This window comes from Calidris pugnax, unplaced genomic scaffold (assembly GCF_001431845.1).
Source record: "Calidris pugnax isolate Ruff unplaced genomic scaffold, ASM143184v1 scaffold171, whole genome shotgun sequence".
Lineage (NCBI taxonomy): Eukaryota > Metazoa > Chordata > Aves > Charadriiformes > Scolopacidae > Calidris > Calidris pugnax.
The window spans coordinates 10,750,579-10,822,667 of NW_015091064.1; the positions used below are offsets into that span (position 1 = coordinate 10,750,579).

Genomic DNA, 72,089 nt, shown 5'->3' on the forward strand with positions numbered 1-72,089 from the left:
AGGTGGATGCGTGTTTAGAATCTCTGTATACACAGCAAATTATACATGTATTTTTAAGTCACATAATAAAAGACCAGCCCTAGTTAGTTGCATAATCTAAAATTCTGGAACATTTTTGCTGTCCTACGTCTGCAAAAGTTTTTCATTTAGGAACACACACGTTTCTTGTCAATGTTATTTCTACAATCACTTAGTTAGAGCAGGGCATATTGTTCTCTGAATTTCTTGTTAAAATGTTTCACTTAATTAAACTTTTACAACCAGTTCTGTTCTATGTCTGATACTTGCTGTAAATTATAAAGAAAAGCCCCTCTGGCATTTATGAGAATTCAGATGATGAAGACTATAGGAAAGAAAAAAAAAGCAGCAGTGTCACTGAGCCCCAGATAGTTGCCGATTCCCACTTATCTGCCACACAACTCAATTTAATGAAATATAGTATTTCTTACTGTATAAACTAGACTGAAAAAGAGGCCAAAATAGAACTAATAATATTTCAAATTATTACATTGTAAACGTTTCATAAGTGGAGTGAATTGCAGCATAATTTGAATAATTGTGGTTTCGTCTACATTTCCGCAACGTATTACATGGAAGATAAGGTTAAAATTTGCTTGAACCTGAAAGAAAAAGAAACCAACCAACAAACAACAGGAAAAGCTGGGGAAATTGAAGTTACACCTGGCTGTAAGTGCTTGTGGGATGTGCCCATCCACACACGCAAACATACACATCCCCACCTGCGCCAAAACATTGCCAGAGTTTCAAAGGGGTGCTTGAGAAGACCTCTCCGGTGTGGGGATTTAACAACAGCTAAATTCCAGCAAGATCTCATTTTTTGAGAGCAATGTTCTGCTTCCAGGCCCTCCCCAAACCTACTGTGGGATGACGGCAAGATGGCTGTCACATCGATTACAGGGTCGAGAGCTTTAATCCAATTGGCGGCAACACTGCTATGAGACTTGGAAATCTCCTCTAACCTCTAACCACAGTTTAGTGTGCAAACTATTGTGTTTGCTCTTGGGAAGCTTCACTCTTGCCAAAGAGAGCCAGTATTTATGCTATTTGGCATATTTACTATTCAGTTAACCCATTCCTTATAAGTAAATGTTTTTTTGGAATTTATAACCCTCCCAAGAACTATGGGTGATGGACAGAAATAAATAACCATGAGGGGGAAAACAAAACAAAACAAAACTTTAAATCTCTCTCCTCCCTTAACTTTTATAATTTCTTCTATTGTTCTCTGTTTCACAGGGCTATTTGTCATGATGAAGGGAAGCAAGAATCAGACAGTGTCTGAGAAATCTGGTTGTGCTTAAACATTTGTGAAATTCAGGGAAACGAGTTGAGCAATCTGACATCAAATAAAGATCAGATGACCCATAGACTTTAGTTTCCTTCCGAATGAAGGTAAAAGGGCTCTGCAGCCAACATCTTTGTTTACTGAGATACTCAGTAGGACAAGTAAACAGGGATATTTCTACCTCTGGTTCCCCTGGGCAGGGTGACATATGCAGATTAGTTCTATTCAGAATGAAAACTCCTTATTTTACAGCTCACAGGAGACTACTCCATCTCTTTACCTGAGAATTATTGCTATATTTGTGATGCTGAAAGCTCTGAAGAGAAAATGGATTTACTTTGCTTTCTAAGAGATGCCCGTTCTGCTGACAGCCAGATAGGTGTGTGCATACCACTGTGCTTGTCAGATTCTGATTTTAGGGTTAATGTAGCTCATCTGAGAAAAATCATTACTGGCAGATTTACTTGGGTAATAAGATCTGGCAATGGGGATATGAAAGTCATATAGCCCAACTTGCTCTGAGAGCTGGCTAGACTGGTGAGGGCCAGGTGTGGAGGTGGGAGTGTTATTGCTGCAGAAACTCAACGCGGGCTCTCCCGTTCCCAGGACCTGAGCCAGCACCTTTGTGTGGGGCTGCTCTCTGCTGTAGATATGTACCTGCTGCCACACAACTTACCCGTGTATCTGTAAACCAGTGCTCCATTGCTTCATGTATTTAACCAACCACAGCATGGGATGAAACCAGGCTCTCCCTTTTCCATTAATGAACAAGCAGCAATCGTATTACAGACTGAACTGACAGTATCAAAAGAGACATGGACACAAAACTTCTAGTGTCGTTTGTTAAAGAGTTTATTCTCAAAGAGGCAACACCATTTCAGCCTGAGCATGACTGTCTCAAGGACTATCTATATAGTATTCCAACACAGCTGCAAATAAACCATAATAGGTTCACACATTTTCCACTCATAAGTAGTCCTATTTTGTGAGCGAATTCTTCAACATTATTTAAATTCACCTTTAAATCGAGAATTCATTTAGATGAATAGGCTTCAGGCTAGGGGACAGAGGGAAAAAGTTTTTGACTCCCATCATATTCAGTGATGTCAGTGAAACTTTGACAGTTAACTAAACTTGCGGTAAGTAAAAGTTAGACAATTTGATGTGAAACCAGAAATATCACGGGGAAACAGGTAAGAAAACCGTGTATTTCTGAATCATAAATTAGCCAGCAGAAAGAAAACTCATCTAAAATTCTTGGCATCGTTTTTTGAAAACTGTTATATGCATAAATTTACTTTTCTTAAAAGAACATTGGTATTATTATCCACAGTTTTCCAGGAGTCAGATTTCTATTCTATTTATATTTCTATGTTCTTTTTCACTTTTTGATGCTATTTCCACAATTCATTTATTTTTTCTTCATTTTTGGTACATCTATGTTGGGAAGTAGATGTGTTTCCAAGTCATTCTTCAACTGGCTTATGAATGTGACCTTTATCTTAAAACCTGTTTATTCTATGTATTCCATAGCTTTTGTGACTATTTACAATATGTATTGCACATTATTGGCTTCTTCCAACGTACAGTGAAATCAAAGCAAAGACTTCCCGTTGACCTTGACAATTGTTGGATTAAGCCCTATGGTCCAAGTAAAAGCAGCTGTAATGAATGACACAAAAATGTAATAAAGAACTCATTTATTGACTTATTAAGCTTATTAAAATAACCTAGTGTAGATTATTCAGTTTCATTTACAAATTCAGATTCAAACAGTATCTTCCTGAAGCTCCAGTATGCTGATTGCTGTTATTTTTAAATACATTGTGGTAGAAACTTATTACTTCTTCTCTTCTGCATGTCCATTCAGCTCTTCATGCGCTGCTGTATATTTTCCATAATCTGCTGAAGACTCAGTTGCTCAGTGGCAAGTTGTTCATCAATGAATCTTTGCATTTCTTCCCATTTCCTGGAGCCTTGCTCAATGCCTTGCTGAATCAGTGTGCGTGTTAGTTCCACTTTGTTTCTGAGTGCCTCTCTGCTTTTTTGGGGCATTTGGTAAATGGACTGCCAGTCAAATGGCTTGGGCACATCTATTCTAATCTCTCCTTGACGAACAGCGATATACGGCTTTATGCTCTCAGCTGCCATTTGCTCAAACCAACGAAGAAGCTCTGAGATATACTGCAGGAAGGCAGAGTAATTTTCTATAGTTAGATCAATTAACCTTTTGGTCTCACTGATTAGCTTTTCTTGGGAATGACTAAGCTGCCCATAGATCTCCTGGAGTTTTTCTTTGACTTGCTTGTTATGTTCACTGATTTTCCTCTTAGCAGCTGCAGACCAATATCGGATTTTTTCCTGAGCAGCAGATGAGAGCTCCATGATCTTCTGTTTTCCTTTTCCTTCGACATCAGTTATAAGGTCATAATATTCCTGGCTGTAGTTTTCCACCAAGACTCTTACTTGGTCTACCAGGCGTGTAACTGAGCCAGTAAGCTTTACAACATAATAGTTCTGCCAGTCCACTAGTGTATCTATTAGATCCTTCAGCCATCCTAGTACCTTATCTTCCACCTCATAGTATTTCACTGACCATCCCAGTGTAGTTGGATCAAAATATTCCTCCCGCAACGCCTTTACATAGAGGAGCAGCTGGCGCAGCTTTTCTGAAAGGTCCTGGAACATCTTCTGGTTAAGATCTCTAAACTGAGAAATGTATTTTTTAACTTCTTCTGCCAAGGATCTCAGTTTCTGTGCATAGTCCAAAGCCATTGCATCTTTGTACAGCTGTTGCATTTGGATTTTGATGTCTTCAAGATTTTTGGATTGCAAGCTCCTAACCATTTCTTCTACCTTCTGAAAAACTTCTTGCACTACTTGTTTCAGTTGCTTCAGCCTTCCTGCAAAGTCAGCTTCCTGGAGAGTAGCAAATGTCTGCCTCATTTTTTCCTGCAAACGTTTCAGCATTTCTTTAATTTGATCAAGTACATTACGACCTCTAAGAATTGTTTCAGAAGCAGGAACTCTGACTTCCAGCTCATTGATAGCTGCAATCAAGGCATCAAAGTACTCCTGAAGTTTTGAAAGGCATAAATCAGCATTTTTTGCTATGTTCTCTGTAGTCATAAGGTATATTTCTTCACCAGTGTACTTTTCAGACAGGCCAGGGACCTGGAATTTTGTGGTCTTCAGGAATTCAATGGCTGAGTCAATTAGGTGCTTTATTCTCTTGTGATACTCTTCTATTATGTCAATTGTAGCATCCAGAACCTTTGCTTTTATTCTTTGATAGTCAAATTGTTCAGCTTGATCTGCTGCTTTTTGATACAGCTGTTTAGCTTTGACTTTCATCTCCTGATATTTGCCAGAGGCCTCATTGACAGCTGCACGAAGCTGAGCATCTATTTTATCTATTTGTTTTACAGCAAGTGCATATGCTTTGTCAGCATCATTCTGCATGATATTCTTCATCTTTAAGGCGGCAGCACTAATTTCCAGTCCCATATGCTCCTTATGATATCGATTAACATACCTATAGGCTGCATTTGTCATTTTAGGTACTTTTTCTTTTAGACCCAACAGCAAATCTTTGGCAGCATCCTCTTTCCAGTTGAATTTCATTTGAATCAGGTCAGGTTTCTTGAAGGATATCTCACTTTTTAATATTTCAATGTCCTTCTGAGGAGCAGACTGAAAATATAGAACAGGATAAGAAAAAGGTAGCTTTTATATAAAACAAATCTGATATTATTTATGACTGTATTTCAACATTGTCATCCTTAATTTTATTATATATTAGGACAAATACACTACAATCTTTTGTCTACTGTATGTTTGCTCTTGTCTTGAAAGGTTATTTTGGAAGAAATTATATTGTATCATGCTACTTTGTGTTCCTTCAACTAGCAGGACAAGAAAATAACTTAGTCTGGTCTTTTTTAAAATTTGACTGTGTATTAAATGCTTATCATGTCTCATAAATCATGCAAATTACTTGGGAAAATGGACCTACTCATTCTTTAAATTATTTAAAATGAATTCAAAAGGTATTTTCTTCATAGGAAAATATTCAGAGATTTCCTTTTGTAATAATTTCAATGATAGTGATAATTTAGAGTGTTACTCAGAGTAATTAAAGATCCTTGAATGAGAAACTATTTACATAAACAAATTTTCCAGTTTTCAGTAGTAAATTATTTTAAAGTTAGTGAAGTATGAGTTACTTGTAACTCTTAAATTAGTATTTCATTCTGGAAGGTAAGATTTCAAGTTTGAAATTGTTGTAGTATGCCAATAACAATAGCATGTTCTGTTAGCAAATCTAGTTAGGTTTTTAATTCTCAAAACATATTGTAACATAGTAGTGGATTAAAAAAGGCACTCTACAGATGGTCTGACCTCTTCCAGTGGCTTGATTCCAATAATGGCCACTTTTGTAGTAATTACAGGTAGCCTGATGGGTATATGTTAAACTCGATGGGTGGCTCATCTAAAACTGGCTTTGTACTTTCTGCACTTTCAACAGGTGTGTCTTTGGGGTCACAGGAGAGGGCACAATTAACTGCGTGGAGGAGCTGAAACAGCCTCTTCACACAGACACTACTTTTAGTATTGGCAAGGCCAGTGCAGGAAACAAAAACATTAACTACTGAGAGTATACTTTTTCTTCGTGGTTAATTTATGTCTTAACATAAATGTACACAAATTTTAAAAGGGAACTTTTCCTCTGACCACACCTAACCTTTTTGCTTTTTGTTGCTCATATCAGACTTACCCGAGTCCTGTAGTAAACTTTTGCTGTGAAAATGTCAGTGTCCATTTCAATGACATAGCCCAAGGTCCCAGCAGAGGGTGAAGATACGGAGCCAGATAAGCTCCTGTCAGTCTCTTGGTAACGCACATGAACGTCAGTAAAGGTTGGGCTGATGATGTCCAGCGATGCAGTGTTGTCCACGACTCTACAACAACAGTGAACACACAGCTATGAAGGAATGCACAAAGCACAAGCCCACTGCAGTATGTCTAAATACAATACCACCTCTTATTTTATATATATATATGTGTGTAAACAATGCCTTTGTCATCAAAAGAAAATGTAGGGTTTTACTAGCCACATTTCTTAGGATTTAGCCTAATGCATTGAAAACTTCACATCACTCCAATTTTCTTGTTTTAGATAAAACTATATTGAGCTCCGTTGAGAATGCTCATTAAATTAGGACAGCAAAACAAAACCTGTAGCTGTACCACTGTCAGCTTTCTCCAGACTTCTAGAAGCTAACTGTAGTTTTTTCCACCAACACAAGTATAGACAATATTTTTTTATCTGCATTTGTACTTGCCTTTGGAGGCTCTGTCCCTTGGATACATCAACACAACACTTGCAGGTCAAAACAGGCAGTTAGAAGGCCAACTCTGCAATTCCTAGTACTGGTACTTGTGAATAAAAATTACTCTTTAATGGCTTGTGATGACAGAGGGATCCAGTGAAAAAAGCCCAGCCTATGTTGATGGTCAGATCTAGAATTGCTCTGATCATAAAATACTGTGTTTATATCTCAGCAGTTTTCTGAAATGGGGCTGCTGAGAAAGCTATTCTAGAAATGCTACGAGGGAAAGGCTTTCCACCTAGCTTGAGAGGGGAAAAGGCATAGCTGATAATGACAGGGTAGCCACTTAGGTTCATATTAACTACAACAAAGCACTCTGGGGCATTAGAGATCAAAGATACAATACATCACTGGTGATTTTGTTTATTGTAAGTAATATTTTTAGAACAAATTTTTACCTAATTCCAGAAACTGTAAGATCTTCCTTGTAGTTTGCGCTCATGTCACGATGTGAAAAGCTGCCAGTTGTCTTCATAACAAACATGCCTTCTTCATATTTGTAGTTTGAAACAACTGTGAAAAAGATTTCAAAAGTGTGTACAAAATACATGTCCAGTTGTATGTTAGACTGTCAGTTTTGGGGTGTTTCAGTAATATGTAAAATTATGCATCAAGAAACTGAATGCCTGTAATTCCCCAAATAAAAGGATATGAAAATATTTGTTCAACTGGAGTAATTTAAAATTCAATTTTTCTCTATATTTAGAACAATATGGATATAACATTTTGTATTCATGCAGATCATAAATGGGGATTCTAATTTCTTGAGAGTTTAGACTTCTATTCTGATGCACATTTTTAGTATTACTATAAAGTATAGAACTCAATGCTATAAGGACTCCGGAGTTTTCTGAGTTGAAATAATTTTTGAAATCAAATATGCTTAGTTCCTAAGGAAAAAGATAGGTATTTCTTTATCTGAACTGAAACAGATAAAAGGTCAGCCTGCCTTCTCTCCTTTACATGTATTATCTTACAAATAACGGGGCTATGTTATGTTGTTCACAATATATAGTAAAAAACTACTACACAGAAAAGAGATATTTTCCATTTTTTTTTCATGGTATTCCATTATTTATGCATATATCTAGTCATTAGCCTTCAGGATGACTGTGACTGATAATATTTTATGAAAAAATACTGATGATGATGAAAGAAGTATAATTTAATGTCAATGCTAAATAAACAGCAACACTTCAATATATGAAGTCCTGGAAAAAAATAATCTTTAACAACCCAGTATACAGTATTTCCTCCAAAATTTTGGTATATAGAATTTCAGTGTCTTACCATTCAAGTCATACTCCAGGAACTGTAATGTTGAGCTGCAAGTAGAGTCAATGGACTGTTCAAAAGAGTCCTTTTTGTTTGTTAAGTCTGTTCTCCAGGTGACATTGTACAAAGGGGAGGCAACTTTGAAAGATCCAGTCAAGGCACCAAATGATGGGATATAAATTCCAGCAGGCAAGGATATTTTGAGAGGGGGGATCTCAATTTTCTGTTCAGGAATTGTAATTGTAGGCAGGTCAAAATCAGCAATCTTGTTAGCTACCTCATCCAGATCTATGTGGAAACTGCCAAGAGAAATACTCTTTGGAAGAGTGAATTGAGACACAGTTATTTGGTATTCAGGTACTGTCACCTCAAAATATGGTATTTTATATTCTTCTAATGTAATATAATCGGCTCCTACATCCACTTTGGGGAATCTTAGTTTTGGCAGTGTGGGTAAATTGACATCAAATGGCAGTGTGTTTAGGGTCTGTGGAATTTTTATGTTGCGTAAGTCAATGGTGTATGCTGGGACCTGGAGAGTGGTGAAAGGAACTCTGAACTCTGGAGTGCTGAGAACAGGGCTTGGAACCTTCAGGTGTAACTCAGGAATACTGAAAGTGAAGCCATCGGTGAGCTTATTCACAGGTATGGGGAAAAAGTAACCATCGTCGCTCTTTGTGTACACGAGGGATGCTGAACCATTTAAGTACTGTTTTCTGTCAGGGCTGGTAGTGACATCCAACTTCAAGATATCCCATAAGCTCTTCTCAGCAATGGGACACTTAATGTCTTTGAGGAAGTCCATGTATCCTTCCAAAGATCCAGAAATATCAAACTTTGCCTTTGATTTCTCATTTGATAACTGCATATCATGACTGAGAGATAATGACTGAATTTGACCTTCACCCTTCCAGCCAACTTTCTGGTTTGCAGTATTGATCTTCACAACAACAACTTGATTAACTGAGGCTGTGTCCAGGAAGAAATTTGGCTGAGTGGCTTGAATCTGAAGATCTGCTGATATACCCCAAGGAACAAGCTCTAAGGTTGCTTTGCATCTCTGAGCCCCCGTTGTTGTGAAAAGAGGTGTATATCGTGCATAGTTTTTCCCATTGTGCTCCCAGACTGCATAAACACGACGTGTAGATGCTTCTGCTGCAAGTACTTCTTTCATTTCAGTGTTCCAGAGTCCATCTGCTTTGGAGTGAGCCTCAAGCTTGACAGACGACCGAGCTCCATTAGCATTCAGATAGGTGTGTGCATCATGGTCTAGACTTCCAGAAAATGCATTTCCAGTGTAAAATACTCCATCAATGTCCCCATTTGTAGAAGTTTCTACTGATATGTAAGATGTAAGGCTCTCTAAAGCAAGTTTATGAGCAATTCCTCCCTTAGCGCTGGTGCCATATTTAGAAGCATTAAAATCATACATTAATTTTAGCACTGAGGAAAGTGTGGGTTTGGACTTAGTATTTCCAGAAAGTTCTTGGCTGAAATTCATTTTTAAAATTGGTGTGTTGATTTCTGCATTTGTTGCCACTGAAGCTTCCAAGTTCCTCTTTGTGAGACTAATAGCGCTGTCGTGATTTCCTCCTACAAACTTGTTATTACTCAGGGACAATGCTGTGGCCAGCTTCAATCCCCTTTTTCTTGTCAAAATTGTTGAACCATCCAGTTTAAATTGCAGTGCATCAATGACAGAAGAGGATGAGACACTGAGTTGCCCAGCAATATCTGACTGATTGAACAGCCCAGCATTTGCAGTTAAAGTGATCACACTGGATTTAAATGAGAAGTCATAAGTAATGTTCCCCATGGCAGGAATTAAGATGTGGTTTGATGGGCTGTTGATTCTGAATCTAGGAAGCTTTAGAGTGCGTAGATCTTGTGGGACATGAAGGACTGGAAGCTCCAGAGAAGGTAAGACTAGTGTGTAAGATGGTACTGAAAAGCCAATAAATGGGATTGTGAACCCTGTTGTGCTTATTTCTTTTGGGAGCATGTAACCAAAGGCTGGCATCTCAGCAGTAAAAGGAGAAACCTCAATATTCACAATTGGAATGGTGTATCCTGGAATCCTGAAGGTCCTTGGTAGTTTGTTCAGCGATGTCTGTATTTTGTATTTGTCAAATTTTGTTTTGGCTTCATTATATGACTTTGTGAGGAAATCTAAAGCGGTGTTTCTTCCTCTCTCAAAATGCTTGTTGAAGAAAATGATGTATTTATTAAGTGCTTCATGGACTGTTGCTAACGGAAGTGGGATTACATGCATGTCTTTGTTTTTATCATACTGGGCATTCAAATTTAAATCAAAGGATTGTCTTGTTGTCTTCAATAAATCCTTCAGGCCTGCCTGTTCCCACAGTGAATAATCTTTTACCCAAGGAGTTTTGATTCTAGTGAAGGGAACCTGAAGCTGAGGAACGGTTAAAGGAATATTTAGGAAGTCCAGGTTGGCATCTCCATTCATTTGGACATGAGCTTCAATTCTGTCATCGTTGTTGCCAGCAGACATATTATGGGAGTATCTGTACTGATTGAACCTGCCAGTAGCTTGCCAGCTGACCTGCTGAACAGAGGAACTGAGTGCAAAACCATAGTTATTCAGGAAGTCAATTTTGCCAGTCAGTTTCATTGGGAAGCTGATTTTCACATTTCCATCATTGTTTGTTAACAGACGAATTTCAAAAGGCTGTGCCAAGAAGGAAACCTCATTATTTACAGTTCCAGTAATCCGTCCATTGAGCCGAGCATTATGAGAGCCTGTTAATTCTACCCTCATTTCCCCAGGCTGTCCTGTGCCTCTTACATTCAGAACACTACGTCCCACACGCTGTGACTCAATTTCAGACTGAATGTGAAGTATTGCCATACTTAGGAAACCACATTCATATCTTATAGCTTGGTTGACTTTCAGGTACTTATCATTTATTCTGTTGTTGGCAGAAAATGTAATAATGGGGCCCTCAACCCTGAAAGTGGCATGTGAATCATGAGTGCCTTCATCGGAGAAATTAGGAGAAGCCCATTTCCAGTTCCCTTTACCAGTGGAGGTAAATGATATGTGTCCTGCTTCTACCTCTGTTGTCATATTATTGACCAGATCAGCTTGGCTGGAGAAATCAGCTTGTGGAATATTCAGTCTGTGGGAATACGATGTTCCACTCTGCATCCAAATTTTTCTTTGCAGCTTGACCATTAAATTATTCTGTAGTCCTATTGAATTTTTCGTTGTATATAAGTTTGCTCTAGTTTCAGCTTCACCTTCTACCGAAGTTCCTAAAAATACCACTTCATTGGAGTGATCAACTTTAAGGAACTTGTGGTTGACTTTCATGGAATTTTTAAGATTCAGCTGCTTCATCTCAGGGGCCAAGAGACGTGAATCTGCAACAACACTAAAAACTAGGAAGTCTAATTTGGACGTTGTTTGAGCTGAAAGGGAGGTCACGAATTCTGGGTTGTTTGCAGATGTTGTAGTATTATGAACCTCAGCTTGTGCAGACAGTGTAAAGAATGGAGAGGTGACTCTGAAAGCACCAGACAATTTGCCAAATGTAGGGACAGTCACAGTATGTGGGATACGTGGAAGCTGGAACTCTGGTATCTTCACATCAGGAAACTGGAACTCATTTAGATTTAGCTTTGGAACCAATAATTCTGGTATTTGAAACTGAGGCATTTGTATTTCTGGGAAAGAAAGGTCGGAAAAAGGCATATCTCTCATCTTCAGGTCTTTAAAATACAAATCAATTGCTGGCAACTGAAGTTCACCAGACATGAGTTTGTCTATTGTTCTTACAATCTGAAGTTTTATCTCATTCAAGTCAATTGTATAGGAAGGAACTTGAAAGGTATTTAGAACTGTAAATTCTGGGGTAGTAAATTTCATTGGGATTTTCATATCCTTTAGTCTCTTAATGTTTATCTCATAGGAGGGGATATGCAGATCAGTCAGTGGAACGATGAATTCTGGTGTTCGAAATGTTGCTTCCCGAAGACTTCGGAGACTAACCTCAAAGGCAGGTATTGTGACTATAACAGTTCTGATTTCAGGAACTGTAAATCCTGTTTCAACAAACTGGTTTAAATTTTCAGCCCAGTTTTTTAGATCATACTCTTCAGCCAAAGCAATGATTTTCTTAAAAGCTATGTTCCACTGGTCAGAAATGTACATGACAACAGAATTGTAGAATTGGCTTATTTTCTGAAGAAACCACTGGAATTCCTGGGAAATATCCATTTCAGAAATCCTCTCTCGCAGGTCTTCCAGATGTTCATTTACCTTGGCTTTCAGATTAGCAAATGTTGTTGAGTTTATGAGCTCCTTGAACCAGTTAATTATTGCAGCAAGCTTGGTGTCCTGTAGTTGTTCCATGTATTTTGAAATCACAGCTCTAAAATCTTTCATATACTGTTTCAGTGCTTCTGCTTTCTGTGGAAGTTCTAGATTTCTGAGTTCCTCATTTATTTTCTGGGTTACTTCTCGGATTTTGTTATTTGTGTCATCAACAAACCGGTTATAGTCAAAAGACTTCAGCTTTTTAATAAGCACATCAAGGAACTTGTTGATTTCCTTTATCATCATTTCATAATCAAAGGTTTGCACTTTCTTAACAGCATCATCAATAAAAGCAACAACTTTATCAAAGCATGACTTCACATCAATATTTTTCAGGTATGTGGTCATTTTCTGGACAGTTTCTTTAATTCTGTACTGGTTAAGCAGTTCTATCATTCTGTCCATTAAAAAATATACCTGCTTATCAATTTCATATTTTACAATCAGTTTGTGCACATGACCTCGGAAAGCGCTGATCTTCTCAGGTACTTCATACTCCTCCATCCAATTTAGAATAAAGTCTTTGATTTGTTCAAGAACTTGATTAATTTTTTCTATTGGTAATGAAAGCTTCAATTTTTCCAAAACTTCTTTAGTATCAAACATTTTAATCTGTTGTTTCAAATTTTCTGCAATGCGTCTGACATCAATATTCTGAATCTGAATCTTGAGTTGTTCTAAGTTTTCCTGTATTCTAGCTGTAATCCTGTACTCATCATCTACATTTTTAATCCAAGCCAAAGTGCTACTTCCAATTTTGGTAGGATAATATTGGCGAAAAAAAAATTGCAATTTTTGAATATTGTCAACTACAGTCATTCTTATGTTATATTTGTTATCTAGAGCTGTCATTGTTTCAACGATTTGGTCAAGAAGCTGTGCAATAAGCGCTTTAATGTCATACTGCTCGTAACGATCTTTTATGTATTGCTCAATTTGCATCAGATAGACTTGCAGCTGAGATAGTATTTCTTGAAGATTGTCCATGGCTTTTTCCAGCATAATTTGCAGATCATCAGATGTTATTCTGTAGTCCTTTGTGAAAGCAACCAAATTATTTTTCATGCTGCTTACTCTGCCTTTCATATCTAATTTGTCCATGTAATCATTAATGTGCTGTGGGAGTTTATCCAAAGTTGCCTTGTATTTCCTCATATGTTGCTCTACATTAATGTTCTTCAGGTAACTTTGTATGGCCTGCAGTGTGGATAGAATGGTTCCTCTGATTTTTTCAAAGTAAAATGGCAGATGTTCCAAGAATGGTAGGTTAATAACATGCATGTCTTTATTTTTGTCATACTTCACAAAGCCAGAGATGCTGAATTCTTGAAGCTCTGACACACTGCCCCTGAGACCCAATACATCAATTAAATTAACTTCTTCAGCTGTGAATGGTAGTGTGACTGATGTATCCATTACAGAGAGATCTGCCAAACCTCTTCCACTAAGTTCCACGCCGGACTTCTCTGCATCATTGTAAGCACTGAGATCTTGTGAATACACATTATTGTTTAGCTGACTTTTCAATTTCCAAGCACTTGACTGCTCTGATGGAGTAAAAAGCATATGAACTTTGTTATCAAGCAGGGTAGTGTATCTTCCTCTGGACTTCAGGCTATGACTGGTAGATCCTCTGTAATCATGGGAGAAAGTGAAAGCAAGAGGCTCTGCTTTAAACAGGAATTTGCTGTAAAGGTCTCCGGTGTGTTCACCCATGGCAATCAGCTTTCCGTTACCATTGGTGTGTATGTCAGCAGTGATAGAAAATGGGGCCATGGTGGAGCGCACAGCATTGCTGAAACGGAGAGATTTGGAATCACAGTTTGTGTTCATGGTAACCGAGGAAGCAAGTCCTGCCACGTTCAGATTAACTCTGTGACTCACTGCTGCGCCTTGAACATTTGCAACCGTATCTGTTTTAAAGTTTGCAGCTAGCTCAGCGTAGGTGATGGTGTAGGTATGCCTTATTTCATCTGCTCCATAGGCTCCTCTGACATTGCCACCCAAGTTCAGCTTCAGAGGCTCGAGGAGCAGTTCTGCCTTGTTGGAAACCTCTGTTTTAGTGTATTTCATGTTATTGCTCAGTTTAGCTGTGAGTGAGGTCGGCTGCAGCTGCAGGTCAAAAACATGCTTGTGGAACTTGTCAAAGCTGAAACTGTTGTCTAACTTTGAAGCAAATGTCAAGGATAAGCCAGGAATATTCAAGTCATTTGTGTACTCCAACTTAATCTCTTTGAAGGATCCTTGCAAATTATTTGAAAACTTGAGTCCTTCTCTGTTAACTCTGAAGTTTAAAACATGTTTGCTGTCCATGCCCAGGAGGGTGCTCTGATACTCACTTCCCAGCGTTACTTCCGTTAGACTTACTCTTCCACCCAGGTTGAATTTTGCATTGTTTTTACCGTAGCGCCCGGAAGAGGAGAGTGACATGGAGCCTCCGGCAGTATCGAGTTTGGCGTTCATTTCGCTCTGCATTGCCAGAGGACTAAACTGCACGTTTGTGGTTGCGCTGCTGGCTAGACCATACTGATTTACATTGAGGGACGACTTGTGTGCAGCTCGATTCTTCTGATCAGTCACGGAGATATCAGTGTTGAAAACAAGATCCTGGGAATTGAGAGAACCTGCAAACAAGGCATAATACTGGGTTTGCTTGTAAGAGGCTTGGTACTCGGATCGAAGGGCTGCCATCTTCTTTGACAAAATTAATTCAAGCTTATTGACACCTGCAGTATGTCGGTACCTCCCATTTGTTTCAGATGTAATTTTCATCTGGCTGTTTTCAAACTTCAGTGAAGCTGTGTTCTTTAACAGTCCGCTTTGTACATCAGAAACTGAAGTAACGGAAAATAAATCATCACTGTATCTGCCGGATATCTGATTGGTAGCCTGAAGGTAAGAAGAATCCAACTTCAGATTTGATTTTCCTTCTAAAACTCGCCTCTTTTCGTTGTATGAGCTTGACAGAGTGTAAATGCTTCTTGCAAAGACAGAAGCCACTTCCAGCTGCCCTTCCATCTTGACATTATTGATATTCACGTTATTTGTCTTTTCAGAAACAATATCACCGGAAAATGAAAGCTGAGGACCCAGAGTACTGGAAGCCATAAGTGATATGGTGTAGTTTGCAACTGTGCTAGGTTCATAACTCTTTGACCTGGCCAACTTAAAAGCTGACGTTAAGAGTCTGTGATTCAGGTGATTTTCATATGCGCAGGTGAATCCATTTCTACTATATGATGCTTCTCCAGAACCTGAAATAAGGAAAAGAAGACAAAAGGTAATGGTGTAATTTATACCAATTTTGTCTTTAAGACTTTGTCTGATGCCACTAAGCTTTTATGTTACTGCTTGAATTACAATTACCATGATACCATTTTGCTTTAAAGGCCAAAATGTTTTGGTAAATCCTGTCTATTTCTGTAAAATCCTGCATATTTCTGTAAAAATTGTAATTATTTTGATATTTGTGGCTAAAGTTTTGACACAGGAATAAATTAAATCTAGTTTACTAAATATAATTATGTGAAATGACAAAAAGAAGATGGACTTTCAAGAATAACCCATATCTAACATTCCTGGTTTTTAATGTTTTCTTTACCATGTTTCATTTATGGTGCGGAGTTTAGAAAAGACTGAAGTTATCTTGTCCTTTTGCAATTTGAGAACTCAAACTGCTATTTTAGAGGAACTGACTTAAAAATACTAGTCTTAAGACCTATCTAGTATGAATCCGGGATATAATCCCGCTATATAGTTATGGCAGAATATGGACATATATAAACGATTAAAAACCCCAAACCATCTACACAAATATATAAAAACAGAGTGAGAAATAAACTGTGGATATACCTACACATACACCTACACACGTGATTTTGAAAACACTTGACTTGTCAGATACACAAATGTTTGTAGAATCATACCCTCATGTTTGAATGACTTTTTCTTCAGTAGGGAATATCTAGGAAAATGTGGACCTTAAAAGTCTTTATTGAATTAAACCGACTTCACCGTCAGTGCCTGAATAAACAGACTCACATAATATCTTTAAAAACAAAGAGAAAGTGATTTGGGATTATATGACACCTTTCTTTAAATAAGCAACAGGAAAAGGAATGCGCTGTACCTGATACATGGAAAATAAAGTCGTTAAAGCAGTTTTGCCAACACTGCAGTATCAGCACACATTCTTACCTTTCACACTGTAGGAAAGTAGCTCAAAAACTGAGTCAGCGCTCGTGCTATAAGTAGTCCTTATGCCGGTTGCTTTCTCCGTGGTGGTATTAGCCAAAGCGTACGCTGCTGTCCAGTTGTAATAGTTGCTGTACAAACTAGCAGAGACCTCTAAAGCACCAAGTAAAGGCACACGAAGAGGATAGGATTCTGGAATAGTAAATGTTGGGATTCTGTATTCCTGAGATGGCACACTTATTCCCATGGACTCCATTACCAGAGGAGGTGTTTTAACAGTCTGTGGCACCCTTATTTCATGGGATGATCTTCCACCAAATGGTAGCGGGATATTAATCAGAAAACTGTCCTTATTTAAGTTGTATCTGATCCGGCCTTCACTAGAAAATAAAAGTGACTCTATTAGAAACTAAGTCCATAAAGCATACACAGCATTTTCCATGATTCCTACTATTCCCATGATACTGAGCTTACTCGCATGCTTATATCAATGCCCTGTCTTTATGTTTAGGGAGAAATGTAATGATCATCTATTATTATCAGCATTTTTTAAGCTCTCATCTATCAGAATATACTGAAAGCATTTTCAATATCAGTGAATTCTGCCAATGTTTTTTCCCCTTATTTCATAGTCAAAGAGACTCATAGGTCAAGTAGTCCAGAAACACATTCATTTTGTAAGACCTTGCATTAGGATTCAAAGGTTCCTGATTCTTTGTTCAGAGCTTAACTAACTTTAGCTCCCAGGTGGAGAGTGTCATTCAAGGGGCATTACATACACTAGTTTTATGAATCTTGTGTTTGATTTTCTACTCTGAGAATTCAAATCTCCTTTATGAACATTAATGAAAAGATGTATTGACATGAAAATGATCCTCAGAATGAAGGAATTTGAATGAAAGTAGCCGACGCAGGAAAAAAAATCCTCCAAAAAACCTGCTGCACTTGTGCAATGTGGCATGCTGAGTACCAGAAAAAAGCGATTATATTCTTCTTTAAAAAGGCGATGTATTCTTATAGAAATGTATGACAAGTCTTGTTAGTATTAGATGTTATAAGAACCTAAATTATAAAGAATTTCTCTTTCTGATGATAAGCATTTCAAAGTTTCATCCAAATATTCAGCATTTATTTTATTCTCAATAAAAACAAATAAAAATCTAACCATTTGACCAGGAGCTAGGACTGGAAAAAATGGATCGTCAGCTGAAAAGCTTGTGGGCAAAAAGTGTAATTATGAAAAGGCAAAACAGGAGGAAAATTAGCCTTAATTTGTGCATGAACAATAAACTGGCAAAGATGTTTTTATTGTTTGCCTAACTGGTCTTTTATATTACAAAATCTTTTTTACACTTAGAGCTACATCCTAAGATGAAAATTAAGGAAACATTTTTGAAATTTGTTCCTTTACATCAATTGGTTAAAAAGGCAAGATCACAGAGCAGTAGAAATTCCTATTATTATTATTATTATTATGTGCACTGCTGATAAGAATATAGAAGAAAAAACAGTTTTTTCCTTAGTTATACTTAGCTTAGGAACACAATGGAAGCAGTAGAGATGTGTGTCATTAACATACAATTTCATATTACCACACTGAAAGCTAGTACATGGAAAAACAGTGCTAAGAGAGAGAAAATGCAGGACTCTTCTCCATCTGCTTTTGTAATCCAATCTTACACTAGCTTCTGTTGTCCATTGCATTTATTTCAGCCATCAATATTTCCCTAGCTCATGGGAAAATTACACAGATATGTTTCTCTTCATTACAGTGGTAGCTATGGGTGTATTCTGAAGATACCACCAAACAACACTGTTCCTTGAATCCTTATGCATAGGCAGAGCAGCAGTGTGATGTGAACACTAACTGGCAAGAACAATATGTGCTAGGAATTGTAATGAGAGCAAATCCTGGCAGGTGAATGAGCATTTTAAAAATCTAGGTCCACTCTGGACAACTTACAGTCTAATTTCCTAGATACACTATTTATCTGCCTTCCAATCTCTCTTTTTCCTTGTCAGACCCCATGTTTTAGAAATCTTTAACATATTGGGTGATTTCTATCAAATTTGACAGAAGGATAAAAGCCTGAAGGGTAATTACATTCATGCAAGTTCTGTGAAACTCTCTATTAGGTGGAGGAGATGGGCCCAAACTAATGCAAGCATCCAGTCCATATGTGTACAACCGTGGCTTGTGTTGCCTATGAGCCAGTGACAAGGTCAACCCCTATGTGTAGGGGAATGGGAAGAACTATCCAGTAGAACTGCACAGGAAAATGTAGAGATATTAGGGTTATGGCCAAAGACAAAAGGTCTGTAGGAATGCAGCACACAGACCTATGGGAAGCTTGGCTTCGTTAGTTCTATGGCTTAAAGATTATTCAACACTGTATTTTTGTTCAGTTCTCATTACTATATAACACAATACTTCAGAATATATTAATATACTGCAGGAGTAACTGCTGAGTCAAATCTGTATTAAAGATATGCACCATTTCCTCCATATAATTTCATCTCTCTGGTCTCAAAATTCTTTGATATGATTCCAATTTTATGCTAATGTTTATGGTAATTCCAAGCTGTTTTATAAAACAAAGTAAAATAAAATAACACAACAACATGAACAAATAACTATTTTGAGTTTTGTGTGTGACTATTCTAATTTCTCTCCTTACCTTTTCAGGAAAAGTTCTTCAGGAATAGTGATCACAGGAAGGTTAATTTTCTGAATGCTCAGTTCCTGCAGCCCACTAAGTTTGTCTTGCAGAGTCTGGGCGTAGGGGACATCTTTTGACGCCTTTTGCAGCCAGGTGTTGGTTGCCTGCAAAGAGGAGACAAGTTTTTCAAAGTAAATAACAAGTGTTAGGGCTTCCCAGTAAGTTATCTGAAAGCCATTGTAACTATCCATGTACTGAGCCCTAGGCATCTGATAAAGTGCCTTGATCAAAGTTGGAAATATACGCCTTATTCAATCTGATGAGTGCTTTTACAAGTAGTTCCCATTTTGGCTTCCATGGGGGAGGTGAGAATTCACCAGGACTACGTGGTCAAGCTGTAATATCTACTGTAAGTTGAAACGTACCACGATAAATTGTGACACAATATGTCTCAGTGTCATATCCGTATGAGCCACTTTCCGATCCAGCAGTTCATTGGCATGCTTCTCTAAAGTCCTTGGGTAGTCTGAAAAGTCAACTGGGAAGCCAGAAGACATTTTTTTCACAGCAGCACTGGCGCCTGAATTCCACTCTAGCTCAACTTTTTCAGAATCTGAAATTCATGAATTGAAAAGAAAAGGGTAAAATTAGCAATATTCTTATTCTATTTAGGGATATACTATAAACTAATGTTAACAAGATGCATAAATTTATAGCTTGCACACGTGGATCATGGTTTTTTTCCCTACCATATCTGAGAAGAACTCTTTCTGAAACTGAGTTTCCGTGAGTTGTTGCAGCAGAGCTCATCTGAATATATCCTTTGGTTGGTGAATAATTAACTAATGCTTCAGTTCTAAGCTCAGTTTGCAGGCGAGGAATAGAAATGGTGCCTCTTAACATTGTCTCTTCCATTCCAGCATATCTGTGGAAGCAAAAAGTAAATGTGAATACAAAACATTTCACTCTAATTTTTCACTTGTGCTCCAGGAACAATTTCAGCATCTAAATCAATAGTAAAGGTATAATAGATGTTATAAAAAAATAGATTGAATCAAACTTGTAAACTCTGTTCCAACTCATTGAATGTTTTCAGCTTCTGCTAGTTTCTTTGGCAAACCTACAGTAAATGTGCAGATACACACAATAAGAAGTCCGTATTAATTCCATAATATTGAAATAGCTGGAAATATGTACCTGTCTTGGTAAAGTTGTACCTGAACCAAATTCTGAACGTCTTACTCAAACTGAATTGGTTACTAAAGGATACAGACTGTGGCCGTGAATCACATAGAAACAAAACACTTGACAAAATATATTATGCCACAGGGCTTCATTTTCTTTTATTCACATTTATTTTATATCTCTGTAACGTTGTTGACTTGAGCAAACTTCTAATATTATGTTAGTGCAAATGAAAGGGAATTGAGGTCCCTGACATCTGTCCAAAGCTCCCACTGATATCAGAGGCAATTCTGCATGAACAGCAAAGACAAAGACTCCCTGGGGCACCATCAAGATCACAGAATTCCATGGAAGATTGAGGTTTATTAAAGAATGTGATCAACTCATTTCACTATGGACTTGTGAGGCAGACAGTTTTAGAAACCCTGGCAGGCTGAACATTTTTGTTAGCTCCCCTGTAGATGTTCCCGGAAATATTCTCATCGTGAAGCGTGGGAATTTTTACAGGAAGCTCTCAGTTATTTTTGGTTTTGTTGCTTATTGAGTGCCATTAGATTTCTTCATGGGGAGATGTAATAACTTTTTTTTAGAGCCAAACATAACCAGTAAATGATAATACCTCTCTGAACAAACCTCGCCTTGTTTATATCCTTGGATTATCACACCTGCAATAACACTAGTACAATGTCATTCTTGTAGTCATGTGTGTGCAAACATGGAAGAATTAGCTCAAGGAAGTTGTAATACAAATTATATACACACATATAGTAGGAAAGATCAGTTGGTGTACTGAATGTATTTATTTGATGTATACGTGCTGGATCACAAATGAAATATTCAAGGGTTTTTAGAAGGGTTTGAATGACAAGTTTTTATGTCTCTCTATATAAGCAATTACTCCACAAGGGGATAACATTTCCCAAAATGCTCTACCTTCAATAAAACCTTCAGCTATCTTATTCAAAGGTATCTGTAAAAGCTTAAGTGTAAAGCTCAAGTGTTAAGAGTTACCTTATCTGCCCAGTAAGAGTAACTTCAGAAATCTTCTTGTTGTTAAAGTCTAAGACAAAAGTATATGCTTTCTTCCCAGAAACGGATTCATCAGTAATTCTGAAGTTGGTACCAAAGTCAACATCGATGTCTGGAATGTGGACATCACTGGTCAAAATCTTCCTGTCTCTGTTGTACCTGAAGGTCAGTGTGGCCTCATGTTGCTTTACACCTGGAAAATGTAATGTATTTTGATTATTCAAAAGTATAGAATCTGTTTGGACTTTTCTTAAAAGGAGAATAAACCTGAAGATCTAAAGCAACCTTAGATGAGTCTGAATCAAAAACTGGGTCATCTTTTTTTCTTCTCATCTTCTAAACTGACCATGGGCTCATCCGTTAATCCCATCGCTACATTTTTAATGTAAACTTGCCATTCCACAGATTCTCCCTTTGAAAAAATTGCCATTTATGTAGTTCTTCTCAATTTTTATGCTTTCTTCCTTATTTCATCAGAAATGGTATTTCTCTTTTGCTTATATAAAACCCATTAAATTCTCTCCTTCCTTGCTTCCATTCACCAACATCACACTTTTATTTAAACCATGGGTAAATAATTTTTTGATTAAATAATCGGCCTCTCATAATGAAAATCTTGCACCGCGATCGCATATATGAAATGAAATGCAAGTTAAAGTGTGACAATAGTATTTTATTTTATACTATAAAGAATTCTATTATGATTTATTCTTACAAATCTCTTTTACATTAAATGACACAGTTCAAAATTGAGATAATATTTCTTTTTCAGATTCTTACCTTCTGCCTGAATAGCAAACTTTAAGGTGTCTATCAGGTCATTTCCCTCTCTCTGCAGGTCATAGTTTGCACTTGCAGAGTATTCCTTCACATCACCTGTGGATTCTATTTCAACTTCAAATCTAAAGAAAGAGTAAACAAATGTTTGTAAATAACTATTTTGTCCATGACCACAAATAGAAGAAATCATATAGTTCTCACTAGCTCTCTTTCTGACCTGCTCTTGTTTTTAAAGATTTTTACAGGTAAGCTTTATGTGAGGGGGTAGCATAGATACTAAGCCCTAAGAGGGAAAGCTAGTTAACACAAAATAAACATAGTTAAAGCTAATACGACTTACTTGGATTCTCCAGTCAAGGGATAATATGGAGCTGCCTCTGTTGCACTGGCATTAGAGTACAATAATTTGCTGCAGAGATTTAGACCAGCAAAGAAAGGCTTGCAGGAAGTCCAGGATTCTCGGTTCTCGATCAGAGGTGGAATCTCTTCAGTTTTGGCTGGAGACACCAGATGTAGTGTATTGCTGGAACAGAAAAGCCATTTATTCCCAGGACAGGTGTTCAGACATTTTTCAGACAAGTTTATTTTCTTAATAAAAATCACTTACTAAGGTATGGCCTTTATGAAATAATATTTGGTGATTAAATGATCAAGTGGTTTATTATTATAAGTATCATTATTGATAATTATAATTCTGTCTATTGAGCCATTTACCCTCTCTAAAATTAATGTAACGGCCTTTATGAAATAATATTTGGTGATTATCAAGTGGTTTATTATTATAAGTATTATTATTGATAATTATAATTCTGTCTATCGAGCCATTTACCCTCTCTAAAATTAATGTAAGTAGTTCATTTAAATTAAATCTAAAAATACGCACTATTATAATAATTTTATGTGAAAGAAAACAAAATAAAAGAAATGTTAAGAGTCATTGAAAATTTCAGAAAATAGTGACAAATTAGAGAATCTGTAAGCCTTGACTCCCAGTTGCCACTTATCTGGGCTATTTGTTTATCTTACAAAAGAAGTTATCTCAGTTTTACAATGTCTGGGATTTTTCTGAACTGAAAATTTTTCCATGCCTGCCCTAGCCTCTCGATTCCATCACAACAAAAATCAAGAAGCGAAGGGAAGAAAGTAGCCTTGAAAGTTTTCATTCAGTTTTCATTACCTGATACTGAGAAGCTTTGTTGGAGTCTTCGGAGCAGGGATGCTGAATTTCAGCTGTCCAGCTTTCAAACTAACGTGTGCTTCAATTCCAGACTCATGGAATATATTGGAATTCATCTCCACGCCACTTCTAGCAAATTCAGGCATGTTTACTCCCAGGTGTGTGACAAACTCAATTGCTACTGAAGGTTTGGCAATGAGTTCTGCTTGCATCTATTTAATAGAAACAAAATGGTGCATTTATTTGTCCAATACACTTCTTCCTGGTTTTATAAAACAAATGTAGTATTCCTGATAATCTACAGGTAGGGTTCATATAACTGGTTTTGCTATTCAAAAAATTTGATTACCAAGTCACATAAACAGAGGGACCACATAAGCGGTAACTGTAATGTAACAAATCCAGCAAGATAACACCAAGGAACCTTACCTACTTTCATGTAAAACTACCCATGCTTCAGAAAGATTTTGTACTTGAAGCTACTTGCATGTATTTTTAAATCTGAAGACAAGAGCCAGTTTTCCATTGTAAAAAAATAAAATAGCAATTTTCAAAAACAATGAGTAAACTATTTGACAAAAAAGAAATGAATCCAAGACTTGAATTTCTCTAAACAGAAAACAGCTTATTTTCAAGCTTTTGGTTTGGCCATTACAGTAGGGAGAGAATAAAAAATTCTGGAAAATATTCCAAAGGTAACTAAAAGGCAACCAGCACTAAATTTGAGGGCATTTTTTAATTTTTACTTATATAGTGCATGTGATGGAAAATTAAAAGTTTAGATGATCTGAAACTATTGAGAAATTTATATAAAATATTGACTAAATTGGAGAAAAATAGTTCTTAAAGCTGGAAAAAAATGCAAATATTTAATTTGATTTTTTTTAAAATTTTTACCGGATAATTAATTTTGTGTCATTTGTTCTTTAATTGTTACAATTTAAAAATGTTTCCTTTCAGATCAATAAAAGTTTCATTTAACTCAATTTTCAATATTTCTTTTAATTGAAAATAAAAATTTTCACTTCTAATTGGCAACATTAATTTTTTTTATTAACTGTTTCATTTGAACAGGAAATTCACATGCTGTATCTTTTGCACTATTCTCATTTGAGAGCAGGAAGAGAGAAATATAGAGAGATTTAAAGGATTATTTTTGAAAATTATTAAAATACTTTTAATTCATAAATTTTATTATGTCTCATACTTAATTTATTATATGTATTACTTCTTACTCTAAGGTAAATGTGATCCACAAATTAACTGGAGACATCCAGTAAGTTGTTTTTATAATTTGAAGAGTATTTTTCTGGTGTTACAGTTTTATCTCTAAATGAGATAGTAGAGTTATAGGAATAGACAAAATAAAGAAAGCTGTTTTGATGCTTACGCTTTTTTGATGAAGCTTCACAGCTACTTTGGCCCCAGGTGTCGCTATTCCAGACAAGGCAAACTTCAGCTGCAAACCTGCTCCAGTTGGAAGCTCAAACTCATTGTCCATGAACATGTAATGGACAAATAAATCCCTGTCTACACCTTTTGAGATGGCTTGTGCAATCTGTGAATCAAATAAGGAAATGAACACTAATAAAGCTACACTTTGGAATACATACATTTCATACTTTAAAAATTGATCAAGGAATGATTGTAACCGTATAATCAAAAAATTAAATCCATATAGAGCAACTAATTTCTACAGATTCCTTGCTTCAAAAAATGTATTAAAGACTGTTTATTAAAATCTCAACTTAAAATGAATAATAGATTTTATCACCTGCCTCGATACATACAGATCATCTACCTTGACACACACATACGAAGGTAAATTGGTTTATATAACATGTAACAGAAGGATTTTACCAAATATTCCTAAACTGTACTACATCTTGCTTTCTTTTAAAGATGATGAATAATTGATTAATATGCATTTTAATAATTAGAAATTTAGGACTATAACATAATGGGCAACACTAAGATTTTGAGCATAGTTCCAGTAAATATCTCAATCATACAATAAGATCTGAGCTTTTCCTTTTTCTTTCCCCTCACCCTGCTTGGCTACACAGGAATCTTCATGGGTTTTTCAGAGTCCTTCAGACTAATCTGGATATTTTATTTTAAATAATTTTATTTTCATTCTAGTATCAAATATCCATTCTTTACATCATAGATAAAAACAACCTAAATCTTAAAAAAATCTTTTTGAAAAAACATAAATTAATAATACATATTGGTGCATCAGAAACATACCATTTCGGGAATAGTCTGAAGAGTTTTAATGCTCTTTAAAATCAGGCTTCCTAGCAACTTGAAATCGTTGAGTTTCATGTACCCAAGTTCTTCTCCCAGGATTCTCAGATATGCTCTTCCTTCGGGAGCTTCCTTCTTGCTCAATTCTTTAATCAATTTTTCAAGGTTAAGTATTACTGCTTTCATGAGATCCTGAAAATTCAGTCAGAAAGTAGTAAAACAGATTTATGAGAAATCTGTAAGGTTGAGAAATCTAAGAAAATTTCTCTGAGAAATCAAAACCAGTTACTTAGTGAATGTCAGTTAATCTGCACGCACACTTCTTACAAATTTGTCTCCAGACAAAGGCCTCTCCCACACAAAGTTAAGAAGAAAACAAATAGCATTAGGGATTTCTGTTTTAGCTTAGGAGAAGGCTTATTTACAATAAAGAGGGACGTGCTATAATTATTTTGTAAAGATAGGAATGCCGTGCTGTGCAGAGAATGTTTTCAAGCTGTACCTGTTCCTGCTTGTCATCCGGGGAGTAACCAAAATAGTCAAAAAGTGCCTTGGAGACCTGCTCTGGCACTCTGCCGTCAACCCAGTACAAGGCCTTGCTTGCGGTGTCCGGGAAAAACCCCTTCTCTCCAAACAAAGCTTCCAGTGTTGGTTCAAACCCCTTTCCATCCAAGCCAAGCTGAAATGAACAGGACAATGCAATAACTGAGACAATTTCCCCACTTCTTTGGAGCTTTGCAACAAACAGACTTCCTGGGGAACAAACAATGCATTTAAAGTTTATCCTACAAGTCTATGATTCTGAAGGAAAGATACAGAATACTAGGTCTTACAATTGGTTTTATCTCTGTGGTGAGGTCCAACAAAAAACCTACACACCAGCCATATCTCACTTAAAATCTACTATGACTACTTCAGTGTGCCAGTAATGATCCATTAGCATGAAGTCAATTTGTTACAGATGGGTTCATTTTACCCTAGCTGAGGCCTTTAATAACTCCAACAGGGTCGTCCATCCAGTCAGTGGCAAGTGACATCACGTAACGGATGGCTTGCTCTAAAGCCCATTGAGATCAAATGAAAGTCCCCTTGTAAGCATAGTGATCTTTAGACTTCTCCCAAAGCTTGTAAAAACAATACATTATTCAGAGAAAGTTGTTATAAGCAAACAGAAAGGAGAAAGAAAACAGCTGAATACGAGCAAAAGTTTTGGATAATATTTGTACCTCAAAGACATCGCTTGGGCCAAATCCATACACATTCAGGGTGGTTTTTAGCATAGTTTCTTTAGGAATGTAGCTGCTTGGATCAAATACCACATTTCCCTCTACTTTGGCAGAGATGGGATCAACTCCAGGTACAGAAACTCTTTTGGAGACCTGATAATTTTGTGAGAATTTTCTGAAATCTTTGGCTGTTGGAACCTGGTTTCCTTTCAGAGCTTCTTCAACTCGGCTTTTTAGACTAGGAAAGAGGATAGCAATACAAATGGGATTAGTATGAATTCCAAAAACACATTTAGTCTCAGTTGAGGGATTTTTGGTGTCACTTCCAGACATTCATACAACTGAAGTGATTGTAAATGGCTAGCTCTCTGCACATATTAGCAGTAAAAATAAGACTTATGGGCAAGACTGTAAGCTGGCTCTGCTCTGACAAAGCCATAGATTTACTCAGCTGATGTGCTTGCTCAAACAAAGAAAACAAATATGTGGTCAAAAAATCAAGCAGAAAATGCACTGCTAAATAACTACCACTGAAATTATTGTCAGAACTTTGTTCTTCCTAGGAGACCAGTATATAACTAAATTTTACTTACTCTTCAATGCCTACTTCTTCAGAGTCTAGGATGTTGGCAATGTGTGAGGCAACAAAGCTTTTCACTTGCTCGTTCTTCTCCTTTGTGAGGACTCTCAAAATCTTTGCGAGATCACTTGGGGAAGGATCTTTCATCAGTATGAGATATGCTGCTAGACGTTTGTCTGTAGGTGCATCTCCTTCTTGGAAAGCTTTCAGAAGTGCTGAACGATCCTATATAATTAGAGAAAGGTTTGTGCTGATGAGCTGGTGGAGTAGATAATACCGTTAAACTCTTTTGGTAATATAAAGGGTGAAATAATTTCCAGGATGTCATTTTTTTCAGGACTACATAACTTTCTATACCTTATTTCTGTAACTGACCAAAAATTTTTCATTGAAGCTATTTTCATAGAGCTTCTTTTGATAGAAAATGTCATAGAAATTATGGAATGATGGTTTTATTAAAATGGATTTCCTGTATCTGACAGGTGACTTTTTTGTTTAGAATACTGAGTTTTGATTGTTGGGAATCAGAAGTGTCCAGGTTTGCAGACAAATTCTCAAATTTTGGGAAAAAGATCATTCATTTTAAGAAAAGGAGGTGATAAAAGTCTGCTGCTGCAGAAAAATTAAACATTGTTTGAAAATAAATAATAATTAATAAATTAAATGCTTGAAATTAAACTGAATCTGAGGAGCTCCAGGTTTTTTCAGGCTCCCAGACTCGTTAAGCCTTGTCTGGAAACAAGAGCATGTCTTTTCAATTAGAGACTTAGAGATATTGAAACTGTTTCACTGTACTAAGCTGAAGTGCTCTGTATAATGACACCCATTCTGTAGGAGGTGCTTTAATGTCACTGTAATGTCACACGTAAATCTAACCAGTACTATTAATAACAAAGACAACAAAATGCCAGTATAAAATAGGGACCTGATTTTTTCTTAGTTAAATCCACTCAAATCTGTAGCAATTTTTCAGTTAAACCCACCTTTAACTAAGTAGAACTCCATTTAAGACACTCTAACAGAACAGATCCTAACTTTCTATTTAAACGGAGGCTACCTATACAAAGCAATGACATCTCAAAGGAGCAACACCCACTAAGTCAGAAGTCCGAAGAACTTCTCAAGCTTGTGGATGGAAACAAAACTAACTAAAGGAATTCTAAAAAAGCTAAGACATCTATAAGGGAGATAGCAAAACTATGAAATAATAAGAATGTTTTTGCCTATTCGATAACTTCTGTGAACAGTCAAGGTGACCTGAAGACAGTTTATCCTGATTCTTGTAACCCAATTTACCTCTTCAGTAATGGTCATTTTCCTGAAAGCCTGGATGGCGGCTTTCTGAACGGAAAGTGATGCAGCTTCACTTCTCATACATGTCTTAAGGAAAGATTTCAGGTTGGGTTTAGCTTTCTCCATTACTGCACCCATGTTTCCAATAGCCTGTCAGTGATGAAAACACAGAAAGATGATAAACATTTACTCTCCACCAAGAGAAGTAGAGTAGTATATGTGCTACAATTTAAAATAGTAGACTGTATAAGGAAAGAAGGAAATAAAAATACCCGAAGTGTGAGGTATGTGAGTTCATCTTCCCCAGAGCAATCAGTGCCAAGCAGTGACACCATGAAGTCTGCAACATCTGATATTTCCTCTGTCACAGTCATCTTCTCATTGTAGAACCTAAAGAGAAAAACACATTAGAAACAAAAGGAGAAAATGGGAAATGTCTCAAAGAGCAAATTCATGAGAATAACAACAAAATCCTCAAAAAGTGATTACTCCTAGGTTTTACTCTAAGCATTGCAATGGGGTTTTTGGGGGGTTATTTTGTAAAATTACATGTTATCATTACTTACTTAGTAACAGAATGACTCAAGCCATAAAAAGAAGCTCTGCTTGGCTGATACTGGGCCATGTTAAGAATTTCCCGTATTCTTTTTGGTGTTGGAGAAGGCAAGAGTCCCAGGGTATATGTGACCAGGTCTCCCACAAGTGGATTCACATTTCCAGTCCTCAGTATTTGAAGGACTGCACCATAGCACTCCGGAGTCCCACACTGAGTCAGGGCCTGAACCGTGATGGAACTGCAAGGAAAAGAGATTCCTTTGATTAATTAATTCCCTGCTTGCAGGTATTGCTGCATGTTTGAAGCAAACATTTGACTTTTTTAAATGTAAATGACGTATGCTTATGTGTGACTGGAAGCAAATGACACAACTGTTTATCAAAAAGAAGCTTCTTAGTTTTACAAGTTATGCTAATAACATGATTAGCTATGAACAACAAGAAAGTATTAACAATACTATCATTATACAGACATATCTTATTTTTATCTCCACAACTTTCCCACAACTTTAAGTATTATAATATAATTTATTGAACCATATTGAGGCTCTAATCCCTCTACAGTCCCTCTACCATCTACAGATGATTTACACATCCCTCTAAAGTATGTGTAAATTGACTCAAGTCCAGCTAGGACAGAAGAGTAAGGGTAGCGAGTGGAGGGCATTGTGCCCTTCCACGTCTCCGAAAACAACACTTTCAAAACTGTGTTCTTTGCTGTAAATCACACTTGGGAGTTTGGAATTACAGTCATTGTCCTTGAGCAAAACTGCATGAAAGATATTTGGCTATTACAACAGAATCCCAGAATTGTGCCTGGCATACACGCTTGGGATAGTGGTGGGGAGAGGAAACGCTGTAGGGGGATGATATACTCTAATTTATAGTTCAGTTTCTCCAATAAGTTTAGAAGATTGGATGGGGGAATGACCAAAACAATATTAGTTCTTCACAGAAGGCTAGAACGTTCAGTTCTATTTGAACACTGTTGTCATATATTTAATGTTCAAGTTCCAATTACCAACTGAGCGTTTCTGATGAAAAAATGTGAAATCCACAGGTTTTACTCTCTCTTCCTTATTTCTCTCTCTAGATAATTCTGATGTTACTTATTTTTCCAAAAGACACTCTTTACATCTAATTAAACTCTGATTTAAAACCATTTGCAGCGAATCATTGACTTTAGAATGGATTTGCTATGGCATTGACATGTGCTGCACTTTTACAATGAGCTGTTGTAACATACCTTGAAGTTTCCATCATCTTTGGTACAAGAGAGCCAAGAGTGGTGTTATGTAAACTTCTAAGTCCAGAAACAAATTTGTAAAAGAGTCTTGCTCTCTGCTGGTTCTGCTGGGAGGCTGTAAGTTTCTGTAGGTCCTGAAGGATTTTCAGAACGGCATCCCCCTGCCTAGGAAATTTGGCATCTGTACTTTCCAGTGCAAGTCCTTTCTCTTCCAGTTCATCTAGCAATTTAAAAAAAAATGCACTCTTTATGTCATTGTGAAGGACATATGTTAATTTTTACCTTCTGTCATACATTCAGTAAAAATATAAAAACTGTGGGCAGTTTTATATGAAAATTGTTGAAGCTTAACAGCTGAATAGTTTCTAAAAGTAATGGAATTTAAATGTAATTCTGCCCCCCAAAATCAGTAATAATATCTATTTGCATAAATTCCTTTAAATTTTTATGAAGATGACTCCTTACCACCTTTTATATTAGCACAGTTGCTTTTGCAACTTTTATTCAATGTATCTTAGGAGAAATATGTTATGACTAGGAATAACAACTGCATCTCAAAGTAGTGCATTTCAGAACCAAATGTATAGTAATCACGGACTGTTTAAATTTGGAGCTGATGCTAAAAGGTGTATAAGAAATTATGGTTAGCTAAAAAGGGATCATTAAACTCATTTCCAGTAAGATTAAAATTACTTTCCAAGTTAATTATAACTTTTTAATTATAAAGCATAATTTCAAAATTAAAATGCAAAGACAAAGATAATTTAAAATTATAGAGTAGTTTTAAACTTTTCAGCTTTTTCCATTTTATACCCCAACTTTTTTCCTAACTAAATTGATCAAATTTCATTAAAAATTATGAACTGTTTTGGTCTCATTAACGAATTCACTGTTTAAAAAAAAATGTTGTCCCTGTATTTATATTTTGTCCCTGTATCTGTATTATTGAGAATTTCAGCTATACCTCCATCAAAGTTTCTGTTATTGATCTTTGGGGTATCTTCAAGCTTCAGTGTCTGGTTGACCTCTGTCATCACACCGTAGCGATTTCTGGCAAACAAAGAAAAATGTAGTGCTTTAGTTGAAGTACCTTTGAGGCGTCTTGCCATGCCTTCTGCCTCCTTGAGAATAAAATGCATATTTAGGGATGAAGTCAGGGCAGAATGTGATACATCACAATTCAAAAGGAATATTTGTAAAGAAAGGGTATATTGATAAATAGTGATCAACCTACTTGTATGAGGAAGGCAGAAACAAGTGTTTTTCACTGCAGACAGCATCTCTTATGTGCCTTTTCTTTGCATCAATATTGTAATGACAGAATTGAGTGCTTCTTAGAAGGGTAGATAACGGGATGTTCTGTAAAATAAATAGTTTGGCAGTCACTTTACTGAATTGTATAAGAAACAAACATAGTTTTAAAGGCTATCACAGTTTTCCTGTAATATTAACTGTTACAGCATATTGGAAACAAGGGTGCATAACTGGAATCATTCTCACACAAAGACAAAATTGTGCCAGCACCAATCTTTAGTCTTATGTCTCTTCTCAGGCAAAAAATCCCACTGAAATTTTCCCCCAGGCCTTACTGAGGTGTTTGGCTTAGTAGTTACTTCATAACTGATCCCCTGCTGTCTACAACAAAGGACTCCTTCATAGAAACCAGTTTGTAATTTTTAGAGTAGTTCAGGCTCCTCAGAAGAGCTGATGCTCTTTCTAATTTCACTTTTATTACACACATTTTAAAGATTTCTACTACAAGCTGTAGAAGTGGGAGAAATTATATAATGTGTTCTTTTAACATGATATGAAATCTTGATTTTTTTTTTCTTGAGGGAAACCACTCAAAAGTATAGATGCCATGATACCAGGAAGAAATCATGCAAACAACTGCACTTGATCATTGTGGATTCACAAGTAGCCTCAACAGAATGTCAAACCATTTACTTTGCAGCATTTAGAACCCTCTCCTGCTGAACATCACATACACATCAGGGATTTGGTGGGGTTTTTTTTACATGAAATGGGAATGTTGAAAATTTTGACCCATAAAATTAAAAATTTGGATAGGTTATCATGCAATCAATTGTACCAACTCCATGTATGAAAAGCTCTCATTTAAAAATTCATGAGAAGAATATGAAAAAAGTAATTACACTCTTTCTCTGCATTTGTTTTTCTCTATTGACTGCCAACAAAATCACAGGCTGATATAATGCAAGGGTGTAGAACACCCATTTAAGATTTGAGAAGATAAATACAAAATTTTCATATTGTTGTAGTTAAGTGATTTAGTGAAGGATGTTGTATCATAGAATTTTTAATAGTATACTTACTAGTCCCTTTACAATGGCAATAGGGCTGACGTAGTCTCTGATGGGACTGAAGTTGTCACAGGCTTTCAGGTCCCTGTTAATTGAAATATCTTCTGCAACATTTCCTTTTCTAGATTTGAATTCAACTTCACTGTCACACTTTCCATATACAGTATCCTAGAAAGAAGAAATAAGTCAGTGACTTTGTTCATGTTCTCCCACATTTTCTGATCCAGCTGAAAGGCACCCTTTCTCATCTGAATTTCCAGGTCTTTTGAAAATTGTGTTCAGGAGTAACCTAGTAGGTGAGGTTTCTTCCATTTAAGGAAGTAACAAGAATGCTTTTGAAAAAACTTACCATGGAAATTGTTTTAACATCTTCTACTGTTTCTGTTGGCACAAGTAGAGCTGAGATGATCCCTCTCTTGAGATTCAGTACATTCAGAGGTTCATCCTTCTCTGGATACAGCTTGACTTTTGTTCCATCCTGAATGCTGAATTTTAGCTCATGTCTGTCAAAAAAACCCCCAATGTTAGTATGAAATCATGTTAAAGCCACCCAGTGAATAACACGTTATCAACAAACTGCTGGGCTATAGCTAAAGCATTGTGTTTACCTTGGTCTACCATTATTTACTATTCACTGTTGTTCCTATTACAGAGTATTACTATCAAAGCAGCAAAATTCTAACCAAGGACATTCTGATATCACCAGACTACGTCATCTAAGGACAAGCAAATATCAAGAGCAATGGCTGGAAGTTGGAATTGCACAAATTCAGAGAGGAGATAAGTAAATTTTTAGAATGAGGTAATTATTAACTACTGCAATAGGCTACAAAATTATGGGAAGGGTTCTCTACTGGTTGCGGTCTTTAAATAAAACCCTGATTGTTTTCTGAAAACCATATTTTAACTCTGTCTCAAGTTTTGAGATCTATGGCTTATGAAACAAGATGGAATGGATGCTGAGGCATGGAAAGAAGCACGAAGGTACATGAGTAAAACGTGCGCTGACAAGGACTCGGTGGAGGGAGTAGTAGCAATAAGTTACGAAAGCAGATAAGTGGGGGGAAGATAAGTTGCACGGGTCATTAAAGACCATGATAGGAAACCTGGACTTCAGTCTCAAATGCCCTTCTATTGCACAGTCTTAGTACCATGTCAGCAAAGGAAAATTATCTTGAAATGGCTGTAGATAGCTGTTTGAGAATTTGCTTACAAGAAGGAACATTCCACTTGCAATAATCTTTTAGAGGACTACCCAACAGTTTCCTGATGTAAATTATATAAATGACAAAGACATGCCAGGTGAAAATTCTGGATGGAAACACCCTATCCTACTAGCACCTGAGAACTGTTCCAGGCTAGCCCTAAATTATATCAGGGAGAGTTTTGTTGTGGAACCAGCATATAAATCTACCATGTTATCATGGAACCTGTTCTATGGAAAAACATAGAGTGGACTGTAACACTGCAGCCTGTTCCATGTTAAGGCTACAAGTATTGATGATAATTGATATTGCTTACTTGGACATGGCATTTGCAAAGTCCTCAGAGTTCTTTGACTTTTTCAGCATGGCCCTTCCCTCAGTGTCAACACCAAAAGTCTCCCTCAGGGAGCAATGCATGGTCCTAAGGACGAAGTGGCACAGCTGTGGTACCTCCAGTTCAACCTGAAAACACAAACATGATGCTTTTATCCTTTTGTCATTATCATGTTTCCAGGATCATCCAGTTACAGTTTTGAAAATATGGTATTCCCTGGGTTTTGTAAAGTTGCAGAATCACCTTGCTATCAGCTGTTTGGAAAGATTCCAAAGTACTCTAAATAGCTTAAGGGAACAAGGGTGAAGATATGAAAGCAGGTATTTGCTTGGCTAATGGCATGGAGTACACTATACTAAACTATAACACTATACTAAACAAGTGACTTAGGTTCTGAAAATGTGTAGTACTAGAAGAACTGTAGGAGAACTCGAGTCATTACACTGATCAATGTTTAGACCCTGTCAGAACGGTGTGTGCTATATAAAAAAATATTTTCCCCAGCTACTCCATTTCAGAAAAAAAAATATGGGAAAGTTTTGGACCAGATGGAGGGACACTGTGTAGTTTAATGGTCTATGGGACCTTTTACTCCTACAGCCCTGATCCTGGCTTGACTGTTACCATCAACAGGCTATCAAGTGGTCTTCATAGCATCAATGAGGTGTTTTAGTTAAACTTCTAGAATTGTTTGATGGACTTTGGTAGACTCACCCTGGGAGCAGAGGAAAACTACCAAGTCTTTCCCCTCTCTTGTTTAAAAGTACAGCCAGATTAGGATTGAAATGCACTGGCACAGTGGTATGAAGGACTTTTGCCATCCTCAGTGCCTTCTGTCTAGGACAGGGAGGGCTTATTCTTCAGGACTCTCAACCTGTGCCTTTCAAAAGTATCTTGTTTGGCAAAACATTGAAGGATGTTCCCCAGCTGCCAGCTCCCATGTTATTCAGTTCACAGTCCAAATCAGTTGTATTTGCTCCTCTTTCCCTACCTTGCAAGTGATCTTTGAACCGCTTCGAGAATCTGCTGTTCCCGTGATGCCATTTGATGTTTCTGCTTCATATGAGTAAACATATTTTCTGAGGTGCTTAAATCTGGTTGCATCTTCTGCAGTTGGGGAAAAAAAAGACAGTTTTTATGATTTGAGCAGGATATGCATATGACAATACTTACAATACACCCTTAGTGTATCTCATTAGATAGATAGTTTTGTGTAACTAAAATGAATGCCAAATACAAAGGAAATATGAGGACCCTCCCACTATTTCCTTTTACTGAATAGATTTCAGACAAAGAAGTAATGCCTTCGTGTCAGTTGGATACTTTCTGAAGCATAAGACAAAATTTGTTGGGGAGGCATAAGTTTTGGGGCCCACTGCTCTGTTTGCTGAGATCTGACAATATGACCCCATCTAGACTTCAAATCATGCCCCATTGACATTAAGGGCAAAACCAGGAGAAAACCTAAGATGTGGAACTGTTTTAAAAATGACCCTATTGCTTCTAAGATAAACCAATCAAATGGTAGTTTTCAAATTGGTAATAAAATGATTCATTTCAGCTCAGATTTTTCTGTCAAAATTCAAATGCAAGGAGCTGCTTTACCTAAGGTACATGACTGAAACTGAAAGCAAATAAACACAGAAAGAGATAGAACACCAAAACCAGCATTCCTCAATACCATTTCATCTGAATCTACATAGTATCTTTCAGCCCCAGACTCTCCCAAAACATGATCTTCTCTAATTCACTTATTAGATCAGCAAATTTTACTTGAGTGGACTCTTTTTAATAGAGATAAGCTTTAGTTAGATGAAGAGCATTCAGAACAAGGCAAAAGCTCTGAGTAAGAATAAGGCAGGAGGAAGTATTTCTAGAGTTGTTTCTCTTTTTATCAAAGGAAGCCCCAAAACTTAATGGGCTTCCTCAAAAGGATGAGTTTCATCTGTGTTTAATCTGCTCCTGTTGCTTCCAGAGGCAATACATCTGTAATTTTAAACCCTACAAGCAGGAATGAACATGGTACTAGAGACAGAAAGAAGAAAAAAATGTATTTGGTCTCATTGTCATATACAGGGACATGAGATCTTCTTTTGGTGTCTGGAATGCAAAATGTAGGCCAACCAATGTCCTCAATTACAATTCACTCCCATTAATATAGCAGGCATAATTTTAAACTAAACATAGGATGATCAGGCATTTTAAGTGATCGTGTTACAGCAGCTACTGTTAGTGAGTGTTAGAGAAGTTACTGTTCCCTCTGTTTAGACAGAGCAACTTGCTCATGGGACTGTGAGGTTCCTGTGATGCTGAGTGACAAGCAATTTCCTAAATTTTCCCATGTGGTTATTTGTGACTGTCTGAACAAATCAGAATCCTGATCTACTTTTATAGAAAAAAAAAAAAAAGGCAAAGTCATCTCAGTGTAAACTCACATGTCTACCATCAGATCTGCATGCTTTTGCGTGACTATACCCGCCACAAATGTAGCTTAATCTTTTATAATATATTTATCATGTCAGAGGCCAATGGCAATGCCATCTTGCCCTTTATGTCACAAAATTGCATACTTAGAGAAGAGTACTATAAATCCTGTATTTCCTCCTTGAGGAAAATAATCTCTACATACTTCAACAGTGTTTTAACTGAGATTACTTTCATGTAATTGCTAAACAGAATTAATATAATTAATACTAGCTATCATACAGTAATGAGCATCTTACAAACATTCCAAAACTGAATTAACCTTAAAATTAACTGTTATTAAAAAAAATCAACACTATGCCTGATGCTTTTGCTTATCCTGGACTATAACATTGCTTAACTATACATTCTCAGAAATTTTCTCAACACCAGTATCTACTATGTTAAAGCCAAAAGGCTAACTATTGCTTCATTTCCTGCTTTTGAACAGAAATAAATGGAAAAGGAATAGGGAAATTATAAGATTAGAAATGCAAATACCAAATAATTTTTTGTATCAAAAATACTCAATAAAGTGGCAATGAAGCCCAGAAGTCTGTGAATTGGTTCAGGCAGCTGAAATAAACCCAGTTGCCTGGAGATGGTGCTAAAGCATCCAACAAGGGAAAAAAAAAAAACCAACCCAAACCTGAAGATCCAAAGGGACAAAGAACAAAACAACTCATTTGGTACTTTGACCCTATGGTGGAACATTATGTATCTAACCAAGCAGTCAGGGCCAGTCTGAGTTCATTATAACGATAGGGCATAAAGTCAGCATTTCCTGAATCTTGACTTGTTTAAAGAAATTGCTGTCCTTGCTGACAGAGTTGATGATTTATTCTACAGGTATTTAGTTAGATATGCAAGTACAGCTCTGTGGGTTTAGCAGTCACTGTGAAGGGTAAATGAGAACTGAGACTCAGCCCATGGTAAAGTGTAATGTATATAACCTCACTGCTAAAGCTTCACATCTGATAAATGGGGATTTCTAGATTAAGGAATTTGCACCTGACAAGAAATCAACAAAACAATTGAAAGCAGTTTCTTAATGGAGCTTTTTAAAAGCTTAGAAACTCGACTTCAGCTTCTTTGATCTTAAGAAACTTTTGAAATTCTTTGAGCCAAGACTTAGAGATAACTAAATACCTAAAGTAAATGGCAATAAAGACTTCAGAATATTGCCATGGCTTTTGTTTTAGTTATTACAGAGGAAGAGATGATTTACAGAATAGGAAAAGTCAGGCTTTGAAAGATGTGTTCAGTTAATACAGTGACATAACAAAAGTAAATGCAAGAAATCAGTTACTTGAACATCCTGGATTTCCACTTTCAGGTGTTTCTTCTTCTGTAAAGAATAAAACCAAGAATTAAAAGCTGGAACAGCAGTTTATAGCTATAAAACAAGGGCTATGGAAATATAAATGGAAATACAACATTATCATTGCAAGACCTTACTAATTCATACCTTACTAATTCATACTAACTTTTGATGTAGTTTGGCATGCTGGTGTAAATAACAAAGCTACTACTAACATTGACAGTACAGAATCAAATCTAAAGACAGCTACAGCAATTGACTTGATATTGTAAACTAAGACCTCAGAATTGGACCTTTAGCTCACTGAATTAAATTACTTTTCTGTAAACTGAGAAGAATCAGCTTCTAGGTTAAGTATTTTTAAAAGCCCTATATTATGTGAAATAGAAATTTTATAAAATATGAGCACAAAATGTAGAGGTAGACAGATGAAATATACCATATAATGTGGTTTACTTCAACATTGTAGTCTATTTGAGCACACAAAAATATTGCATAATGGATGAATGCCTATATCTTGCTTTTTGTACATTTAAAAAAGCAATTTTTGACAAAAAAGTGACTTCAACAATTAATACTACAATTCTCTGCTATTATATCTTTTCTGAATACTGAGAATTCATTCTCTGAGGAAAAGAACACTGATTGGAAGTCTATTCAAATTAAGTAGAATCATTTGCTCCATATGGGTATGTTCCACATGACTCTATTTAAAAGAAAATAAAATATAATGTAGTCAATTTGCTGCATTCATCTGACATTATGTCCGTCTTTGGGATATCACACATAAATACCAACACTTCTCACAATATTCTCTGTAGACTTCCCAAGTTCTCATTCTGGGAATTCTAAGGTTGACCGCTCTATAGAAATAGATTTAACACTATTAACACTAGTTACTGTAATAGCAACAGCAACAGTAATATTACTATTATTATTACAACAGTAATAAAATTAATAATAACCATTAGAAGAAAGCGCATCCTTAAAAACTGTGTAACATCATTCAACAACAGAATGTTAGCTCGACAAAAGCGTATTTATGATGAATTAGATCTAAATATAAAACCAGAAGTGCGTAATTGGCCCCAGATTCACTTTCCTCCTTAAGGTTCCCGAAGTCTTAAGTAACACTACAGCGTCGTACTCTGAAAAGCCACTTCTTGGGAAGCAAGGATAGCTCCCAATCCACAGCACCACATTGATCTAGGATGTTGTTTCTGGTCTTGGGAAAAAAACCCTCTACTGGTCTGCTTCTTTTACTACTACTACTGATGACTATGTCCCTTTAAAACAAAATTGTATTATTTCAAATGTCAGTGTTGCCTGCCAAACAAGTTTTGCCTGATTGCTCTCTGCCTTCATATTTTCTGCTATATAGGTTAGCAACAGCTGGGATAAATCTGTATGGTAGCTCCAAGCTACAGTATCTCCATGGGGGTTTAAAAGGACCGCATTACAGAAAAACAATCAGGCCAAAACAAATTACGTGAATTCCTTACAATTTGCAAATTACATTAAATCTGATCAAAAGACACCAGGTGACATTTGTGAATTTTTCTACATTGGGATCCTCCTATGACTGTGCATTCCTACAAAGGAAGAGATGACATTTGTGCCATGCTTACCCTAATTCTATAAGCCATTGTACTGTTGATTTTTGCATTATTGTTTTTTTAATCGGCTCATAAATAAAGCAGCAAAAAAGCACTGATATAAAAGGCAGTACTTACGTGTGAAAACACCACTGCTGAGCAGCAGCGAGAGCAGCAAGAGCTGCACAGGGCCCATGGTGAGCCCTGAACCCTCTTGCTGCTTTCCTTTCCTCTGTTTTTCCTTCCCTCCCCTCTTCCCTACCGCCTCAGAGGGAGAATGAGCCTTCTGACTTGGACCTCCATTTATATAGTCTGTAGCAAGCAGCTGAGGCAACCGGTTTAGAAAGCTCAGAGCAAATTGCCAAAGGTCCAAAGGTGAGAGTCCCAGATCCTTACTGCGCTCCAGACAATGCTCTGCTTTGGTTGCTGGGAGTCCCTGAAGGCAGAAGACTGAGCATATACTGGAGATAAGTCACTCTCCCAGTTCATTGGGTTTTTTTCTTTAACAGAATTTTAAAAGCAGAATCCCTCAGCGACAGACTCTAATATATTCTACTAAATTTCCCACGTCTACATAGGAATGATTACAATGCATGAATTATAGCTGGGAGAAATGATCTCTGCAGCATGCTTTCAGTAGAGACCTTGAGAGGCTTGAGGGTATGAGAAAATGAGAGAAAATGAGAGCACTGTGCAATTTAGACATCTTCCCTTTACAGGCAGGAGAACAAATGTTTTATTCCTTTGTTGAACCCAAAATTGTCATATACCTTTCTAAAAATAATTTTACATTTACTTGCATTATTCTGGTAAATCAGGTCATGCTCGTGTTTAAAGTAAGGTCTTTTGTTTCCTTAGATTCAATTTGGGGTTGTTTTTTTTTTTTTGCTAATAATAGCAAAAATATGAAAATAAAATGATAGAATGTATCTGAATGAAGAAGATAGATTTATGAAGAAGATAAACCTAATTAAAATACAAACAAAAAAACTTTCAATGATTATGCATATTGGTAAAAAAGACTGACTTTATGTCATGAGAAATTCTAGTAGTTTGAATTCTCTCTCATACCTAATTGCAATTAAAAAAAAATTGACAACTGAAATAGCTAAGAGAATTTTCTTCAGCAAATTTAATTTTTGTATATCTGATCAAATTGAAATGTTTTGACATTTCCAAATCAAAATATTTCCTCTTAGCTTGTTGAATCAAAAAATCAAATTTTGGATTAGCTAAGCGGTAATTCTTTTTCCCTTGAAATGTTACCATGTTACCAGGCATCACAGCAGCTATCTTTGAAGTCTCCTATTTCCTCATACCCTTTCTCTCTCAGAGATACTTAGGTCACATTTCCCAGGATGCACTATGTTCATGTAAATCCTAACATTAGTTCAATCAAGTGGTAAGCACTGTTGTACAATAGGGAGTTCTTTCCACTAAGGGAGTCATCTTCCTTGTAATTAAGACTTTGATGACTTAATTTCAGAGACATTTCTTGCAGAAATTTCTTTCCCAGATTCATCAGTATTGGAGGCATCACAAAGAAAGCATTTCTTAGATTTTTCCATCTTGGTTTCTGCTTATACCAATCACAGATACAATAAAACAACCAACAGGAGATTATAATTTTTTACTTCCAGAAAGCAACATAAGTTTTAGGTTTTTGTTTACTTCTGTGTCCACAGCTGTCTTAACATGTGTTCTGATATGTAACAATTATTTTTCTTTGTAGTATGATTCTACCAAAGAGACTGTACAAAAATATCATACTTTTTCCCACAGCATTTGATTCCTTTTTGCATTTAAACATCAACAGGTTTTGATTATTACTTAAAATCTATTTATTTGTTCACTTCAGTGCTGCTGATAAGTAGAGCTCTGGAGTGCCCAGCATTCAGTGATCTGTTAGCTATTTCCCTGTTTTGCCTGTGCCTTCTCACTGCCTTCAGGTGGTTATTTGGGCCCGAGCTGAGGTTGACTGATTCTATTAATATGACGTCGCATGGACATAAACAGATTACAGAAGTTATGACTCATCCCATTAGCGTGCAGGTAACATGGATGTCACTCTGCTGTGACAGATTTATATTGCTGTATTACCAGACACAGGACATCATTTTTTTTCACAATAGGTGCTACAAAATGCCACACGCTACTTTTATCTACTCAATCATCAAGGAATCCCCATGCTTTCAGCTCATTGGAAGAAGTCAATATTCATGTGGAGTTAGATGACATTAAGTTCTTATTTCAGCTGTTTCTGTGAAATTGTGGGCTTTGACCTCAGAACACAGTTTATCTTCCAGACCAATCTGTTTTAAACCGTATTATCTCGTTTCATTCTTTGTGTTTCTCAACTACTTTTGGCTAAGCCCCACTCTCCTCCGGGTGCATCTTTTGGAAATGAAATGAAAACTTTGGAGATGGAAACCTTCTGAAGCCTGGTGACTGTCTCACAGGTCTTACATCTTCGTGTCTTTTGCACTTTATACGACAAAGACAGGCAGAGGGTATTAGCACAGACTTGAAAAGAGAAAAGATGACAGAAACATAAAACTTCATCCCCTGATGTTCTACACTGGAAGTAGCTCCAATCTTTGGTATACGCTGTGTATCTCTAATCTGTATATATTTGGTCCTGATCTAAAACCCAAACATCTAAATGGAAGTGCTACAACTGTCTTTGGATCAAGCCATCTGAGGTGAGTGCTGCGTTCCGTGTTTCTTTTCCTTTAAGAAGTTTTTTTTTCCATTTAGTCCACATTACTCGGCAATAAGGAAAGTTCAGGCCTTGGTGCTCACCATGGTCAGGGTAGTGTTGTTGAAGCACTAGGCACTGCCAGAGACCATTAAGTTTGTTCACCATTCCCTTCAAAAAACTTAAATACCAATATTAAAAATTATTAAAAAACAATGATGGAATTATACTTAGAAAGGAACTATTTGTGGACATTTCACATCATTTTTTTTTTAATAGGAAAATTTAGTAAGGGGAAAATTCCCTAAAGGAGATAAAAATGTCATCAGCATCTGGTAACTAAGCATTACTGAAATAAAGTTTCATGGCTTATTGAGGAAAATGCAGGCCATTTATTAATGCTGATGAAATAAGCCAGCTGGAGCTGTCATACATTTCCTGAATTTTGCCAATTATGTTTTATTTTCCTAAAAATCTTGCCATTGGTTTAGGATGTTCCGCATGTCCATACATTGGTATTACCTAAAAATGAAAAACATAGAACATGCACAGATCCTTTGTAGAACACAGAGTAAGTGCAGTTCATATATGTAAACATATACGTTTGATATAAAGTTTGATAAACTGAAGGTATCATTCACGGGCTGGGCATTCACAATGTCCACTACTTCATGCACTCATCAGACCTGCTGTGTATGGACTGAATCATTGGTCTTATGAAACGTAGGAAGTATGACAATACTTCCAATATGCTGAATTAATTTTGTACAGAGAGATAATTTGTGCATGGGTATTATGGATATAGAAAATCTCTGACAGGATGTGAAAGCAATTGTAGAATCGGAGAATAAATTTGGTTTGGAAGGGATCTCTAAAAAGTCATCTCGTCTGACCCCACACTCAAAACAGATCTAACTGATCTACTGATCTACTGATCCTAGATCAGGATGCTTTGGGCCTTGTCCAGTGGAGTCCAATCAAATGATGAAGGCATGATTGTTTGACAATCCATCCTTCACGGAGTTCAATCTAGCTGCAGGCTACTGCCTCCTCACACGTACATGAAGAAGTGATGTATTTGGGTGCATTACTGTACTTTAAATTACTGGAACAGCTGCATTTTCATTGGAACTACAGCACTTGATCAAGAGGTATGTGACCAAGTTTCCTGCTTTGTCATCATGAGAAAGGGTTTGGTCCTATGTGTAAGTGTCCTGTGTATGGCTATATGTAATTCTGGATTGGGAGCAGCCTTCCTGATTAACCTGGACTACCATGCAGCCATGATCTGAAATTTGTAGAGCCAGAAAATTCAACAAGTAAATAATGAAATAACTCCTGTGCATGTTGGGCCTTGTATCTGGGAATGTGAAGTCCTAGCTTCAGCTATGTATATATTGCACATGCGGATTAAATGCAAACATAATACATGTAGCAGGGACCAGGGCTCAGGACTGAGTACACGTATGGCTTTCAAACTGCTTAAACTCTCACTCGTAAGCCATGGCACATCATACACAGGAGTGTATCACTTACAATGAAGGTGGATTTGGTGGTCACAGTCACCTGCAGAATCTAGAAAAGCCAAGGAAACTGCACACAGTAAACTAATGCCTGGCACGTTGGTGGGAGTCAGGAGGGGAAAGCATTTTTAATAGCTGCTATTCCATAATGGAATTATGGTACATAATTCATGTATGTATTTATGATACATATGCCATGTCTTGATATCTTCCACAGTACTGTGGAGGTACATTCACTGATCCCTTTCTTTTCAGTGTAAATGTGTCTATCTTTGTCATATTTCTTCTGCCGTATTTAATTAAGATTTGTCATATGAATCCACTAAACACAAGACCCACCTAACACTCAAACTTTAACTGAGCCTCTTAAACTGATAGGATTTAGGCTTTGAATTTGTTTCCCAGCTATACTGTGCATTAACTCTTTATATTTTGTAAAATGTCAGTTGTAGGAGTTCTGGCATTCAAAGTCTAGAGTTGACTCTAGAAAGAACAATTTATTTTATCAAATTTTGTCTTCAGACCTCACTTCACTACCCTGTTCTCCACAGCTGCACAGAGGAAGCTGCATCAAATCACTCACCTGAAACCGAACCCCCTTCTTCCTACACTTGTCCTTTCCAGTGGGGAACTGGTTTTGCTGTGCCTGTTTTGGCAGTGCCAACAATGGCTTTGCTAATACTAATATAAATACATAAAATCCATTAACCATGTAATTATATATTCTATATTTATTATATATATTATTATGTAGATATTCTATATTCTACATTATGTTATACATTATAGACCATAATCTTGTATTCTGCTTGATGATACTGACATTTCCTTTTTCTATCACTGGAGACAGGTCAAATGTTTTGACAGGCCTGTTAAGAGAGGGACATGGCAACACCTTCACTGGACACAACTACCAGAAATCTTATCTTGTGCTTGTCATTGCATTGTCTTAGGATAAGGCCCTCTTCTATTAACTCATTTGGATTCTTTATTAAGTTTTGCATCTCATTTTCACTCAATGACTTTTGGAATGCAACAGTAGTTAGTTTATGGAAGCAATTATGCTTGGTGCTAAGTTGCTTTGATTCCAAAGGATCATTGTGTACCTTCCCTTCCATCCCTTTCTCCCTTCTCTTTTTCTGTCTTCTTTCTTCCTTTCTTTCACCTTCCTTTCTCTCCTTTTTCTTCATTCTTTCCTCTTTTCTTTTCTAAGAAATATACTCACTACACTGTGTTCACCTTTTTTTTTTTTTTTTTTTTTTTTTTTCTTTCAGGCGAGGGCCCGCCCTCTGAAAAACACCATCTGCAATGTGCCCTGACTGGCTGGCTGTCATCAACTCTTGCTTTTACACAAAATTAGATTGAGTTAAACCCCTTTTTTTTTTTTTTTTGTTATTACTCATTCAGGCCGAGGCTCAGCACTTCAGGTTCTTTGGGAGCTCCTTGGAAACATTGGTCTTAGTCTTCTACTGTTTCCCAGATCACAGTGTCATCTGTTTAGGTCTTAGCATGTCCCTCATCAGAGAAAAATGGTTGTATTTTCTGGCGAAACACCTATGGTGCTAACTATAACCCAATGGCAATTGGAGGAAACCTCGTCTCCCAAAGGAGGTGCTGGAGGTGCATAAACATACACTTTGTTTGTCTAAGAACCGCTGCCAGAAGCCTGCTGAGGCATCAAGAGTAGAAAAATATTTGGCATAAGCCATCTCCTCCAGAATTTCTCTCCTTGTAGGTAGTGGAAAATGTTTCCTTTTTACATATTTATTTAGTTCTTTTTAGTATATTCCTGGGCAAAGGGACTGTCTTCTTTTTGCACTAACAAGAAAAAATACTGATTTGTTGAACCTTTTATTCACATTCTCCTTTCAAAGTATTAAATCAACCCAGTTCCTTCATTTTGTCTCATCCCTAGGCAAACAAATGTACTTTTGAACTGTTGTAGGTTGGGATCTCTAAATTCAGTTTTGAATTATGCCAAGAGATTTCTACAAAGATGTTGAAAACCTCTCCTTTATTTTCTCTCACCAAGAAGGTGACATGGTGAAATGCTTGATGTATTTCTATTCTAAACCAGCATTTTTCCATGTTTTTACCTTCTCTTCTAATTTCTTATTTATCCATACCTTCCATTCAAATGTTCCCTTCTAAGCTCACCACTGGAAAATTTATCTCCTACTGTCTATTTTAGTACTAATAACACTGTTTCTGGTACAGATGTTCAGTGCATCTGTGAAAAAGGTAAGACTAAGAAATAACTTTCACAATGACAATCCAGGGATTTCCTGTAGAAAAATTACAAACTGCTGTTCTAGTAACTTCCATTGAAACAGTGGCATTTTCTTCATCCTTTTTGTGCAGGTTGTAATGTTCCAGTATTTCCAACCTTGCCAAATTCCAGTGGAGCATCATGACGTAAGTGGTTCAGTGAACCATGGTTTTTGAGAACTCCGAGTTGAAAATCTGTGCACCTTTTTGCTTCATCTCTCCCATGGTTTCAACCCTCCATCATCTTCATACTGCTAGAGCTCATGCTGTCTCCACAGGCTTTCCATGTACCCAGGATGCCATCTCTGCCTGCAAAATTCCAGCTGCTTTCCCAAAATTAATTCACACACCTCTGTGCTTTCTATGATGCTTTTCCTCTGCATCTGGAAACTTCTCAGGAGACTCAATTTGTTTTCCAGACTTACAAGTTGAGTTCATCAACACAGAAACAGTTTATTTCCTTTATTTATTATTTCTTTTCAAATATTTCTGTCACATGTTAATTTTCTACTAAATACCATGTTCCTCAAATAGGCACACTACAGTTAAACACTTCCCTTCAATTAAATGGAAGCTTTGAATGTAAGAATTAGCATTTATAGAACTACTGCCTTGCTGTTTTTATTTTTGCTGGCTTCTGCTGCTCACAAATACGCTGAGGAGTAATGCTTAAATCTTTTCCAGTTGTTTGGGGAGCTCATTTTTCCCCCACTCTGAGCAGTTAATTTTAATTTCTGCTTTTGAGAGCTGTTCAATAATCACTCAAAGTCAAGGAGCCTGACAGGCCGCCTTCACTCAGTGTCTGAGCTGACCCACCAATTAGATAGTTTTAACTGATCAGTATTGTGCAACACAAATTTCTACGTGAGATTACATGGAATTTTACTAGATCACTCCTGAGCTTTTTCAAGGCACTGCTCTCTTTTCATTCTACATGAGATTACATGGAATTTTACTAGATCATTCCTGAGCTTTTTCAAGGCACTGCTCTCTTTGGGGTAAAAAATTCTGTCTTCATGTTAGCAATAGGGAACGGTCCACAAATAGATTGGCTTGCCTCACAGAGCACAGGAAGCCCTCACCACTAGCTTTCTCCTAATGTTAGAGAATTAATACTGTGGGACATGCCCCCTGTGACATACTAGCTGCTTGAAGGCCACAAGGAAGGCTCTGTGGACTAAACTCAGACACGATAGTTGAGGAAATAAACAGGTTTACCCAATGGCTCATCTGAGGAGGAGAAAGAGATTTTTTTTTTTTCTTTCATTTTATTAAGGCGCTGATGCTATACAAGGAAGAAAAAAAAATGAGTCAGTACTTTTCACATGACATTACCAGAAACGATAGTGAAACACATGAAGCCACAAGAGTGATAGTAGATATGCCTGTCAGGTGGGGACTGAACTTTAATCTATATATGGACCAGGTTATAAATTTCATTACTGGATGATGAACTGCACCTGTTAGGCTTGAGGCTCTGAAAAGTTAGAAAGGAAGGGGACATGTCACTCAGGTTATTGGTACTGACATCAAAGGCTTTGCACTTTCTGGTCACCTTTGTAAATATAGCCTTAATGAGCAGTGGGTTCAGCTTCCTTCCCAAGGTAAAAATGTTTTCAAAATTAGAAACATTATTGTAGTAGTTGTGATTTTAAATTCTAGGACAGGCCAAGAGTCACGGAGATTTGAGAAAAAAAACTTGCCTTTTATCCCTAAAGAGGCTTTGCATTGTATCATTGAAATATCTTCAGCTCACCCACACATACACCATACCCATTTTTGATTAAACAGCAAAATACTACTAATAACCAAAATTCTTGATTCTCCTCTGAGAAGAAAGGCCTTTTTACCCTTTGTCTGGGTTCCTTTCCAAACTCAGTATAGCAGCCTTGATTAACATACAACTGACAGGAATCAAATTCTTATTTTAAAGACAGGTATTTGGGATATTTTAACATTAAACATTGATAATCTTACTTACCTAGAGCAACGTTGTGGTGCTGAAAAATACTACATGATTCCTCTTTGCAAGTACAACTCATCTAAAATGTGTTGTCAAATCTTAAACATGAAGTAAATAATTTGTGTGTACTTCACCAGTTTTTAATTTTACTAGTAAGTATCCTCTTTTCTGTCCTTGTTAATTTCTTACAACTCCTTTTCTATCCAGCAAAATTGTGGTGACAAATATTATCTTCTTCATATATTTCTTTTATTACAGAAATCCCTGTTTGAAGTCACCTTACTGTGAGTTCTACTGTATTATCTATTTAAGGACTTTATATCCCCTATATCAAGCTTATGTATGAGCTGTTATTTCTTTCTGAGTGCTCTTTCTCTCCTTTCATTCAGTTAAGAACTCAACTTTGCAATACCAGATACCTCTGTACTTGATAAGCCACTAATAGATAATGTTAAAATAGCATTATATTATAGCATTATATAGCATTAATAAGCAAAAGGGAGGAAAGGAGGGAAAAAAGGAAGTAGGAAGAGGAGAAGGGAAGAAGAGAGCAATGAAGAAAGAGAGAAGGAGGAGAGGAGGAAGGAGGAAAGAAGGGAGGAAAGAGGAAAGGCTATTTTTGTCATCTATACTTTCTGTTGTTGGTCTGTGGTGGGTCAGTGAAGTACATATACCTAAATCCACCCCTGCATGTGGCCATAATAAAAAATTAATTCATTGTTCTCAGCACAATGAGTTCAACAACTTGCACTGGGCATATGGAAATTATCAGTTTGGATTAAAAAAGAAAAAATTAGCAGTGTAGACTTTTTTTTTGGTTGCTATTGTATTGTTGAAGAAGGAAACGTTTCTCCTAAAAGCCACATTAATAAATGAGTTACATTTGTAACTGAAATTCAGTTTTCATGGAATATGACCTTGATGGAAAATAAATCAGCATGAGAGAAGTGTATTTATTCAGAATGTTAACTTGTCCCTATTGTTTCAAGTGTTAAGCAGGAGTCCTACTGTGAACATCTTGCACGTGGAATGGTTATTTCCTCGTTTGCCTATAGATACACGCTTCCATGCGTTGATTAATATGGACTTCTGCCAAAATCAAGGGGTTTACAAATCTGAAGTTTTGGTTAAAACTTATTTCCAATATTAACACATTTTTATCAGTAAAATCATGTTATTTTTGTATACTCTACTACATTCAGAAAGAATTGTGTTAAAAAGAAGCATGCTACCCCTTAATGGCAATGCCTACACATTGGATGATGTTCCAGAGGCTAGAGTGACTTTGTATCATGATTCCAATTTTAAGTATCAAATTATGCGGTCAGATTATCATTTAATTACTGGGCACTGAATTCCTTCTGTAGACAGCTTCTGTTTTGGGGTCTGAAGGTTTGAAAATCAGTCCATGACATCTTTGACAAATGTGTCTCTCTGGATAATAACAGGTTGCAAACACCACTTAAACTAAAACTCCTTTACATAAAAGGTTCAGTGAAGATGGAGCATTTTGTTTTATGTTTGTGTATGACTGTCCAATCATCTATGCTATCAACAATGTAGTGATTCATTATGCTGCTCACTCAAATGAAACCAAATCTCATTTAACATTAAGATAAGGTATAAACTGCAAAAATAGGTTAAAGTTCATCTTTCAATAGCAGCTGGGGCTCAGAAAAGAAAAGGGAACATCCTGTTGTTCAGATGTTATTCAGTTCAGATGTTATTTAGTAACAGAAGGAAAACTTCCAGAAGTTAATTTTTTTTAAGTTCTTTGAAAACATGCTTAATCAAGTTAAATAAAACATCTAAATATTTATTTAGTTGGCAAGAATGAAGGTTTCTGAATTATACTTCTTGGCGTAAAACCCCAGCACATCAACACACCAATTATGAGATATTTTTAATGAAAAATGACAGGTTTCTTAGAGAAATGTAACACTAAGAGTCACTTTATCTGCAGGGATGAATTGGTTGACAATGATGGAGTTATGTTACTCTATCGGATATGAGGATTTGACTCACTTCTGAAGCTGCCTCTTTGTTCTTATTTCATGTTCTCAGCAGCGACTTCTCTCCCGACTGCTCCACCATTTGCCTTTCTATTCCTTGGCCTTTCACCATCTTTCCCCTTGCATCCAGCATCTCCATTTGATTTTTTCATTGCCATAACTGTACTTAAAAAATGTTACTTTTTAGTGTTATTCTTTCACTTCTTTTTCCTATTTTCGCTGTTTCAGGACATCACTTATATCCCACACTATTCTAATGTTACCTTTACTTCTTCTTTCTCATAGTTCACATTTTGCTAAATCTTGCTTTGGCATTAGATTGCTGAAATAATCTCTTTATCCTCCTGTTCATCAAGCCCTTGTAATTCACTATCCTATCGAGAATTCCTCTATGAGAACAACCCAGCAGCTTCTCATCAAACACCACTTCAGCTCCTTAAAATGACCACTTCTGTTGCAGTAAACCACACACAACCTCAGAGTGCTCTACTCTGTGGCTTCCTGAAATAACCCTCTGCCCATTTCCTAAACTCATGAGGCAATGCTTGTCAACATTTCCTAGTGCAGTGTAGGCTTCAGGCCTACAACGTACAGAGGGTAAGCTTAGATAAGATGTATTCCACTGTAAATGTAAGGATTTGGCCAGAGAATATGCACATAGTTGTGAGCAATTCAGAATGGTGGTCAATGTGTAGAGGTGGGCAAAAGGAAAACAAAAACATAACGAAAGAAGAGAATGGAGAACAGTGTCAAATGTTATAACAGTATTATAGTAATGCAAACAATAGTATGTTCTCAACAGTAACAATAATAATAATAGAAGCAATAGGGCTATTATTCAGTTCCTGTGGTTCCAGTTCAAATAATATATAGTGGAAACTGAGGAGGATCAGAGATAGGCCGCCATGGAAAGCCATGGAAAATATTCCAATCTGAGAGAGACTGAAGAGACTGTAACTGTTTGCTTTAGAAAGGAGATAAGAAGAGATAAGATAAAGGCACACAAACCAATTATAAATATAGAGAAAGATGAAAACCACTGAGAGCCTCCTTTTCTTCCAGTACTAGAAGACATTTGGAGACTGCTTGTGTATGGAATCAGTTCCTGAAATAAAACCATCCAATTTAATTTTCAACTCTTTGAGTATCGAGGACACCTGTCTGGTGGTTTGAGAGAAGACATGGATCTTACAGAAGATTTGCACCCTCCTCGATTAGCAACTGAAGGTCAGATAAGATAATCCACTGAGTAAAAAATGGTACTAGATGCTCAAGTCTATTTAATCTTGCTTTCAGTGAATTTGAAAGTTGGCAATAAATCAGAATGTAAAGCCTAAACTAACTAAATTAAAAAAAAGTATTAAACATGATCCACACTTAGTTTTGGAGACCTCTGTTTTAAGTCTATTCATTTATGTATGTCTCGGTTCAGCTTATCTGCTGGATGTCCTGTTCTAACTAGACTGAGACTTGATCACAGTAATGTTTTACCAAGACATAAAAGAATATTTCTTTCCTTGACTGAACTGGTGATCTAAATACAAACAAAAGAGACTGAAACAGTCAGATACAATAATACAAGGATATAGAAAGGATGCAATTTACATATTTGCTAAAACTTGGACTTCTTAACTCATCTCACACACTAGAGTACATTGCCTTGTTTTCAGCTGCCTCTTCAAAAGGGTAAAAAAATCCTGTAGATACTCAATCAAAACTATTACTTCAGTAACATAAGGAAACTCAAATAGCATCAGACACTCATGATTAGTCATCTTATTAAGCATTTAGATTTACACTGACTGCAGAAGCACAGAAGTAAGAATTAGATTGAAGATCTAGATTGAAACGCCAAATGGTCAGCAGTCAAATAGACCACAAACAGGTTACTTTGGATGGGAATTTTTCCCTATTTCTTTAAAGTGAGCGTCCAAAGAGAGAAGATGATGATGGTTAGGAGGGAGTAGGTTCAGAAAGTTAGAATCTATATTATCTTTGGATGGGGATCTGAATGAAGCTATGTTTTTTAAAAAACAGAATATAAGGGGAAAGAAGTCTGAGGAGTGGAAAGGTGGTGTTCGAATAGGGATTGTACAGAGAAATTAGGAGAGTGAATGGGTCACTCAAATATTTACACACCTAAAGATGCGCAGAAATGTAGATAGTAAATTTCATGAAGAGAAATTAAGACCCCACTTACTACAGAAGGACTGATTTGACAAACAGATTTGCTCTAGTGGAGAATAAGAAAGAGATGCAAACAGAAAATATCTGGCAAAGAACAGAAACTAAACTAGTTCCAGGGGAAAAGGGCGATGAGGACAATTGGGTTTGTTTGTACTAAAAAATGAAATGGGCCAAGGATCACTTTCTGGCTCTGAGGCCAAGGGTTGTGGTACAGTCTATGTCCATTGACTTAAATTCTCTCATGTCACTGAAAAAGGTGCTTACATGCAACATGTGTATTGGGAATGGTTCCTGACTTAAGTTTGAAGTGGTGCCGGGGCATTATTTGGGAAAGTGCTTGTTGGGCTGGGCTAAAAACATGCTGTTGACTGTGCGATTTAGCTGTGAGAAAAAGTTGCCATAGTTCTGTTTAGTTTACTAGTATAGATGTAGCCTGGGAGAGTAGAGTCCAAGGAGACATGAAGATAATGTACAAAGAACTGCAAGATTAGAATGCCATGACCTGAGGACCAAAGAAAAGCAGGGAGGAAAAATGCTGGGATTCCTCTAAAGTCCAGGAGATGTCAGGTCTAAAAACCTGGGAAGCATCTTACTGAGAAATATTTTGTAAGCCATCAAAGCCATTATACTTTGTTATCAAAACGTATCCAGTGAATAAAAGTATGCAATGTTTGCCAAAAGTAAGGATATGAAATATGAATCTGAGGAAGTCTGAAAAACTCTCTATTCATTTTTTGGTATGCTGGAAAGCAGTGATTCTGCTGGTTTCATACTGGACCAGGTCTAGATTATGTCAGTTCAGGGAAAACATTCAAGAAAGTGGTATTACTTCCAGTGATTCTTCTAGTGGAATTTCTGAGATTTTTTTCTTCCAAAGGAGAAGGATAAAGATTTGAGGGAAGGAAAACAGCAGGTTACACTATTAGTATTCCTAGGAAACAGAAATGTTCAGCCACCCACAAGCATTTATGAAACGAGAACTGCTTTCAGAGAAAAAAATCAAATTAAGAGCATGATCTTAACTATGTGGAAGAAGAATGTAACTTCTTTACTGCAATACCACTTTGGAATTTCCATATTAAACAAGGGAAAGAAACTTGAAAGGAAGAACTCCAAGCCTAACTGAATAAATAACCTTGTCAGAAAATACTATTAAAATAAGCAGAACATTAACAATGAATAAGAAAAAGGAGCAGATCAGCAAAAAAATTAAATCTTGGAAGGGTTAAGGGAGAACTGCCAAAACTCCAGAGGGAAAGCATGAGTACAGTAAAAAAAAGAAAGCAAAGGAAGGACAGGAAGAAAGGAGCTGACAGAAAGATGCTTTTAAGCTTGGTCTGAAAACTAAATGGATATCAACCTCAATTCTCCTTATCAAAGCTTGGAGCACAGGCAGGAACAGAATCACTTTGGAACTTCCTAGTGATACAGGTAGTCAGCAATGACAGTGCCATTAGAGATAGTGAGCTACTCAGCAAAAGCAGCAAACCTAAAAAATGTGACTGAATCCTATGAAATCTTTCCATGGATCTAGCCTATAGTCAACACAGAAGAGATTAGAAGGTTACCCAGGAAGGAACTAAATGATCTTAAGAACAAGAACATTAGGAATATCATGAATTTCAGTAGTCATTCATTTAAGAACAGATAGAATGAACTTTTGCTTTAAGCTAGAAACCTCTATAATGGGGGAGGGGGGGCAAAAAAAAAGAGGAAGCGAATTATTTATATATATATAGCTTATGGGCAGGATAATTGTGAATACTGAGCTGTGGCACAAGTGGAGAGCAGCTGCCATTTTAGGCTCTACCAGTAAAAGTATTTTTTCTAGTGACAGGGATGTATTACCTATTACTCATTAGAATATGAAAGTAATTACCAGTTATTTTCCCTGGTACTGCTGGGACCGCATGTAGAACATTCTAAGCACTTCTTGTTACCCGTATTCAGCAAACATGAATTAAACCTAGATCGGAATGGAAGGGTTATTAGAATCAATACAGAAACCAGAAGTGTGTTTTCAAGAGGGGACAAAGAAGCCTGACAGTTCTACCCTAGAAAAGTCTGAGAGGGCTATGATTGATACTTGTAAATCCACAGGAAGAGAGAAGAGCCACACAAACTTAAGGATGAGGTTGTTACAGGCCCAAAATAAAGCAGTCAAAGTTACATCAAGGCTAAAGACTGGAAATTATGCATCAATCCACAAGCCTTTGCAGAGGAATGGTGGTATCTAAGGGGCCCAAATTACATATTTTTAGAGCCTAGTTTAATACATTTATGACTAGCATAAGAAAATACAGTTTCTTGTTATGGTGGGTAGGACTCTGATCCTAAGGATTTCAATAGTCCTTTCCAGTTTTATGCTTTAGAAATGCTGCAGAACTTTGCTAAGCAGAAATTAATTAAAAGAATGATGAAAATACAGAGTGGTTACTTCTTTGACAAGATCAGTAGACTAAATCCACAGAATTCTTACAGAAAGACTTTTCTGTTTGCTCACATTTATACTGAAGGTTAAACATTACCCGGAAAGGTGAAGCTCCTCATTGCAACATCAAATGGTATTTTTCCTCAAACATTAATGGGTTTTTAGAAAACAAAAAAGCAAAAAATCCCACTAAAAACCTACACCAAAGATTTCAGGAATGTTGTTTCTAAAATAAGAACTGTGTCTAGTGTCAATGGCTGACAACTACACAGAAGAACATAGATTATTAAACTGTTAGAACATCGAAATACTCAGGGCCAGTAGTACACTTTTTATGTTTTCTTATTAGATGCATGATTATGTCAGGGAATACATAAAAAGAGAGGAAGATAAAAAGCAAGATTTTCAAAGGCACCAAGAACATTTTATCAATGGGAATTAGGTGCCTAAGGGGTATTACCCCTTTGCATATAGATTCCATAATCTTTACAATTAATGACGTACATTGGGCTATCAGTACATGCAAAAATGCATGCGATAATAGTAATAAATCTGGGAGTTCTGCCAGAGCAACTACTTTACAATTGGACACATTCTCTGAGAGATTCTTTCCCTTAAAATCTTTAGTTGAATTTTGCCCTGACTAAAGAAATCAGCCTCATCGCACCTCAAACAAAAATCCATGCTTTTATAACGCAAAAGAATATCAAAATGAACCTGTTTTTTTCACATGAAGGTACCTAGTTTAGTGTGACAATGTTATTCTTCTAAACTATCTGATAAACCCAAGTTAGCCAGCCTGCTCCCAAGAACTCTGTATATAAAACACTGAAACATTCCATAGCATTAATGTAGAAGAATGATGTTTAAAATAATTTCCTCTAAACTACGTAATAAGGTCTGGAGTAAGTGGTGGACAGGATTTATGGAGAGTCATTCCCACGGATGTAGATTTCAAGACTGTAAGAAGTGACCATCGGATCACCCCAACTTTTTTAGCAGGAGGGTCAGCCACCTCTACTGAGTCACACGTTGCCAGGTCCTATTTTGCCCTTCACTGTCTTTTCTCCCAAACGCTTATAATTTATTTTTTTTTCCAACAGTGGGGCTTTTTATTAAGAAAACCAAACTCTTAGATTACTGTTCATTAGAGTATGCTTGATAATTTGTACCATTCTGTGGCAAGAAAAGAATTAAAAGGAATAGAAGGCATTTCAATGAAATGCTGAATGACAGCAGAACTCATCAAACTCTCTTTGAACTTAAATTTATCTTTCTATTATATTTCTGGCAATGTAATGGCCATGCGAAGAGCTTCATAAAGCACTTAATGTTGTAAATGACTGTTGACACTTTACTGGTAGAAAGTAATGACTATTCTCATATTTGCAGGGGGAGTCTATTAATCTATTATGCTGTCATTAGCCATGATAATTCTTATGAATATTTTAAAGATTTTTTTTCCATTGGCTTACAGTTAGCTACTTATGTCAGCCAAAGAATGATTTCCAAGTGATGTGGGGGACAACATGTACATTTTTTTTCACTAGCACAGGCATAAATTAAACAGTAAAAAACTCATGATGTCATGAACGTAATTAAAAGAGAGACGTTCTTAAGTTACATATTTATTGGTGTTTGATATAGATATAGTCATAAAAGTTAATGATGGAAAAGATCTGAGCCAAGATTTTGCGAAATGGCACTTCTTAAAATGAGGCTGCTAACTGTGCTAAATATGAATGCATATTTAACTGATTAAAATGAACACAATGGAGGTTTTTTTGAGAAACAAGTAGCCTCCATTAAAGTTTAAAAAGCTGATTAAAAAGTTAGTTGCAGTGAAAATCAGGCTACTAGTTTCCAGTACTAAACACAGACTTGGGATTCTAACTCTAAAAAACATTTGGCCTTGTTAGACTAATAACTTATTGCCACTCATTGCCACCTTTCATTCCTTATTTTTCGTGGTGGATTTTTAAAGGTACTAATGAGACACTTTGCGTTCATTAATAAGTTTGGAAAACTCTGGTGTACATTAGTTCTTGGCCACAATGGTGAAATTTCTTCAAGTATCTGAAATTGCTTAACAGTAATAATTCTTGACATTCCATTTTACTGCATGTGAAATGTGTGCCCTGTGTTGACTGGGAATTCGGGTGAAAACCTGGAGAAAGGCACAGGCTCAGAACAATTGCTTCTGGGACAGAGAAGTACCTGCTTCCATGGAACATCTCCAAGAAAGTGAGCAGTGCCACCAAAAATTCTTTGTCTTTGAATTTGCATTCATTTAGTACAATGTATTTCTGCAAATATAGACATTAAAAAAATACACAGCGTCAATTATTTCTGCATCAGTAAAGCTGCTAAGATAACAATTTTGTGGTGTCTTGCTACAATCCAAGTATCATTTTTGATTTTAGAAGGAAGGGCAATTTTAGATTGTTACCAGTCATGATAACAAAGTTAAGGGAAAGCAGCAAAACCCACCATAGAAGCTGGGTGAATGACTGGGCAGTGAAGCTGCACTGAGCTCTGCCTTGCTCTGGCTCTGTTGGGGAGCAGAACTCCTATTACCAAGTTCAAGATCACCTCCATACACTGCAGTCCTTACTACACAGATATATGCCAAGCCAAGCTCAGTCTGACTGAGGAAGGGGTCAAGGAGCAAAGTGCATGGGATAAAAAGAAGAAAGATCAAAGTAAAGACATTCAGCATAAACTTGTTAACCTAACAGATAATGAAGGCATTAAAAAAGAAGAAACTAAATAAATAATATTTTGATATGAGGGTGTTTGCCACAATATGATTGATTGACAGAATCTATTTTATTTTTTTTTTTACCAGATAACAAAGAGCCAGCCCTGACAGAAAAACTTCAAGGGCTATCAGGGCAGGCTCCATTACAGCTGACATGGTCTCATCACCCTTATATAGCACCACCAGTATGTTACATGGAAGCAGACAAGGATGTTTTGTGTCCCAAAAATCATGGATAATTAAATGCCTTATTATAGTTCTTCCTATATTGATTTTTGTCAAGCGCAATGCAAGCATTACTGAAGTCTCTGGACATCGGTGGCTTTCTGCACTACAGGGCTGTCATTTCACAAAAGCATAACCAAAGGACATAGAAGAATCAAAGCCAGCAAATGTGACTGCTGCTTCCATGCTGATTCTTTGTTCAGTAGCCCAGCTGAAGACAGCAGATGATGTTTTCAGAGTCGAGGAGTAAGCAAATAGTTGTTTGAGGAAATGATGTTCAGCATCTTGGTGACAGGAACACAAAAATTCCCCAAAGATTATTGCCTGCTTTTCAGAAGTATGTGTGAGTAAGGGGACTGCAGTGGGCTCATAGTGAAATAACATGACATGGAGCCAAAGTATAATTAATTGTTCAGTTCAGTAAAACCTATGCAAGATTTCTGTACCACACATCTTCCATCAGGATAAGGTTTGCAAGCTGTGTTATATCAAAATTTCCATTCTTTTTGCTTTATTTATTATTCTTTTCTCATTTTTAAAGTATATATTTCCTCAGTTTCTTTGGTGCCATGAGTCCTTGTGGTCTTCTAATTAGGGTAAAAATAGATCTCCCCCAGGGTTCCAAATCTGCAGCTCACCCACAGATAACCAGTTGCTGGCTGACCGGTCCCATTACACACGTTGTGGCCAGAGAAAATGCTGAATTATTAGAACATCATACTGAAGGAACAAAATGAAGATTCCCATTTTCAAATGAGTCTTTTCCTCACAATGAGCACACAAAATAAACGGGTGCAAATGAAAGTATTAAAATAGATGTGCTGTACAAGCCTGCTGGGTCCTCTGACAAGTACTAGTCTGTTTTAATCTCTATGTGCAGAGAAGGGACCTGACCGTTTGTTCCAACAAACCAAGTAGATGCTCTAGTCACTGTTACAAATAGAAAAAGGAGTAAAGCAAAGCATAGAAAAAATTCTGTGTGAAATTACGGATTTACCCACCTCATGCCAAAAAACATTTAGGTGTACATTAGATACTCAGTTTTTAACTTGTGTGTGAAGTCTACCCCTGTTTAACCTGGGAGGGTAATTTCCTGCTGAAGTCTTAGTATTTTACTTTCAACTACTTGGAACTTCCTAGGCTTGTAAAGGGAGACTCTATACCAGAGGACTCCACATTCATTATAGCAAGATGTTTAATGTTAAAACACCTCCAGTTTGCTGTTGGTTTTGTTTTTTCTTGACTTACATCCTCAGGCAACATGTTAATGGCATTTAGTTACCTACAGCTATGGAATTAAATGGGATTATTTTCACCAAACTTTGGGTATCTATAATCTTAAATTGGCCACCTAGATTAACCTGACCAAACATTTCCAATACAAATACATGTATTTCACCTAGAACCTAGGTTCCTCCCATAACTAATGGGAGAAAAAGGGACCTCTAGGCAGAACTCATCTCCTCCTAAAATTAAATCTAAAATAGAGAAGGTGACCTGAGTGAAACATGCCTATTTATTTCCACTGAATTTTAAGATATCTTGGACAGCTGGTTCAGATTTTAATGCTACACACTAAATATTTATAAGATGCAGTCTCCTAAATTCCAAAGTATAAAGAGATTTTATAAAATCTCAGAAAGGGTTTATTTTCTTATTTTGGTGTCTAAGAATTTTTACAACGCATCCCTCAGGAGTCTTATATCTTCTTGAAATTAAATGAGATTATGCCTTAATTACCTAGGAATTATTTCGTCTAATTTTGTGCATCTAACCTAATTTAACTTTGATGACTCACTTAAAATAGACAATTAATGATTGAATGTTTCAGTTACATAAACTGAGCTGAATTTCATCCTCTAGGTCTTCTTAAATGGTCTAAACTTTTATTACTCCTCCTCCTATAGAGGAGAAAAGTTCTATATCTATAGAACATGAGATTAAGTTACTGCTCCACAGATATCTAAATTGTTTTCTTATATGCTTTCTATGTTTATGTCACCATTCCCAGTTCTTTCTAAGTGAATAATAAAACATACACTACTTCAGAGACTGAATAAAATACAAATTGCCTTTTATAATCTGAAAGAGGATCCTTTACCCGTTCCTTCAGGAAAGCAGTGCAAGGGAAATTGCACTGCTTGTATCAAGGACAATGAATTCACCGTAAACTACCCACTTTATGTGTAAAGTTCCCACCTCTTAACATAAATTATAAAAGGGAGGATGCCAGCATTTGTTCATGTTAGATACCCACAGTTTAAAAATGAGCACTGCTCCAAGTTCAGTGTCACAAGCAGATGTGTGAATTTCAAGTGGCAGTCATATATACATATGATATGTCTTCTTACGATTCTACAAACTGCAAAAAAATGGTTTTCTTAAACTAAAAGTATGTAGTAATGAGTGCAAAGAAAAATTTTTTCCTGAGTACCTCCCTCCCTGACTTGCAAATGCTTTCAGTATAAGACACGGCAGTGGAATGATTAGACAAAAGGTGATTACTTCACAGGCTTATCAGACCTCTGTTAAAAGGTTGTTGCTGCAACCCCTGGTTAGGGTCACCAGTCCTCCAAAGATAGGATAAAAAAACCCAGAAAAAGCAATTTACATGAAATACCTCTCTCTCCTCTCCCTCTCCCCCTCTCTCTCTTTTAAGGCATGAAGCATCTTTCCTGTGGCCGTCACAGGCAAGAAGAATGATTTCAAGAATCCTCTTTGATGACACTGAAAAATAACATGCAAATTCAGCTATTACATAAGACAATTTTCTCATTTGCATCAAGTTAATTTGCAGAGCTATTCCTTTGCAGCACAGAGAAAATGAACAGATCACTTCAGTCAGCCATAGTTACATTGGATACAGAAAAGATGTCCCCACACTAAAACAAATCTACAAAGCACGTATTAATCAGGTTTTTTGTAGAAAGAAGTCAGTAGTGGGATACTCCTCTCTAACTCAAACATATACACAAATGCCAACTAATTAGAAATAGAAATTAGAGATAGCTATCAAATGGAAAGCAAACTAATTAATATCTTCATCTTCTCTCATGTTTTTAAATCACATTTTCAAAATTTCCTGACGCTTTCATGTGCACTGTTAACCCCAGTTGTAATTTTTCACTTTCTCTTGGAAAAAGGTGGAATAAGGATTGTACAACAAGAATCCAGCTCTCACTTACTTAAACATTAAAAAATAGCTTATAATCACTATAAAGTCCTGTGCCATTAGATATATAGCACCACTCTGCCACTTTTTCTTTATTAATTATTTCCTTTTGAATAGCAATCAGTGAATCCAGATGTCTGAACGTGAGAGATCTTAGTTGTGGCATCTGGATCCTTCACAGATTCCAAAAGTAAGTCTGCTATTGGCATTTAAACTGAATCACACTCTGTCTAAGTATTTATACTGCCCTTGGCTTGCTGTGTTATTGTGCATTTATTAATAAGCTGGTGTGCTTACATTTTGACTTGGGAATACTCTGTGCACTTTGGAAGAAATCCTATCCCCATTGAAGTCAATGGGAGCTTTGCCATCAACTACAGGAGAGCCAGGATTTCATCCTTTGAGTTTTTCGTTCACAGAGAGGAACAGAGCTCACCTTAGGTAGGCTCTTCAAAAATCTTTCAATCCATTAAAAAAAATCTCCTAAGGAAAGATGTTAAGCTAAAAAATCCTGGTTGCTCTGTCTGTATATAACCAGCACAGTTACAGTTCTCCGACTTGGACAAGGTTTGGCACTGAATGTGCTCAGATTGAGACTCAAACCACACACAGAACGGATGACAGCAGGTAAAGGCTACCACAATATGAAGTTCTTGGTCCAAAGTTACAGGTCTATTGGGTTCACAGCTCTATTGGATCCCTCTTGCTAAAAGCAGTCATGTGCCATGTTGCCATGGACTCTCCCAGTGGTGGGACTGCACTCCTGCTCCCTTCCAACACTATGTGGAAGCCACAAATATTTATAGTTAAAGATGCATCATTAAAAAAAAAAAAAAGGAAAATCATGGAACACAGATCTTTTAAACTGAGATTTATCACATATTTTGTGAGCTTTCGAAACTTTTCCTAGAAAACCCTCCACAGATTTAGGAATTTCTTAGGAAGAAATTGTAATAGAAAGCAAAGTATTTTGAGAATGGAGCTCTTTTTCTTTAATTTTAAATCATTGTTTTGCATGAAAAAGGAATGAAAAGGGCTGGGAAAACTTCTGTGTACTTTTCAGTGCCCTGGTTATTTTGCCAAAGAAATCTAGGGCAAATTTATTTTAGTTAAACATTTATTGGTGGTCACTGTTTCTACAAAGGTTATTTTGCTATCCTCACCATTAACCATTTGTTTCTCTGAATGCCAGTAAGTGCCACACTATTAATCTACAAAGAGGTGTAAGGAAATACTGTTTGTTAAAGATAAATTGGGGAACTAGTTTTCATGGTTCAAAATCTTGGGTTTTGCAGCTCAGTACAATTTAGGTCACGAACCATTCCCACTGCTCTATAGTGAATTATAAAACATATCAATCCCATTACCCCAAAGAAAAGACATAATAATATGGAAGGTACATGCTTGTTGTTTTTTTTTCCATATGGTTGAATGCTTATCCACTAGGAATAGAATGAAGGCTTAGTCGAACAGCCAAATTACCAGAGTAATTCTCCATGTGCTCACTCCTAGCTTGCAGCAAATGAAACTCAACGTCAGGTTAAGTTCACATCTCCTTAGGGTTAATCGTATGTATGTCAACAGCTAGACCAGTTTAGCTGACACGAAATAACTTCTGTAGCCAGAATAAATTGAGGTTATATCTGAGTTGAAAGTTGAATGCTAATATTTAGTTTTTATTTATTTTTATTTGAATAAATCTAGTATTTTGGTCATGGATTTCTGAAATGGATCAGCATTTGGTTACAATCCTTATAATCTGTCTGGATTTCACATCTACTGCTCCTCAAAACTGCATAGGTTTTAACTATTTTGGACTACTGGTATTGTCCAAAGGTCACTCTATCTGATTTATTTAAGCTGTCTTTTTCTATGTTACAGGGTATTCTGATTACAGAAACACATCTGGCTCATATATGTTAAACTTCCATTTAAAATTGCCTTTCTTGTCAGTTCTCTCTGACATTGCTTCAAGCATCTCTTAGAGACCTTGCTTTTCTCTACTTTGCCTGCTGTCAGCAGTTACCTAACACTGGTCTCCTATCTTGTCATATGAGGTTATTATTTTGAGCTGGCACTTTTTTTTCCACTTTTTCATTCCCTTCTGCATATCTTGTCTTCTGACCAATCTTTATTTGGGGATTCACATGAAAACTGTGGGAGAGCTAAAAGCTGCTTATTGCTCTCCCCACTGACCCAGGCAGAATACATTCTGAGGAAGCCATGGAAGTGTAACGAATGGTCAACACATTCCTAGCAGGGAAAAAAAATATGTAAGTGCACAGTGAATGCTGAGGAAGGAAACAACTTGGTATTAATTTTCAAATAATCCCTAACTATGGTACTCATTTAGAACTGAACTTTGGCTTTGCCACATATTGACAATAAGGAGCTGAAGGCTTATATGGTGGCCAATGGCCAAGCTAGAGAAAAAAATGATGAGATTCACTGAGATTATTCAGCCATCTATTCTTAGGCACTGACCTGGCAAATCTTTCCAGGTTCACGTGTAGTCAGTAGAAAGATATACTTTCTTCCTGGGCATTAACCATGCTACATCTTCACCAGCAAGTACTGCAGATCAAAAGGAGTGGACATGCAGAGCAAAACTGTTCATGCTGAGGATCTAATAGCCATAATATACACCTTTTGTGAACTTCAGGCTAGTTTTGATCTGGTCCCACAAACAATACCAATTAGGACTGGAAAGCTTAAGGTGAACACCTGGGTTAATCTCATTTGAAAGGAATCCAGTGCATTCCAAGACAGCTCCATAATGTGAATGAAAGAGTAGTTAGCAGGAGGTTTGCTTTAGGAACACATCCTGGATCCAGATTAAGAAGTGAATGTAGTTGCATCTTCAGATCACCTGAAGTGATTCACTCCTTTTTTGAGTACTTACCTGCATCACAACGTACATCTCATTCCCATCTCCCTCTCATAACAGAGCTAGAATGATAACCTAAGGGAGTGTCTTGTATCTCCTCTTACCCCAGCAACATTTGTCAGCTCTCACTGGAAATATTTAGCTGTTTCTGTACGTCCTCAATTGTTCACTGATTTGGTTGCTTCTTTTTAAATTTCTTTTGGTTGCTTGTTTTTAATTTCTTTGTTTCTATTTTGCATATTTTGGAGAGCAAAAGGGTTACACTGCCTCTTCCACTAAAGAACATGTAAGACTTCTCAGCAAGTGTATTTTAAGCTGTGGTTAATTCAAGGAATCAGTATGTTATCACTATTATTATCACTTCCCTAGAAATTAAAGAGATAGTGTTATTTTGTCAATGTTACCTTTGTAAGAAACAGAGCTTAGCTTTGTATTCTTTGCTTGCTCAGGACTTCTTATCTAGGTAGGAATTTTGACTGATCATGAAATGCTGCGCTATGCTACACAGATAAAATATCTGTGTAAAAGTAAAAATAAAATGTTCTTCAAATTTACTTACTAAATTATCTAGTAGAGGAGGTGGTGATTGGCTTGTATTGCATTTTGTCTACCAGCTAAGGAATAGTGTAGTCACCTGAAAGCTGAGCAAAGTCAGATAGAACATGTTTGGACTGAGAAGAGTCTGGAAGCCCTGATTTCCATTTCCTGAACAACTGGTTTAACTCTCTAGACTGTTATACACGAGTCTGATGCTTCCTCCAGCTGTACTTTTGGATGAAACTAACTGTGACTGCTGTACTTTGTGCTGAAATAAATGCTGTCCATGTGGTCCAGACTTGCTGAGAGACCACTGATTGAACTGACCTCCTAAAGGAGCTGACGTTGAAATGCCTTGTTTGTAAATCATAAACAGTCTTAGGGGAGAGAGCAGCACTGAGAAGCCAAGACAGTGATGCTTCAGGGAACATAAAAGACTTTTGGCACCAAATTAAGTCTTCACTAAAATAATAAGCACCCAAAAAACCTTAGGTGCCAAAATAAGATTTATATAAACAACTCTAATGAACTTAGTTGCCTAAAATCCTAACTGCATTGAATTTCATGTGCCCAAAGGCATTTTTTACCTTGCCCTTCAAAAACAAATGGATGAAATTTGGGCTTTTTGTTAGTCCAATGAACTTCCATGCACAGTATTCCACACTATCTCCCTGTAAAACATGAAAAACAATAAACATGTTGAAAATAACCAGATAAGTTTGAATACCGGGAATTAAAAAAATATGAGTATTTCTGAAATTTACAGCTGGATTGCTTTTTATAAAGAAAAAAGAATACTGATTTGCTAATAGCTTACATTTCTTTTTCTAATCTAAACCAATTAAAACCAATGAAAATAAAATGGCTAGAGCCAGCTTTCCAAAAGCATCTAAGAATCTTGTTACACAGAAAGGCACCTAATGGGAACACCAGTTTATGATTTCCATTTATGCCACTACTTCAAGCAATCGCACTTATGCCACTCTGCTGCCTGGACATTTTAAGAAATTCTCTTCCAGAGAGAATTCCCTTAAAAATTCCAACTTTTAACACTGTAACTGTAGGTCTGTTTACTTGACTGAAAAATGCAAAGGAGAAATTTATAAAAATATCATATGTGTTTTCTCTGCTTTCCCCAGGGAAAAAAAGTTTAAGTGAAAATAAACACAATAAAATTTGAATTATTTTATTGGATTTTAGCTTTCCAAAAAGTGTATTGTATTACACCTGGCATTACAGTTGGCATATATTAAATTGTTTTTCTAGCCAAACGGTACTTTTTTGTTTGTTTATATCTGACTTCCGTGTTTGAGTAAAATTCAAATATTGCTATAAAACTATGATCAATTAACATTACTGAAAGACAAAAACTTTTTTTTCCTCTATTAAGGTAATTTCTTTATTAAAATAAATTACAGCATACATTTGCTGTAAAGCAGTGGGTCTTTCTGCATTTAAGAGTATTTTTACATGACTAACTTCCAGCCATTTCTTTGTTTTTCTGTTACTAACTCAATGAGCTCACTGCCACGCAGCAGACGTATTTATTGTGCTGTGCAAAGGTTGCAGCCAACAGAGATTTGTTATGTGCAAAGTCCAGGTATCTGGGATCTTAGTAATTAAAGCATGGTATTTCTTGTTGCTTCTTATAATCCAAATGGGTTCAGGTGGAACAGCTTCTTTATAACTTCTCTGATAAGGGCTGGGGTAAACAGGAGGTACAGGCAGACACTGGTTTCAGGCTTGAGTTCATTCACTCCCTGACACCAGTTTTAACCTACATGCACAATACTGATAAACAGCGGTGGAGTCAGCACTATTGATAAGACTCCTGCTCTCTGCACAAATACTGCACAGGTCTTGCAGCTGAAAAAAAAAAAAAAAACATCACGGATGCTTGTCAAAGTTGTTTTTGGCTAAGAACCTACTATAATGTACTTGCATCTATAGAGTCTAACCTACCTGACTCCTCCAAATCCATACAGTAGACAGGAAATACCAGGAGACAGTGTTGTGGTCTCTTCAGTAAAACTGAATCTGAACCATTATATCTAGGGCAATTTCATTGTTCTACCATTGACTAGAAACTGTAAGTACTCTTCTCATCTCGTTCTCCACTGGATGATAAAAATAAGACGAGGAAAAAAATTCATTGAATGAGTTATAAAATCTAGCCAGAAAAGTGAGATAACCAAGTGAGCAAGTATACACTCATCGACTGTTTTAATACACACACGCCTGACTGAGACAGTTCAGAAAACAAATGCCTTATGTTCCACTCCCAGATAATGGTCTTAGTGTTACCAGGAAACAGTACAAATTTATTAAAATATCATTATGATTGTGTCCATTTTTCAGTTTTCAGAGCTTTCACTGTGATGCCTGTTAATTACTCCCAAGGCCACTATACACTACAGGTGGTTGGTACTGAAATCTTTCCACTTCCAAAGAATAGGTTCCCTTTAATTTCTTATGGCAGCTGGTGATCCAGTGATACAGTGGTGGTTCTGCCCACGTGTTTCATGGCTCAAATATGTGTTGATGGATAAGACTATGATAGGGCCTAACTAGATCTCAGTTTTGTTTCTGCCCCACTATCAGGTTTCTTGCATTACACACAGGTAGGCTCAGAGCATGTTCGTCTCTTTCATCCCCAGATGGGAAGGAAATAAATAGAAAAAAGAGGGTAAGAAAACCTCGACTCCACCCTACCAAAGGATCACGCAATCAATTGCTCTTGGAAAGGGCCAAAATTACCTCTTCTTCAAGAACTCATTCCTATGACAGGAAGTTATTTATTATTTCTATATGGAACTGGCAGTTAAGAACAATTGGTACCTGAATCACTGTAAATATATTACATTGGATATTTTAGTTAAAAAGCACCAACATGAATGACAATGCTGTTAGCAATACTGGAGTTACTGCTACTTAAGGTGTGGAGGTATTTTCAAGACTGAACTATATCCTTTTGTTCCAAAAGGAAACATTTTAAAAATTATTTCAGAATACAGAGACATAGAGACATTATGGGAATTTAAAAGCATCCAACTAAGATAGCTGAAGAATGTTTTCAAAATCTGCATCTTTCAAATTGAACCAAATACAAAATATATCTTTCTTATTTGATATGAACTTAGATAAAAAGTTATGTAAATTTGTGCCATGAACATTATATTTCCTTCACATATCGGAGGGACCCTGTGGTAACTGTGTAGTTGAGTTATAGTTCTCCTTTATTCTCATAGAGAAGCTAAATTATTTTAATGATTATAAATGGGTATCTTACCCACCTTCCATCTAGATTTGCGTCAGTAACAGAATCCTAGCATCCAAACAATGTACAAAAAATTCCATAAATTATGGAAATAGAGCATTGAATGCTTGATCCCCTTTACTGGTTAGATCATAGAACCACAGAGGAAATTGGGCAGGCGGATATCTTACCTACCTTCCATCTAGATTTGCGACAGTAACAGAATCCTAGCATCCAAACAATGTACAAAAAATTCCATAAATTATGGAAACAGAGCATTGAATGGTTGATCCCCTTTGCTGGTTAGATCATAGAACCACAGAGGAAATTGGGCAGGCAGGGATCCCAGGAGGCCATCTGTTCCATCCAATTCCCAAACCAGAGCTGACTTAAAAGTTAGATCAGCTGACTTTTGAATAATCCCCAAGGATGGAGATTCTGCAACCCCTCTGGGAAACCTGTGCTATTGCTTGATCATCCCTTTCTACAAAAGACTTTCTTTTTTGTATCTAACTGGAATTTTCCTTGTTGAACTTTATTTACCACAGCCTTCCACTGTTCATCCCTGAGAAGTGCGTGGCTCCATTTTCTCAAAGACGTATCTATAATGTAGCTGGAGGCAGCAGCAAGATCACCCTATAGCTCAATTTTTCTAAGGCTGTATAAACCCAGCTCTCTCACCTCATACATCATGTTCTCCAGACTCCTAACCACCTTGTCAGATTTCCTCCAGATTCGTTTGCCAGTGTCTTCCTTCTACTTCAGAGCCCCATGAACAGACACAGTATTCCAGAAGCAGTTTTAAGGGCTCAATATAGAGGAATAATCACTTCCCTAGATCTTCTAGCTAGTCTCTTGCTAATACAGCTTCTTAGAAAGTAGGACTTCATAGCTGGAGGGGCATGCTGCTGACATGTGTTCAACATGTCTACTACTTCCCGTTCTTCAAAGCTTTTGTTTTATCAGGTCAGTCCCCACCTTGTTCTCACATGGCCTTATTCTACTCCAGGTATAAGACCCTGTACTTAGTTTTACAGGACTTCAAAATGTTCCTGTCAGTCTACTTCTCTAGCTTGTCAAAGTCCTTCTCGGGAGCAGCCCTGCCCTCCAGTATATCTATCACCCCCCCTCTATGTGTTGTCACCCATGTATTTGCTAAGACTGCCTTCTGTTCCATCACCCAGGCTAATAAAGACGCTGAAGAGTTTCTGCCCAGGTAAAAGGAAACCTGGAAAGTCCCAAGGAAAGTCTCTAGTAACTGGCTATCAGTTAGGCTACTAACCACTGACTGCTCCTTTCTGAAGCACTACAGTCTAGCCAAGTCTTCTGGGCTAGTCTAGTCCCACCTTACCCAGTACACACCTCCTCAGTTTGGTTTCAAGATGCTGTGAAATACTATTTTGAAACATTGCTACAGTCTGCATAAACAACAGGCACGCACTTACACAATGTGAGTTTTCTTCCAGTCCTTAAGAAGTATCTGAAGATGTACAGAGGCCTCCTCTGGCAGGAGGCTTTTTCTTTAAAAAAAAACCAACCAAAACACATCTGGATGCAAATTATCTTTGAAATCAGTATTACATGTACAGAGGCCTCCTCTGGCAGGAGGCTTTTTCTTTAAAAAAAAACCAACCAAAACACATCTGGATGCAAATTATCTCTATATGCTTATTTTAAAGTATGCATTATAATGGCTGACATCTAATGTCTTCATTAGTTACTGCTGGAGTGGAAAATATTTGAGCATGACCTTACTGTACAGTCACCTAATATGCTTTCCAAAATGAAAATCATATTTCTAGAAGACTTCTGCCTATTCTGCATGATTATTGGCAGCATATCTTTGTATTCCTAAAAACAGACAAAAACCATTAACATAAATCCTTTTATTCCTGATACAGTTAAAACTTCTAAAATAGTCTTTGTCTTCCAAATGTGGTTTTCTCCTTATGTCTTTTTGCTTTCCTTGTAACCTCTCTTCACTGTCTTACTACTATTCAGTTCAATCCATTCCTTTCTGCATATTTGACCCCATTGCATTTGTCCTCTCCTTATATTTTCATTTCTGTGTGATTGTTTGCATTTTGGTTTTTCCAGGACCTAGTAGGATATCAAAAAAATAACAGTTACCACTAACACTCTCCTATCTAAATTCATAATTAATTGGCTCATGATTGTTCCCTAATTTTAAGACATTATGAGGATGCTTTAATACTGGTGGAATGATGTCTCCTGTATTATTCTTATATTGAAATTTCATAAAGTTTTCTTTCTTCTCCTTAAGCAGACTTAAAAAGAGGAATAGGTGGGCTATTTTTTTAAGCTCTACTGGCAGTAGAAGTTCTGTGGAAAGCAGCAATCGTTGTCGTCGTGGTTAGATGAAGACAGCTTATGCTGAAGATAAAGGGCTGTAACATCCTTATGTGACTATTTATGTGATCTGCTTCTACTGCCTCTGCTTCTCCCAGGTCTCACAGAGGCAGCAGGCTGGACGTGCCCGTGGGAGCGGCCAGCTTTTATCTGCTGTTTATTGGAAGCTCCCTTTCCAGTCACGTAACAGCCATGAGGGTAGTCTGAAGATAGTGAGGTACTGAGACAGTAGCAACTGAAGGGGAGGAACAGAAATGCTGTCATCTGAACAGCTCATGCAAACTTCTGCCTGTCTCTACCCTGATTTTCAACTGAGCTGATAAAAGCCTTTCCCTCCCAGTCATCATCTTTCTAAGTTGGTCTTCTAGCATAAGCAGGAGTACATTATGGGCAATGAATAGGTGCTATACAGTCACGGTGCAGAGCCATTCATCACAAAAAATTAGCTGTTTCAGAGAAGCACTCAGAAATAACACCAGACATGCACCAGTTTTCTGTGTTTGCAGTACCTCTAATCACCTGACAGAAAAGAAATAACACATCATAGCTTGGGACATTGAGGGGAAGAAGTATCTAATCATGACATTTACGCACAATGCAACCAGAGCAGCCATCCACAAGCACTCACTGTCACTTGCTACAGAGCTGTTGGCAGCACAAAGATAGTTATTTTTACTTTATATACAAAATGTGGCTCTCTCTTCATTTACCTAATGTTTACCATTGTCCAAAAAACAACAACCCACTAACTCTAACCTTCCCAGGTTTCAGTAACTGATTAAATTCAGTTCCTTTCATTATTCTCACTTCTGGAAATTAAATATATAGGCCAAGAAATCTGGCATTAATAGGGTAAACTGTGTGAATAAGGAATACTCACATATGTAAGGTCAAAGTCATGATATCAATATGCAAATCTTTTAGGGTAACGCCTATGTTCTTTAGCTCCATTATACACAATTGTGACAAAACAGAAATATTGTATTGTAATTAATAGGCATTATTTAGCAGTCTGAGACTTGGACCAGTGCTCTTGGTAAACAAAGAACAAAGAAGTCAAATAAAATGAATGATAAAAGACAGTATCTATATCCCTGACCCAGAAAAAGAAAACGCAAACTAGCGGTTATGAAGGCCAAGGAAAGTAATGAATATAATTAACAGTATCATGAATTGCATGGTAATAATCTTCAAGCAATAGGAACATAGAACTCTTCAAGATAAATTCAGCATTTGCAATTTCTAGATACACACAATTTCTAATATGAATTAATACAAGTGTTGTATTAATTCATATTTACCAAATTCAAGGGACAGTCTCCCAAGTTTCAAGGTGCTGTTTTGGAGATTGAACAATCCTCATTTATTCTGCTTTGTCATTAGAGCAGGTATGCTGTTTATCTCCAGTGATTCACTCCCTGAAATTACCATGACGCTACTTAATTTATTGATTCCAAGGAAAGGTTCATGTGAGCAGTCACATAGACTAGAATCATTACCCTTTAGCCTATTTTCTGTAGACCTTTTTGTGAAGCTTTTCTGCAAAATTACTTTTATTCTTGAAAATTCTCAATACATCCTCATCTTTCAGGTTTGTTTGCAAGGATCCTATTCTCAAGTCACTGTTTTATCACGTGTTAGATCACTCTTGAAACGTGACCTCAGTCCATCTGATTAATTAGCACACATTAAATTTTACCATCTCCTATGAGGGAAAAAAAAGAGTAGATAAATTAATACTTCAGAAGTAACTATGAATTTCTTATACACTGAGAGTCAGATTTCTGATTCAGCTCCAAGTATAATCAGAGTTGATAGATATTAAAACTCTAAATGAAAAGAAATTTATCAGGACTGGGCTGTCTCCACACCTGTGATTTCAAAGGCATCTATGTGAATACTCTTATTCTAAGGCAAATAATGTGGTAATTAAAAGTTACATTTGATGTGGCACTGTAAAAAGACAAAACATTAGTCTGCTTAAAAAGAACTGAGAAAAGATAGCATGAAGACAGTTTGGCATTTACAATGCAAATAAGGCAGGATTTATTTGCTTAAGAGAGAAA

General features: G+C 36.7%; 1 protein-coding gene across 2 annotated transcripts; it reads right to left on the reverse strand.

Annotated features, from left to right (window-relative positions):
* Window positions 1–2,137: 2,137 nt before the first annotated feature.
* Window positions 2,138–39,999, reverse strand: APOB (apolipoprotein B). Of its 2 annotated transcripts, none has more exons than XM_014956832.1 (29): window positions 39,872–39,999; window positions 38,127–38,165; window positions 35,346–35,461; window positions 34,337–34,482; window positions 33,165–33,318; window positions 32,828–32,983; window positions 31,726–31,850; window positions 31,456–31,541; window positions 30,492–30,711; window positions 29,257–29,484; window positions 28,963–29,080; window positions 28,694–28,840; window positions 27,411–27,622; window positions 26,818–27,055; window positions 26,094–26,270; window positions 25,592–25,783; window positions 24,732–24,899; window positions 23,342–23,553; window positions 22,505–22,687; window positions 22,165–22,286; window positions 21,367–21,577; window positions 19,920–20,095; window positions 19,596–19,783; window positions 19,189–19,334; window positions 16,514–16,890; window positions 7,990–15,570; window positions 7,098–7,212; window positions 6,084–6,267; window positions 2,138–4,999 (listed from the first exon to the last, which is right to left on the reverse strand). In XM_014956832.1, exons 1-29 carry the CDS (start codon window positions 39,927–39,929, stop codon window positions 3,173–3,175), a joined length of 13,902 nt encoding a protein of 4,633 aa, XP_014812318.1. In that variant the 5' UTR covers window positions 39,930–39,999; the 3' UTR covers window positions 2,138–3,172. The 2 variants fall into 2 exon arrangements, with proteins under 2 accessions (XP_014812318.1, XP_014812319.1); XM_014956833.1 differs by having other exon boundaries at window positions 38,127–38,162; window positions 39,872–39,944.
* Between the last annotated feature and the right edge of the window lie 32,090 nt (window positions 40,000–72,089).

Coding starts and splice junctions, on each gene's coding strand:
- APOB (XM_014956832.1), bottom strand. CDS start 39,929: ATGGGCCCTGTGCAGCTCTTGCTGCTCTCGCTGCTGCTCAGCAGTGGT. Junction 22,688..23,341: donor ACAAAGCTTCTCAGTATCAG/GTAATGAAAACT, acceptor TTTCTGTTCCAG/CAATACACTACATCTGGTGT. Junction 22,287..22,504: donor CCCTTGACTGGAGAATCCAA/GTAAGTCGTATT, acceptor CTCTTTCTTTAG/ATTTGAAGTTGAAATAGAAT.